This window comes from Ruditapes philippinarum, unplaced genomic scaffold, assembly GCF_026571515.1.
Source record: "Ruditapes philippinarum isolate M1 unplaced genomic scaffold, ASM2657151v2 ctg9997_1_1_1_1, whole genome shotgun sequence".
Taxonomy (NCBI): domain Eukaryota; kingdom Metazoa; phylum Mollusca; class Bivalvia; order Venerida; family Veneridae; genus Ruditapes; species Ruditapes philippinarum.
In genome coordinates, this window is record NW_026862695.1 from 1 (window position 1) to 58,651 (window position 58,651).

At 33.0% G+C, this 58,651-nt stretch overlaps 2 protein-coding genes and 1 long non-coding RNA gene across 3 annotated transcripts; all 3 read right to left on the reverse strand.

Moving 5' to 3' along the window:
* Positions 1-22: 22 nt before the first annotated feature.
* LOC132719935 (uncharacterized) lies at positions 23-43,420 on the reverse strand. Its single transcript, XM_060703896.1, has 7 exons — positions 43,252-43,420; positions 24,854-25,120; positions 20,997-21,215; positions 18,675-18,798; positions 3,185-3,786; positions 2,650-2,952; positions 23-2,483 (listed from the first exon to the last, which is right to left on the reverse strand). Exons 3-7 carry the CDS (start codon positions 21,120-21,122, stop codon positions 2,208-2,210), a joined length of 1,431 nt encoding a protein of 476 aa, XP_060559879.1. The 5' UTR covers positions 21,123-21,215; positions 24,854-25,120; positions 43,252-43,420; the 3' UTR covers positions 23-2,207.
* Positions 10,890-15,216, reverse strand: LOC132719934 (uncharacterized). The gene is made up of 2 exons (XM_060703895.1): positions 14,602-15,216; positions 10,890-12,936 (listed from the first exon to the last, which is right to left on the reverse strand). The coding sequence occupies exons 1-2, from the start codon at positions 15,059-15,061 to the stop codon at positions 12,410-12,412; spliced, it is 987 nt and encodes a 328-aa protein (XP_060559878.1). The 5' UTR covers positions 15,062-15,216; the 3' UTR covers positions 10,890-12,409.
* LOC132719933 (uncharacterized) lies at positions 15,744-17,066 on the reverse strand. Its single transcript, XR_009624285.1, has 3 exons — positions 16,909-17,066; positions 16,440-16,521; positions 15,744-16,112 (listed from the first exon to the last, which is right to left on the reverse strand). It is a non-coding gene; the product is annotated as an uncharacterized LOC132719933 (long non-coding RNA).
* Positions 43,421-58,651: the final 15,231 nt, after the last annotated feature.

The window sequence follows — 58,651 nt, forward strand, 5'->3', positions numbered from 1 at the left end:
CTTTCTATAGAAACCAGTGACTTCGATAGCAATCACTGACTTTCCTTAGTTCCATAGCAACGAGTGTTTTCAATAGCAATGCAATTACTTTCAATAATAACTGTAAGAATCGTTTATTACCGATTCTAATTAAAATATATTTCTTACGTTAAACGTTGTTTGGCGCCAAATTATTTACGTTACGCGGTGAACAGTTTTGCGCGTCATTTTGACGTAATTGTTTGTAATGAATTTAAAAGGTAACTTCCGTTATATGTAGCGGCGTTAAACGTTAAAGCTGAAACTGTATTTTAAAGGTTTCGATGTGAAAGACATTATAGTCGGTATGATAGCTGCATAAATTATTTTGATTTATTTATTTGTTAACGGATAAAAAGAATTTTCTAATGAAGTATTTATTAATTTTATTCTATTGTTACGATTATTTATTTTATGGATTTTTACTGTACTTCTGTTTATTAAGATTCTTCGTCATAGGAAATAATTATTTAATTATTCTATTCTATTATTTATTTGTTAAGTTTATATCAGAAATGAATGTATTAGTTAATTACTTTATCATTTGTTTCAAAGAATCGCTTTGTTTTATGCTGATGTGTGAAAATAAAAGATATATATATAGAAGCGCATACTCGAAAAGTCTAGTTGTTATCCGAAATCCTTTACAATAACCATTTACTTTTCATAGCGAACAGTGACTTTTCTTAGCGAACAGTGACATCCATAGTAACCATTTACTTTTCATGGCAACCATTGACTTTTAATAGCAGCCAGTGTATATTTCAGTCAGGTGGGTGATAAAAGGGCCATCATGACCCTTTTATTCCACTAAGATTGATAGCCATGGTTAACCTTTTTATTAAGATCTATTTTCTCAGTAACTATCAAAGCTTGATGTCCATGTTTACTATCAAAACATGGCACTATTTCAGAAGACCAGATAATCCTAAAAATCATTTTTGCAAAGTTATGCCTCTTTTTATTTCTTATGTCAATACCTCAAAAACTGTCCAAGTTAATTACTTCAAACTTGAAATACTTTTCCAGTTTTTAAATAGGAATGCATTTCTAAAGAGTAGGTAAGTTTTAATTTATTTGTCAGAGTTATGCACCCTTTTGCCTTTTGATTTCTTGATTAACTTTTCTTTGGTTGAGGTACATTTCTAAAAAAAATATTTACTTTAAACTTTGAATATTTGTTCATTGTCAAATTAAAATTGCATATGTAGGTTGGTCGGTAATTTTGATAGCCCTTTTTCAATAATCATTTCTCTTGTTTGATTTAAAATATCTCTGTAAGGTATGTATTCATTTCAAACTTAAATTATTTGTTAACAATCAAGTGTAGATTAATCTGATAGGCATGTTTGCTGAGAGTTTCCCCCTTTTCTTGTTGGTTTTATTTTATTATCCAGCACAGAGAGTAGAGATGTGTACTGTCCCCATACAATTGTCTTCCTTAATATCCTTGTCGGTTTCAATGATCACCAGTCCGAGCTTTGCTCTTGTTCCCTCAACTGATTATTTTTTTGTGCTCCTTGGCTCCTTGCCGCGGGTCCTATGTTCCTGGGTTGTGTTTAGTATGTCTTTATTTATTATGAATGCCATCATGTTTATTGATCTTTGCTTTCATAGTAATATGTTTTGGTTAAACACTGCTTTTCAATAGTATTACAGTTTTACTGTGGTGGGGAGTTTATCACAGTGTTTAATAACTTTGTTCACAATTAAATGTCAACTTCTCCATGTGAATCAATGATAAAGTACAACTTTTTCATATGCAAAGCGTTTCGTCTTGTTATTCAAGTTAAATAACTCGTTATATATAGACAAACACACTTGCAAAGCTTGGCAGTTTGACTTAGCTACTTATAAGCGTCGAATTTCGAATTTTAAATAAGGGTAATAAATTTAATATAACAGAGTATAACCAAAGTTAATTATATATATATTAACTAAAATTGTAAATGGCTCTTTAATCATAAATTAGTCAGTTTTTTCTTGTTACATATTGTATAAATATCCTTATGGCAAAAATATTTATTACTTTATAAGGTCATAACCGTCCATAAATGAAAATATAAGAAAGGGAAAAGTCATAAAATTCCTTTCCCAGAATTGATGAAATGTATTTATTCAAATATTCAAAATATTTAAAAACAGTGTATATACGAAATATTAATAAGAACAAGTTTGGATTTATTTTTTTATTTTTTTTTTGAAATCACCTGTAAAATTCTCAATGAACATGTTCTTACCTTTAAAGCCGATTCCCGCATGAATTGTTTTGCGCCATCATTCCATATTGCAGGTACTGTCAAAACCCATTGAACGTTCTGTGCCACTATTTCCGCACCAGAAATTCGTTTGTTGCAGTTTTCAAGCACATCGTCTTTCAGGAATCGAATACTCATCGAAAAAACATCAATAGCAAGCAGTGATCTGCCCATTTCATCTTCCAACATAAGGTTTCTGTTGATTTTCTGTATCGATTAAAAATAGAAAATTTTCCCTTAAAACTTTTTATCTTTAAGACTAAATGAACAATTTTAAGAACTAAAGTACAAAGCATGAAATTAATCAACATAAAAATGTGTACATGTAACATGTAAGGTACAGCCATTTGACGGAGCTAATAGTTTTATATACCTCGCCGAGTTTTCTGTTTAACACCATTTTGAATCGACGAAAAAAATAGTAGGAAGCGTGCATATTATCTTCTATTAATTCCCTGTATCTGTTTTCAGCTTCATAGCCAAAGGATTCTATCGTTTTGCCGTCGGGTTTTACCAGTAAGCATGTAGGGGTTTTTGGAGTCTGTATTGAACCTGAATTCCAGTATCGTGCAGATATTTTTGTTCGATCTGATTTGAAATCGGTGAAAAATGAAGAGGCCCAACCTGAATACGCTGTACCAAGGTCAAGGGATGCCACCATAATTGTTCTTGGAGCCTGAAATTATTAGAAAGGAACATTTTTAAAGAGAGAACCCACGATAAATTAAATGTTGAATTATTTCCCGGCATCAATTATTTCATAGTCATAACATTATGTTTCTGGAGTATTTGTGACGATTACCTTGGACTAAGTGTCTTTTTCTATTCTATGTTTAGTCTTTTCACTTTCGAACCTAAAACTTAAGCACTTTTTCTCCATGTAATATATGAAAACTAAAATATCTTACCAATTTTATTATTTGTCCAGGCGTGTTCCTTTTACCAACGATTACAGCGCCTGATATAATGTCCGCCTTACTTATAACATTTACATTTTGATGCAAGAGTTTAACCTCTTCCTGTATAAACGCTGTTTCTGCTAGCTGTCCGAACATCAAAATTTTGTTCAGTTTTTCAGGTTTAAGTTCTGCTTCTATATGTGACAAAACGTCTTTCTTTGCCTTTTCAACAAAGCCCATAAACTTGTTCGTAGGTATTTCCAATTTGTCAGTACGCTTTCTCAAATCTCGAAATTTCCATAAATCATCTGCAAAGTTTGTTTTGTTAATATTTTTGTACATGTCTAGGAGACTCACGGGTATTTTGAGACGCACATTTACATTATCTTTGGAAAATTTTCTTAGTTTAGATCCAACATAATCTTTCATGTCAAAATACTCAGATGATTCTAACGCCTTGAACGTTTCAAACACTTCTTCACCAAAAACTTGTATCATGAAGTTTTCTATAGCTTCTTCTACTTGAAGCATACCAGTTTGAAAGCTTTTGATAGATGAACCACCTTTTGAACAGTCCAGTTTAGGTCCTTGCTTCATAATATCCGTTGTATCTTAAAAGAAAACACATTAAATGTTTAAAGAATATTTTAATGTTCATTATTCTGTTATTGACTATGACGATAAAAAAACAAAAAAGTAATATTAACAAAATGTCCATCCGCATTTGACTCACATAGTAAATCCCTTACTTAGGCTCATATTTTACTTTGATATCAGTTGAGCTAGATTTCTTTTGTAGATAAAACTGCATTATTGATATTACTAATACATACATATACCGATTTGAACTTTGATATTGGTTGACCCCAATTTCAACATAATGAATGCCTTCCGCCATCAGTTTTATCTTATTTTAGTCTTCATACTCAGGTGAGGCATATAGCGCTAACATGTATCGTTTCTACAAAATCTTTGATTCACCAAATAGATACCATTGTCTTCATTTGACATATGACATTGACCCCCAAAATCAAATCACTATTGCATTGTTTCAAAGTTTAATTACATAGAAACAACTAGCGCTACCGACGAGCGGGGGCAACGCTTGTTTTTTGATACTTTCTTCTAAAAGCAAGCAAATTTAAGGTTTAAACAAATATTTCAAAAGAAAATTTTGAATTTTAGTTTTTTTAATTTTTTTTTTATTTTGATAGGTAGGAGTAGTCACACTTGTTGTTCTAGTATAAATCATTTTCATGATGTTCATTGTTCAGTTTTACATTTTCATCTGTGCACAGGGTGTGTCTGGTTGCATGTCTTACTTTGCCTAAGTAAAATCCGTAAAGACATTAAAGACAAACATTATGAGAATTTAAGCAAAATTCAACAATTTGACCCTAACGGTTATGGTAATTTAAAGTTCAAGGTTAAGGTCGGTTCATCAATTCAGATGGTTTTGTCCCAAATAAAAACATTTAAGAATGAACATAATTCATTAATAAATTAGAAATTACAGTAAATTATATCAGAATCACTAAAAATTCAATAATTTAACCTTTAAGATCATGGTAAAAAATGAAACAAACTCATTTCTTAGTTTGATATAAAATAGAACTGTGTTCAAAGGACACGGATGCCCCCACTGACAACATATATATGGTATATAGTGAAAAAATCTTAAAAAGTTTAAGCAAAATCTGCCATCCGGTTTAAGAGGAGTTGCGTTCACAAAATTTCTACATAGTATATAGTGAAAAAATCAACAAAGGGCCATAATTCTGTTAAATTTGGTCGAAGCGAAAATTCGTTCCTTACTTCTATCTACACATTAAGGTTGTTCATTCCTGGAAGTTTAAGCAAAATCTGCCATCCGGTTTAAGAGGAATTGCGTTCACAAGATTTTGGGACGTACGGACAGACGTAGGAACGGATGGACAGACGGAAGTACGGACGGACGGACAAGTGCAACGCTATATGCTCCCACTTTGTGGGGGCATAAAAAGTTGTATCCAAAAAAATGTTGTGTCTACATATGAAGTTAATCCATGCATTCATTACAAAGTTATAGCCACTTACAGCAAAAAGATAATTGCAGTAATTTGACCTTCAAAGTCAAGGGCCGTCTTATTATCTTCAAGTTATATCCTAAAAAAATGTGGTCAATTGGGGCCACCCCAATTGTGGCAAAGTATGAAAATAATACACCAAGAAATAAAAAATATGCAACGGCAACAGGTACAATTATGCCGACATGACCATCATGACAATAACCGTTGTTGTTGTTGTTTAAATCGTGCTAGAAAAGAACTACACTTTTTGTACTATATAGTGTTGTTGTATGGTGATGAGGCAAAGCATCCGTTCACGAATGCAGTCTTGTTTTTTTCTTTCTTTCTGTTTGTTGTTTTATTGCTTCTCGCGACATTTCGCAAGACATTCAGTGTCAATTTTACTTGGCTATACATCAAAATACAAAGCGTCACATTGTAACTAAAACACGATATTCCTCATGAAGGTATTATGAAAGTACTTCTATTTATATACTTGGCATAAAGCATAAAAAAGTAAGATATATAAAACAGGTGATCTTGGAAACTGAATATTTTATAAAGGAAAGATATTAGATACACTTTGAAAAGTTATATTTGCTTTAGTGCTGAACAAAGTGTTGGTCGCGCAGTAAGCCCTCAAACAGTCGATCACAAAACTAAGGTGGCTGGTAGCGTCCATTTAAAAGCCGTAAAATATTTTACCGTCAGATAGTACAATGTCGCAGTCAACTTTAAAACACGCGAGATTTTATGTCGAAATTGTATAAAACGTTGCGACTAACAGAAACTCTTGAGTTTTCCTCCATTCTTCTGTAGTAAAAACTCAAGTTGTACAATGAAAACCGCGACATCTTATTTCTGCATAGTAGACTAAGCCACGCAAACATTTGCCTAACTTAAGATTGCGGCCATTCTATAATCTGCGATATTTTGTTTTAATGAAAAACCTTATAAAAAGTCGAGTTCGAGCACTAAGCCTCTCTTTTTTGTGCCGGGAAGTGCCTCTGCGCAAAACGTCGCGACTGAAAAATGCTATTACTCGCGGCGATATTTGGCTTATTTTATGAAACCGTTGTTGAGGACCAAAAGTCGCCGCCAATAATTTTTCTGCTCTGCACCTTTTTGTTGAATTTCTGCAACATTTGCAAAAACTGTATGCAAATTTCTGTCTGTTTCTACAAAATGGAATAAAATGTAGAATCAAACCATGGACGCTATTGTCCACTGAGGTAAACAGGAACCGGTTGAAGTGGGTGATGGTTTTGGACACAGGATAGTATAAAAAAATGAACAAAGGGCAATAACTCCAAAATAAGGCAAGACAGAGTTATGTTTATTTTTGCACTGCACTTTTATTAATGAGATCTATCTACCTACAAAGTTTCATGTTGATATTTCTTGTAGTTTTAGAGTTATGTTCCGGACAAAGTTCAAAGTGTAAAATAAACAAAGGGTAATAATTCAAAAATTAGGAAAGGCAGAGTTACGGTTATTGTGCACTACACACCTACTTAATAGGATCTAACTATTTATTAAGTTTCATGTTGATACTTTTTTTAGTTTTAGAGTTATGTCCCGGACAATGTTCAAAGTGTAAAAATAACCAAAGGACAGTAATTCAAAAATAAGGCAATTACGGTTTTATGTTTTTTGCACTGCACTTTTATTCAATGAGGTTTTATTTTCTACCTACAAAGTTTCATGTTGATATCTCTTACAATTTTAGAGTAATGTCCCGGACAAAGTTCAAAGTGTCAAAATGAACAAAGGGCAATAACTCAAAAATTAGGAAAGGCAGACTTACGGTTCTTGTGCACTGCAAACCCACTCAATGAGATCTATCTACATACAAAGTTTGATGTTGATATCTCTTATAGTTTTAAGGTTATGTCCCTGACAAAGTTCAAAGTGTAAAAATAAACAAAGAGCAATAATTAAAAAAATAAGCAAGGCAGAGTTACGGTTCTTGTGCACTACACACCAACTCAATGAGATTTATCTACCTACAAAGTTTCATGTTGATACCTTATGCTGTTTCAAAGTTATGTCCCGGACAAGGAAAGCGGACGGACTTGCCAACATTTGGGGTTTATGTGCTTTTTCTTTGATCTTTATGTGGCATTTTTCCCAATAAATCAGTAAAATTACCACATAAACCAGTTGGTTTATGGGATTTTCTCCTTTTTTAAACTAAAATTATTGACGGAATATAGCTCATAGACCATTGGATGTTCGCCCGGACGGACGGATGGATGGACGGACGAACAAGGCGGCGAGTATATGTTCCCCAAATTTTTTCGGGGAGCATAAAAAGGTTCCTTGCTGTTTCGAACAACTGTCATAAAATGTCGAGGTTTTTACGTTTTCCCGCGACATTTTGTACGACAAATAATCTAGCGGGTTTGAAAGTTGCCCGCGACATTATATGATAACACAATTAAATTTCTCGATGGTTTGAAATGCCACAACCGGCCAGACATATTTTAATGGTGTTTTGTGGGTTTTAAACTTCCCATTATTAAGATAAAGACTGTTCTATCTCACGGGATCATTTGATACTTAACGAAATATCATGTTTCTGTTGACAGTTGCATGTGATGTTCAGCCTTCATAACGATTTACGAATTTCAATTGAATATTCTAAAGCACATGTATAATCAATAAATCAATAAAATAGACACGATTTACAGAATTGTTTTATAAATAGACTACCTTCATTAGATAAAAAGAGTGGGACAATCTTTTAATATTTACAATCCTTAACAATTTCATAATCAATGATAGGTCATTAACCATAACGAGTATAAAAAAGCAAGCATTAATAAATGAATTCCAGCTAAACAGCAGAATTAGACAGTATGAAGTCACTTTAACAACCGATCATCTTTAAAACCCATTTACGAACTGCATTTATTTCAAAAAGTTTCCAGTAAAATCTCTGCACGTTTTTTACAGTTTACCTTCTGTTCACCAAGTCGCTATTGCAGCCACATTAAAACCGATTTTATTTTAAGTGGTCACAAAATGCATGAGAATTGGGTTCACCGTTTACCTCGACATCAATAGGGCCCGTAAGTCTCGTTTACTTTCACTTTCGATTTACCACTTCCGGGTACATCGGCAGACTTATTTACCGTTACGCATATAGGTAACCCGAAGAACTCGAGGGGTATAGAAGTTAAATTTGTTTCGGTCCTCTTCAGATTTGAAGGAATGGATAGCACGGGTCAAAAAATGCAGGTAGGTTAATTATCTGACGGAAAAACGAGGGATTTATAGAGTTTAATAAAACTAGTTTATTTTCGGATAGTGACAATTGTTTCGGATGTTTTGTCAAGGTAGTGAATTGTAGTTGTTTAGCTTTTAGTATTGTTTTAAAACTACTGATGTGAGAAATTAATTCAAACCATTTTAACTTGTTGAAATAAACAATGGAGAAACATTTTAATTCTAGTGTATATTAAAGTTATACAAAATTCGGACATTGCACAGTAATTCGGATATTTTTCCCTTCCATTTTATTCTTGTTCCTTTTTCAGTTATATATACATGTTAATATGGTACCAAGCAAATTATGATTGATTTAAAAAATATTATATTTGATTAAACCATTTCAGATGTATAGACAAGGAGGTATATGACAAGTATAGAGTATACAGTTGTTCAATATGGACCATTAATCAACTGTTTGCACTGCCTATGATCCTGAAATATCTATACATCAAAGGTAAATACATGTAAATACATGTAAAATAATTGATCAATTTTTAGTTGAGATTGGAAAGATAAACAATTATCCAAATATATTAATAACTTGGATTTCACTGCATGATAATTGATAAGTAAATAAAACATTAAAAATAGTCATGTTTCAAATTCAAGAAGATCAATATTTTTGACTGTTATATATTATGTGTTGTTGTTTATCTTTAATGTTTATTTACTTCAAATATGAAATTTTTCTGTCAATCATGACCAGTTTATTAAATGTAATGTAAATATCATTTCTAGTGTCTTACACTTTTTGTCCATGAAGACCTTTATTGCAACTACCATCTTCCAGTTCCTTAATTTGAGAATGATATCAGAGAACACACAGTTACAGTGAAATATTAGTTTAATATAAGCCACTGAGAATAGTCAAATGTACTTTCCTGAAGAAGATGAATGACATCCAGCACAAAAATCTCAATGTATAAAGAGTATGATTTTATGGTGTTTGACACTATGAACATGTTAATGTCACAATGATAGAAACAGAGTAAAATATCCACATTTCATTGCAGTTTTTAGTATTAAAACTAGATACTCTATATATACCAAAGCTGATAACACACCAGAGATAAGGTTTTTCATGGAATCACAGTATAGTCATATGACATTATGGACATTAAATGACTATGAAGTAAAGATTAGCAAAAATATTATATATCATCTACTACTAATATTGTGAGGTAATCATTGATAAGCTCACAAATTTGCATTCAAAGCTTTGATATCAAGCTGAACATTTTTTAATTAGAATATGATTTATAACTCTATGATAATTTGTTCATGTTAATTTTCAAAGTCTTTACATTTGTAAAAGGAAATATTCTTATTCTTGTATCAGTAGACATTCACAGTGTAAAGTTACATTGTCAAAATAACTAATAATAAATCCAAGTGCTTTCCTGAAGTTTTTCTTCCACTGGAAAATCAGTGTGATATATATGCTAAGCAGTGCACTATAAATTGTGTAAAAATAAAAGTTTATTAAACTTATGAACTGTTTTTTGTTTCTACTATTTGGCATATATTTATAGCAGTGCTTGATCATAAGAGTTCATCTGCAAAATAAGTGTCACTGTGTACTTTAATTCTCTAACAGCAATGGCTTAGATTGCTTGAATATGCAAGCATTGACTATATTAAAATACTATGCATGTCATTTGAATTTTGTCTGTCCTGAAATCGAAACAGACACTATCCAAATAATATTGATGAAAAGTTCTTGACAGCTCTTCAATGACTACATTTACACATATGTACATGGACAGAAGTTAAAAGCATTGTGTGGTGTTTTTTTTTGTTTGTTTTTTGAAACATTGACAATTTTGAAACAGTTCCAATGGGTATATTAATGTATCAGTGATGTAATTGTTTTGTATCAAGTGCAAAACCTAAGTTTTTCATGTATTGTATAGATAATTCACTTTTTGTCAAATGTCAACAGGTTCAATACATTATAAAATAGGTAATTTGAAACCCAAAGAAGTATATGGTATGTAATAACTACCCCTCTGATACTAAAATCTTCAAGGAATGCAGAATTGCAAGTCTTCTCCAATTAAGAGAGAGACTTGGGCTTACAAGGGCTAGCAAGCTAGTGTTTTGCTACAGAATACTCAACACAGATGAATTGCATTAATATTGTTTACGGGTTTACTCTGGTATTACTACCTGCCATGTACAATGCAAATCATGGCTTTTCTAAGAGCAGTGAAAGGCTATAACTGGAAGGAATTTTACACATCTTGCCTCAGAAACAAGTTTTTCATTGAGATGATTTTTATGATATTTAAATAATGGTTAAAGATTACATTACTTTTACAATTATGTCAAAACCAAAAAAGGCAATTTCAAATAATAATATGATTTATTAGAGCTAGCAGACACGTAAACAACGATAAGTCAAATACAAATTGAAATAATGAATCAGTGTTATGCAGTATACACATAAACACTTTACAACATCAATGAAAATAAATGTTATTTAAACAAAGATAGAATGATCTATTCATGAGAAATACAGAATGAATAGGAACAAAACCGCTTTAACAAATGTAATAGAATATATAAGCGGAAATAATTAAAAATGAAACATAAACAGATTAAAAACATGCAATACAGAACTAAACAAGCTAAACAATAAAGAACACAAAAAGGGCGGGAGGGAGTGGCAAAATCGAAGAAAACAACCGACTGGAAACGTGTCTTGACAAAAACTGTAACTAAAAGGCGCCAAAACCTAACTTAAATACAGTTTGGCGTAATGATACAAAAGTGACCCTTGACCTAACTGGTGAAGTAACCAATCAAAAAGGTTGTTTATTGATATACAACAAATGGAATGGAGTAATAGTACAAAAATGACCTCTGACCTATATAAAGAACAACCAATGAGAAAGGCTGTTTTATCCATAATTAAAAGATTTTATTGTAAACAAAATGCTTCAAATTATGTCAAAACCAAAAAAGGCAATTTCAAATAATAATATGATTTATTAGAGCTAGCAGACACGTAAACAACGATAAGTCAAATACAAATTGAAATAATGAATCAGTGTTATGCAGTATACACATAAACACTTTACAACATCAATGAAAATAAATGTTATTTAAACAAAGATAGAATGATCTATTCATGAGAAATACAGAATGAATAGGAACAAAACCGCCAACTCCCGGCCAAACATAAAGCAGAACAAAATTATATACAAAAGCATAATATATAAGTACAAGAAATGTAAGTTAACACAGAGCTACCATCAAGACAATTACCAAAAATATCATTACTCTAAGGGATTAAACAGTTTTAAGTAAATATATATAAATAAATAATAATTCTTAAAGGAAGCTCTGTGCAAAATTACAAGCAAACAAAAAGTAAATTAAAAGCAATAGCAAAGCAAAATAACAGCATTCAAAAATGATGAATCAAGATGTCAGAAAAATGGGTACCCAAAGATAAAGATGAAAAAAGAAACAAGGGTAACGTCAAGATACCATTACCACTTATTCCCAAATCCTCAAAGGAGTAAATATACCTCCTTTAAAAGGAAAAACTCACAGATGATATAAAGATGCTAACATCATATGAGCAACAATAGCCGAGGAAATAAAATACTTCCCTCAAAGCTAAAACAACCCAAGTCTACAATATGATATCCCATTAAACTGACATCAAGATGAAAATAATAAAATGGATGCTAATATACAAATGTTACAATACAAGCAAATAGAAAATTTATGAACAAAGAAATTTATGTCATGCAAGAAATAAAATGAAAGTTAAAGAGGAGCACAAAAACAAAATAAAAGTTGCTCCTTTTGTTGTTTGCAATAGAATAACACTTCTGTGCCACAAGTTGGGAAGATCAATTATTTTTAACTATTTTTTAAAAATAAATTACAAAGCAAATTAGCCTTTCAGTAAATGAGCCACTGTACGAATGAAAAAATTACGAAGGAGTCTAACCCCTTCAAAATTTAAGTGCAAACCACCGTCTCTGACTGCGAAAACCTCGAGATTTGGTTTACCACAGTAAAAGAAAGGACGATAGGAATGAATGAACTGACAATGACGTTCTTTGCATTTAGCCTCTAACCTCTGATTTAATAACTTTACCTTAGAACTAGTCTGAGAATAATCAACTGGACGAGGAAGTATACTTGAAAAAACAATATGAGTCGATGAAATACTACGAATAACTGTAATCAAATTATTAAAATAACTCAAAATTTGATCAACTGACAACTTGTCATGAGAATTAACATCATTAGTTCCAACATGAATGATAGTAAAAGGCTTGTTGACCAAAGAGGGGTCACGTTGAATCTTGGTTGTTAATCGAACCAAATTAATTCCTGGAAAAGCATGAACCCTTGTAAACCAAATGCCATCCACATGTTTAGCAATTGAGTCAGAAAGAATATGAACTCGTACATCTGCAAAGAGAAATTCAAAAACTGAATTCTACAAAACATCAAACATTTTAGTTAAAATGTGTGCCTTATCAGACCAATTTAATTCTAAATATGATTTGTAAGCATCTGATTTCCAATCACCAAGCAACTGAATATGCTCTGGGGGAATATTGGAACGATGAGCAAGGGTTGCAAAACCCCTCCTGAATGAATGAGTAGAAAAACTTTCAGGAGATAAACCGATTAAAGATATACACTCCCTTAATTTTTTTTGAAATAAGTAATAAGAAATATAAGAACCATTTGTAAGAGTAAATGTGATGTTAGTTCTAGTACAGATGAGAGTAGCAAAGTGTGGTTTTGCTCCATGTGATGCTTCTTTTTCCAAATATTTAATCATGTGACTTGGAAATAATTTAGCCCCCGAATGATTCTTAACTTTTGAGGTTTTAGAAAACAAAATACTTGTGTCATACAAATCTACATCTATTGGAAAACCAAATTTCAATAACTCACAAACCTGTAAGTCATTATAACCATGAAGCATTCTTGTCATAAATGCGGTATCAATCTTATGATTAACCGGAATACGACAACCCTCAAAATTAAATTTACCGGAGGCTTTAACCTGTCTAGCAATGTCCAGCTTGTTTAAAGAAGATAAATTTAACTGATCTTTAACAGAAAAACAAACTTTACACTTTCTGTTATGACTACAAAAACAATCAAAATCATTTGTGTCTTGAAGTTTTAGAGAATGTTCCATATTCCTTTTACAAAAATCAGGTAAAAATAAATCAACTAATTTATTCTCAGAAAAAACACAATTGGACAGTCACTGATTAGCGTGTGGACATGCACTGGAACATTCAGGATGAGGTAACTCTTTCTTGTCTACATCCCAACAAGTCGCACAGATATGCTTAGCAAAGTGAGTTTTACCTCCCTTTGATGTGACAATATGAGCAGATTTAAATGAACATTTGTTCCTCTGATATTTTGAGCAAAACCACACTTTGCTACTCTCATCTGTACTAGAGCTAACTTTAACCTGAGGAATATTGTACCTGGGATTTGGCTTCAACTGTACTGACTCAGATCTGAATCTAAATTTTTGACAGTGTCTGGCCAGAACAGCTGATTCCACATACTGAAAATCATCGCCCCAAGCACTATGACCAAGCTCTATTTCTCTTAAAACTGCAGCATATAATGATTTTATAACATTGAAATCATAAGAGCTGTTGAGATACATTAACTTTCTCAAAAAATTCAAACGACCTTGTTTTTCTTTCCTACAAATTCCTGAAGAGCAAATAATTTCCAATTCTCCAGCAATAAATAAGTTGAAATCAATATTATCAAAAGATACATTTTGGTTAACAAAATCAAAGCGTAAATTAGAATGAGGATATTGCTGTTTAAATTTAACAGAATCTGACGATCTTGAAGCAATTCCTGATTTAACCTTATGTGTCTTATTTCTACCACTTTTAGATTTTTTACTTTGTTCCAAAGAGTTATCTAAATCACTATCAACATCTGACGTAGAAGCACACGATGAATCACAACTAGAATCAGTGTCTGAAGACTCTGAACTTATCAAGCCTAAATTTGCAAGTTCCTTCTTAGCCGCTTTTCTTAAATTGGACATTTTGCGTAAAGCATTTATATCAAGTGACGTACCTTCTGCACCGGCATGTGAAGATTTGGATGATTTCTGCCCTCGAGAACTGGAAGTAGTGGGACGAATATGTCTGCCCTTCTTTCTAGACGATAAATCTGAAGCTTGAGGTTGAAGGGACTTCTCTAACTCACTAACAAACGCTTCTTTCTCCTCAACTTTCTTACGAAGAATTTCTAATTCTCTCCGCTCCTGTAAACGAGCCTGATGCTCATCCAACTCACTCAAACGCCGCAACAACCTCTCTTTTTCCTCTTTTTCGGCCAAATCTGAACTTGGACGTAATTCCGGAAGTACCTCAGGCGGTGTCACAGTAGAATCTTCTTCATTCAAATCAAACAACTGGCTGGGAGAAGCCAGAACAGGTTCAATTAATTGCCTCTTGGGAGTAAATCCCTTTCCCTCATTCATAGCTTTATAGTCAGGAACTTCTTTGTTTCTAGCTGATCTCCTGTCGGTCATATTGAACAAATTTCAAAAACAATAAAAAATACCTGTCCTTCAAAAGATAAATACACACAAACAGGCTAGTCCCTGAACAACTGACGATCAAATAGTTCGCTACTCTACATCGTATATGATGAATGGAAAACTGAAGGAAACTTATCAATATGAAATTCGGGCACAGTAAAAACCCTTTCCAAAAACAAAATCGAAGAAAACAACCGACTGGAAACGTGTCTTGACAAAAACTGTAACTAAAAGGCGATATAAACCTAAAATTAAATACAGTTTGGCGTAATGATACAAAAGTGACCCTTGACCTAACTGGTGAAGTAACCAATCAAAAAGGTTGTTTATTGATATACAACAAATGGAATGGAGTAATAGTACAAAAATGACCTCTAACCTATATAAAGAACAACCAATGAGAAAGGCTGTTTTATCCATAATTGAAAGATTTTATTGTAAACAAAATGCTTCAAATTGCAGTGATCATGGTGATAATATGAAATGAAACTCAATCAAGATAGAAACATTTTAATGCTGAACATTTATCTTTTTACCATTCCTGTTACTTTACAGTCTATTTATAACAAATTTATCTTAACTGTTTTGAAACTACATGATGCCTGGTTGAAACTGTTTTGGACAGCCATTTGCAGAAGATAAATTATCTTGGAATAATTAAGTTAATACAAAGTTACAAATGACAGGTTAATTATTTCTAATAAAGACAGGTTATTTATTTCTAACAAAGACAGATATTTTGTTTAACATTTTTACACTGACATATATCTTTGAAGTGTCTTCAACCTTAGTTTTTATTAGAATACAAACATTCAGTCAGACAGTTTACACAAGACATGGAGCTTTAAGAAGCTTTAATTCAGTCAAAATCTGTAATGGACTGCCATGTCTCTACCACTATGTACTCCAAGACTGTGTATGGACATTTCCTTTCAACTATGCCTGGTGGTATCACTATTTGACTTCTAATCTGATGGTGAACACTCCAAAATAAATCAAGAGCCATGACAAGTACTCAAGATCCAACCAAGAAATCACATACCTGTATATAAAGAAAATTTATCATGAGTTGAAAGCAATAATAATTGGTCAGCTATAAATTTCAAGCATTTTCATATTGTCATGAATAGAAAATAATGTTGAAAAGGAAGAAACACTTCTTGGTGTCCTAGTTTAACTAAAAAATATGACCCACTCACTTGAGAAAAATACTTAAAACAGTATTTAACATGAATTAACTACATATGCCATACTGTTTGTTTATTTACCTACACTGTAATTATTTACAAAAATGAGAACATTATATGTAATACAATAATATTTATTTTTCATTAATGTAGTTTAAGTAGGTTTAATATATATATCTTACCAAAACGATTTTACAGCAGAGCATGCATGTGTATTTACATCGGATACCAGTTCACGTCTTTCATCTCACCACTGTCCTCAGTCTAAATACAGGAGCAAAATATTTCATTGAATTTTATGACAATTTAAATTAGTTATAATACTATATACAGATTGACTGTTTGTGCTTTATAAAGATAATAATTATAAATAAATAATATTTTCAGTTGGAAAAAATATATTCAACTAAAACACACTGATAATCATATTGAAACGTTTATCCGAAATATGCGCTGTCCGAAATTTCTAAACATTATATACTTCTGAGAGATAATCAGGTAGCGCTATAGAAAATTGATAAAATCAAATTCACCAGTCTGGTGTCAGATGCGAATGATGTTGTATCAAAAAACAAATTTATTAGATTTACATGGAAATGAAAATATTACAACATTTATTGGGATAAACTGAATTTGAAATGACACACCCACCTGAAGATTATACGAAGTTGTCTTTCAGTGATACTTGTTCACAAGATGAAACCATTTGCATTTCGTTACAAAACAAAAAACTCTGCCAATTTCCACATATCATTTGCTTTTCCATGTAAGTTTTCCTTTCCCATCGGCATACAAGTATTATACTACCCAATATAGATAAGCAATGTTGTTGATGTTTGTTTGTACCCGGAAGTGCAAAATATCGTGAAATCTCGCAAGTCACATGACGAGACTTACATACCCTATTACTAGGTGTATGTTGAGACCATTGATGTCTTAAAACTGTGTGATTTTGTACTCCGCGAAAATAAAGCATGCCCTTCGTATCTTTTTGTTTTTCAATTGTGTTCAGTTTACCTAAGTATTGATAATTTCTTTGAGTAGCAGTTAGATTAAGTTGACAATTTTAGATCATCACAGTATTTGTTCGGGGTAATAAAATAAACTAGAACTCAGCGAGTCGGATGTGTCGCCTTGTGAACAATATAGTTTAAGAGAAATGGCAAAGACAAAAATGAAATTTGAAAATCAACAAAGGGCAATAACTCAAAAAATAAGAAATGCAGATCAGCAGTTTCTGTGCACTGCACTTCTTATCAATAAAATCTGTCATCCTATTAAGTTTCAAGTCTAAAGCTTTCATAATTTATGAGAAATGGCCTGGACAAAAATAAAGTATGAAAATTAACAAAGGGCAATAACTCAAAAAATAAGAAATGCAGATCAGCAGTTTCTGTGCACTGCACTTCTTATCAAAAGATCTATCATCCTAATAAGTTTCAAGTCTTAAGCTTTTATAATCTATGAGAAATGGCCTGGAAAATAAAGTATGATAACTAACAAAGGGCAATAACTCAAAAAATAAGAAATGCAGAGTACCAGTTCTTGGGCACTGCACTTCTTCTTAATGAGATCTATCACTCTATGAAGTTTCATGTCCATAGCTTTTATACTTTAGGAGAAAAGGCCTGGACAAAAATAAAGTATTAAAATTAACAAAGGGCAATAACTCAAAAAATAAGAAATGCAGAGTACCAGTTCTTGTGCACTGCACTTCTTCTTAATGAGATCTATCATCCTATGAAGTTTCAAGTCCATAGCTTTTATACTTTAGGAGAAAAGGCCTGGACAAAAATAAAGTATTAAAATTAACAAAGGGCAATAACTCAAAAAATAAGAAATGCAGAGTACCAGTTCTTGTGCACTGCACTTCTTCTTAATGAGATCTATCATCTTATGAAGTTTCAAGTCCATAGATTTTATACTTAAGGAGAAATGGCCTGGACAAAAATAAAGTATGAAAATAAACAAAGGGCAATAACTCAAAAAATAAGGAGTACAGAGTACTGGTTCTTGTGCACTGCACTTCGGGTCATTATGAGAAGCATGCATACCAAGTTTGAAGTCAATCCGACTTATAATGACTGACTTATGCTCTGGACAAGCTTTAGGGGACGCCGACAACGACACCGACGACGACACCGACAACGACGCCGACAACGACAACGACGCCGCCGACAAAAGTAACCCCTATATGTCGCCTTTTTCAAGGCGACACAATAACACATGGGTTTGTGAAAAACAGTAAAAATATAATCCCTCGTAAAGTACTGTTACCCTCGGCGTTAACAGTATTTTTCTAGGGTTGATATTTTTACTTTTACCCACAAACATATTTGTTATTTATATAATCATATTTTTTCATTGCCAATAAAACAATCTATGTCGGTATAAAGAAGGACAAATTGAATACCTACCACCTAGTCTAACAAAAAGATTTGTATCTTCACTTGAAAAGCCATGAGATGAAGCAAACTGACAATAAAAGGAAAGTGCGACTATGTCCGTGACAACAGATACCATTTTATCTTTAATTCCTGCCTTAAAATAAAGATCATGACATTGTATTTCACATGGTTATATAAACAAATTATAAAATTTACTTACATAATAATAAAGAACCCTCAATATTGAAATGTTTTGTAAATATTTTTTTACAACTGAGCATCTTATTATAATATCATGAGATATTGGAAAAAAGTTAACTCCAAAGATACTTAGAATTGTATTGCATATTAAAGATTAAACATTGTATTAAACTTGCACGGCAAGTTGTCATCTAGATATATGTTTATATGGCATATTGAAAGGCTAAAAGGTATACCTGACAGATGAATATGTGAGACTTGCGTTGGATGTGTGCTGAGGTAAAATATATAAGTGTAGAAATGCGCTATGAGAAGGGAATAGTAGAAAAAGCGATGACCTTACAAGGAAGCAACCTGAAAGAATGAAGTCAAGTAAAATTGGATATTACTATAAAGGGTTATTCACGATAAGACCTGCTCAGAAAATGGAAAATGATGACAATAATCATAATTAGCAACAGACTGAGAAGGAAACTAGTGAAAAAGTTTGAGAAAAGTAGTTGTAGTGTAGGACATGCAGCAAGCTGGCATAGAGATCAAATAGATTGGAATCACGAGCAAATGAGAAAAATAGATTTATGCTCGGTTATACATAAACAAACTGATAAATCTTTTTCAGGAATCAACTTTGTCATAAAAGTACTTTTGGCAATGACGATTGGAATTTATAGGGGTGTGGCCAATTTTCAGAATTTAATGTGTTTGTAGACATATCTTAAGGGGAGAACAATAAGATAATTGATAAAGATTTAGTTGATTATCTTAAATCTGTTTGGATTAGAACCCTCTGCGGTGAAGAGCAAGTGGTTTGAAGCCATGGCACTATAATATATCATAATATACTATACATTGTAATTTATTAATATATGTGGTTAATGCTGCAAACAAATGACTGAAACAGTCATTAATTCTAAACCAGATAGTTTGAGTATAGTTGTCAAACTGCGAAATTTTAGAAAATAAAACGATTGCGTGAGTATACCTCAACTTTCATATATTGGTGAGACAATGTCAAGACAAATGTCGGTATTTGGAATGGCTGATAATCAAGCTTTTAAAGGAAAAAGAAATATTATTTCTACACGGTCAAGAATTTTATATCAAGCATTATTCTTTTGTCAAATTTTCGGAAAAATTTAAAATCAGTCCTCGTTTTGGCAAATTTTAGGGATTTTTAAATATGGCTATCTTAATAGGAAATTGGTCTTACAAATGTTAAAATGAGTGGTGTAGGGTAACATTTTTTATATTTTTTAAAAAAGAAACCATTTTGCTTATGTGGATTGTAAGCTGAATTTAATTATTTGATTCTTAACAATAAATAATGGAAAAACATTGTTTCCATATGGATGATATTATAGACTATTAAAACGTTCCTCATTTCTGAAAATGGCCCTTCTAATAGCCAAGCCTGAGTTCCGAAAATTGATTGTAACTCGTTTACGAACGGAAAATTCTGTTTAAAATTTACATGCAGTCTTTTAAGGCATATATTTGATCAATGTTAGCATTATTAAAGTTCTTTACAGTGGTCGTTAGGGTGGTCATACCTTAAAAAAATATTTGTACAATATTTCACTGTATTCAAATTATTGATATGTATATGATGTTTCGGGCTGGAGGATTTGTATCAATAAATATTTTGTCATTGTATTTTAGCTAGTAGACATGATTAGGATAAATCAGCCGTTTAAGTGTAACAAGAGCCGCGGAAATTTCTCAATTCGGGGTAAATTTTAAAGTAAAAAGTAATGAGAACTGAGCGGCGTACTTTTTACACAGACTATTCTCCAAAAGAAAAAGGGTCCCTGCACAAATGCTCACGACAACTAGAACTTCCAGTTGTTTGTGACATAAATGAAGACAAAACTGAAGTTTTTTAAAGTAGTCTTGCTAAGGCTATGCAGCTAAGGTCCCTCCTTTTAAGTCAACTAGGGCCTATACACCCTACCACCTTCCAGTCGTCCCTGCCTGCTGTTTTGGTCCACTCCCCTCGGCTTCAGTCAGGTTGTACATCAAGAACATGATCCACCGGTGAGAAAATAACATATAATTTTTTGTTTAAAGTAACAGTAACGTCAAGTGAAAACCTCTTTCTTTAGATTCAACAAATTGCGTTTTACGAAAAGAAGTAAATTAATGTATGAATACCTTTAACGCGGCCTTTGTTATCAAATTCAGTCCCCGACTTTCCTGCAAAAGTGCTGGAACAACTATGACAAAATAAAGATCTTCCTTGACGTCAAATCTGTACTGAGAGGAGTGTTGCCTTTTCATGTCATCTAGTAATGATTGTATAATTATTGCAAACAAATTTATTGCTGGCAAACTTTTTTAAGTAATATCCTCGATAAGTACTTTGTTCTCGTCCTGAAATTATAAACACAATAATTTATTTCAAGTGCACATTGTTGTGTCACACACCAAATACTATCAAGTGATACGTACGCGTCAACAAATATTTCAAACTGTGCTAGCTTGCATTAACATCAAGTAATGATTAAGAAAAGATGTATTATTTAAATAAAACGAGTTTTTAGTTTAATTAACAGTATTTTTAAGTGCTTTGAAGTTTTATCATCCTTTTGGGGGCTGATTTACATAGATGATAATAACAGGATATTTCATTAGTTGATACATTGTAGCATCCCTTTATGTGAATTTTGCACGTAGGTATTACCATATATGTTTGCTCTAAACGAAGGAAAACTTTCGAGAAACGTAGTCCACATACAAACATACATACACACGCGCATCCACAAACACACACATTATCTAGCAGTGGTTGCACAACATAAGGGTTGATAAATAAGACATGCACAGAGAAATATATATAAAGATGTCAAGCAAGAGCAACTCTTTTTAAAACATTTAAAGAAAATTAAGATTATGAAGAAAAACATATGAGCACATCCTCCGGAGCGATATAAGTGAAATCCCTATACGAGAGTTTTAAACTGGTTTATAATACACAAAGTCCTACTTTTAGCGTTGCTGCGAACTAAGTACATAAAACAAAATCGTATAATTGTCATGTTAACAAACATTTAAGTGAAAATGACATTTAAGTTTATTATATAAACGCATATTGATAATACTCTAATGACAACATAAAACTCATTCAATGACAAAAATTGTTATCAGTAAATATACGTATAATTTTCGTGCTTATTTAGGTTTCTGCTTGTAATGTAAAGTGGGCAACTGTCTACTGTCTTTAGAAGTTTTGTAACATTATAATAACCTTTTACCTTTTTGTTGAACAATAAATCTCCTTAGAAGTTTTGGATATTGACATATCATATGCATTAGTTTTCACGTTGCTTTCTAAAGCACGAGTCGTTCATCAAAAGATAGACTCGTATAAAATCACCGCCAGCTTTCGTCTAGTCATATTAAGAGTTACATTGATAAAGGTATACAATAACCAATCGCATTTGCTCTTATATTACCATACATTGTCGGGCATCTCCTTACAAAACCATATATAGTTTGGCAAAGAAATAAAGGGAAATGTTTAAAAATCATGATTTTAGAAAAACAGAAGCTGGTCATGGGGGATATACGTATGATAGTCTAAGAAAAAGCTCTAGCTAGGAGATTGATATTTTCAAAATAATTCAAGAAAAAGATTAATTCAAAGAAATGTATGTTCACAGAAAAAAAATAAAAGAAATTCACTACACTGAAATGATGGCAAAATTTAACAGACTAAAACAACTGACTTTGATTGCGTTTAAAATATTTATAAAAATGTACTTTTGTTTTTAAGAATCAAGACTATTCGAAAAAATCAGAAATTGATTTTAGAAATTGCCGTCAAAATGTTTCTAGGATAGAAATTTTTTATAAAATAGGATTATTTCACATACTGTTTAATGACATAAGCATTTACGTGAAAAAGGTTATCAAAAACAGCTTGAGGAAGGAAATGCAAGATTTGTGTAAACAGCGTTTGCTATGGTTTCTCAATGCAACCACAGTATACATGTACAGTAAAGTTTATATCATTCAATCATTCACTGTTGTTTTTTTTTTGTTTTTTTTTTGTTCTTTTTTGTTTAGTGTATATCGGCAAACTGACAAAGTGAGTTAATATTTACATAATCACGAACCTTGAGCAAGATTGTAACATTCAAGAAAGACATTTTTGACTGTAATGTTCATAGCAAGCTATATAAAATTGACCATCATTTTGTGTCAAAATGTGAAAACGTGTTGCCATAGCTTGCCCGATACAGTCTTATCAAAATTGGCGAAAAGAAATTTAGTCGCCAATCTCAATACGTATTATGGTAAAAATCAAGTAGTTACTAGAGACCGGACCAATAGATTTTTCAGCACAAAAAATTGAAATTATCATCGAGCAGTTGTCCCAACTAAAAACCCCGTTTGTGGTTTATTTCTTCTCGGGTTATCGCAAAATACAAAAAGTGTATCCTACAAAGTCGATATTTGCTTGAAACACTCATGCAATGTAGCATCAACCATCCTAACTGGACTTTAACCTTGCTTTATGACTAATCAATCCCTGAATCAAGAGGGGCCATCTACAAAATACGACTAACATTAAGTGAACATTTACACGCCAAATCTTAGGGCTCTTTACCATAGAGTTCTCTATTTATTGGCCAAGACCATGTTGACTAACTTATGAATAAGAGGGGTTAGCTAAGCTATGACGAAATTCTTTGATAAATTTTAGACTGTGCTTACAATTATCTAATTATTGATCAGACAAGTTTTTAGTAACCAATGCCAAAGTGGTATTGACCCTTGACCTTTAAACTTCAAAACCATTTAGGACCATCTACTAGTCGTGACTTACCTCAACATGAAATATTTGTACGATAGGCTGAATAGTTCTCTTGTTATTGGTTTTACCACCTTTGAGTTGTCAAGGCCATAGTGACCTAGAACTTTTACCAACTGAAGTATTCTAAGACACATTTTCAAGTTTTGTAAGAACAAGCTTTTAGGCCTATTTACCTCTAATCTTCGTCCAAAACATAATATATCACTCGCTAGTAAAATTCAGCTAACGAGTTTGTTTCGATTTCCTTTTTTCAATTTATTAGTAGTAGTTAGTAGTAGTTAGTAGTAGTTTGTAGTTAGTAGTAGTTAGAAGTAGTTAGTAGTAGTTAGTAGTAGTAGTAGTAGTAGTAGTAGTAGTAGTAGTAGTAGTAGTAGTAGTAGTAGTAGTAGTAGTAGTAGTAGTAGTAGTAGTAGTAGTAGTAGTAGTAGTAGTATAAGTTAGTAGTAGTAGAAGTAGTTGTAGTGGTAGTGGTAGTGGTGGTGGTGGTGGTGGTGGTGGTGGTAATTGTAGAGGTAGTGGCAGTGGTAGTAGTAGAAGTGGTAGTGGTAGTGGTAGTGGTAGTTGTAGCAGTACCAGTAGCAGTAGCAGTAGCGGTAGCGGTAGCGGTAGTGGTAGTGGTAGTAGTAGTGGTAGTGGTAGTAAAAGTGGTGGTGGTGGTGGTTGTGGTAGTGGTAGTACTGGTAGTAGTAGTAGTAGTAGTAGTGGTGGCACTGGTGGTAGTACTGGTGGTAACGGTAGCAGCGGCAGCAGCAGCAGCAGCAGCAACAGTAGCAGCAGTAGCAGCAGTACTAGTAGTAGTAGCAGTAGCAGTAGCAGTAGTACTAGTAGTAGTAGTACTAGTAGTACTAGTGATACTAGAAGTAGTAGTAGTAGTAGCAGTAACAGTAGTACTAGTACTAGTAGGTAGTAGTAGTAGTAGTAGTAGTAGAAGTAGTAGTAGTAGTAGTAGTAGTGGTAGTGGTAGTGGTTATTGTAGTGGTAGTGGTAGTAGTAGTAGTAGTAGTAGTAGTAGTAGTAGTAGTAGTTAGTAGTAGTAGTAGCAGCAGTAGTATCAGCAGCAGCAGCAGCAGCAGCAGCAGCAACAGCAGCAGCAGTAGCAGTAGTAGTAAATATTATTATCATACACAAACTTTTTTAACTTGATACATTTTATTCCACGCATGCAAAAAACAATTTCAAAAGAAGTACATACCACATTCTTTCTTGAATTTTTCCCCAGCAAAGAAATAATATTCGTAAAGAAATAGTATCCCGTTTGAGCGTTACTTCGTTCCAGATTCGCATGTTTGCACTCAGCCTCATACCCTAAATAAGTTTTCTTCTCGCCGTCCGATTCATAAAGTAGTTTAAGTGGCATAGGATTACTGGTCACATTGTAATCCCTGTTTTTAGCGTCTCCATAAGATAAGGCCCATCCTGTTGAAGACTCATCCAAGCGTAAAACAGCTATAAATGATGGCTGAAAGAGTGAAAACATCTATTCATGGTTCATATCTTTTATCAAGAAATTCCTGGTAATACATGTCTACAGACAGCACTCAACACTGTATCAGAGAAAGCCGCGGTTAATTTGTAATGATCTGATTTAATCTATATTATCATAAAACCAAATTTTCAGTGTAGTACCTTTTGTTTGAGGTTTGTTTTTCGGCAGTTTTATTGTGAGTCTCTCCGTGAGTAAAAATGTATATTTTAAGATTGAAGTTGTACTTAATTCCAACTACTAGTTTTCAAGTTATGCACTGGACAAAAAAAGGAACAAAGGGAAACTGTAATTTGTCCCAATAGAGTTATGATTCTTGTGCACTGCACTTTATCTCACTGCCCTTGACCATTGTATGAAGTTTCATTTAATTCCAACTATTAATTTTCAAGTTATGCACTGGACAATTAAAAGTAGCAAGGGGCAAAAACTCTTAAATGAGTCAAGAAAGAGTTATGGTTCTTGTACACAGCGCTTCCTCTCAATATACTTGACCATTGTATGAAATTGTATTGAATTCCAACAAGTAGTTTTCAAGTTATGCTCTGGACAAGAAAATAGCAATGGAAAAGTAACAAAGGGCAATAACTCTATAATTACTTTGGACAGAGTTATGATTCTTGTGCATTGCACTTCCTCTCATAGTGCTTGACCATTGTATGAAGTTGTTTTTAATTCCAACAAGTACTTTTCAAGTTATGCTCTGGACAAGGAAAAGTATCAAAGGACAATAACTCTGTAATTAGTCAAGATAGAGTTATAGTTATTGTGCACTGCACTTCCTCTTAATGTGCTTGTGGACTGTATGAAAGTGTATTTAATTCCAACAGGTAGTTTTCAAGTTATGCTCCGGACAAGGAAAAGTAACAAAGGGCAATAACACTGTTATTAGTCAAGATGGAGTTATGGTTCTTGTTCTCAATGTGCTTGATCATTATATGAAGTTGTATTGAATTCCAACAATCAGTCTTCAATTATGCTCCGGACAAAAAAGTAATGGAAAAGTAACATAGGGCAATAACTCTGAAATTAATTTAGATAGAGTTATGGTTCTTGTGCAATGCACTTCCTCTTATTGTGCTTGACCATTGTATGAAGTTGTTTTGGATTCCAACCAGTAGTTTTCAAGTTATGCTCCGGACAATGAAAAGTGACAAAGGGCAATAACTCTGTAATTAGTCTATACGGAGTTATGGTTCTTGTACACTGCACTTTCTCTCAATGTGCTTGACCATTGTATGAAGTTATATTGAATTCCAACCATTAGTCTTCAAGTTATGGTCCGGACAAAAGAAAGTTATGGAAAAAACACAGGGGAATAACTCTGTAATTACTTTCGATAGAGTTATTGTTCTTGTTCACTGCACTTCCCCTTATTGTGCTTGACCATTGCATGAAGTTGTTTTGAATTCAAACCAGTAATTTTCAAGTTATGCTCCGGACAAGGAAAAGTAACAAAGGGCAATTACTCTGTAATTAGTCAAGATAGAGTTATTGTTCTTGTACACTGCACTTTCTCTCTATGTGCTTGATCATTGTATGAAGTTGTATTGAATTCAAAACATTAGTCTTCAAGTCATGCTACGGACAAGGAAAATGCAACGGACCGCTGGACCGACCGACCGACCGACCACCGAGTGACTCCTATATACCCCCCCCCAAACTTCGTTTCGGGGGTATAATAAAGGCTGTATGGGCAAAAGGGAAAACATCTATTTTCAGCACTATTGACCTTTGCCAACTGACCCTTTACTCCATCCATCCAAAGGAGAAGACCTCCTATCAAATGTAAATGACATCTGTCAATAGAATAAGATTAAAACACATGTAAAAAACTATTTTTGACATTGCTGACCTTTCCATTGGTGACCTTGACCTAAATGACCCCTTATTACACCCAGATAAGGAGGACCTCCTTGGCATGCCTGTATTAATATGAAAGACATGAACTTAAAATAAAGGTTCTATTTATTTTGTACACCAATTACTTTGACCTTGGCCCTAGAGACCCTTTAGTCCGCATAAAATTAGAGGACCAACCTACCAAATATGAAAGGTACCATTAAATAAATTAAGCAATAAGGAGAAAATTAAGATAAATCCAACTTGCCAGAAAAGGTTAACCAGACAAGGCCCTATTTTTAAAGTAAAAAGGGGAAATAACTGGGAAAATGGATGGACAGTTATATAACTTGGCAATATCATGCACTTTGTATTGATAATAAAGTGTGAAAATTATGAAAATAATGTTGTGCTGCACTATCTTCAATCTTTAATCTTTGATTAGATATTTTGGGAGACTTGTTACAGCCGCAAAACGGCACAAATAACACTGATGTGACCATAAAATAGAGTAAAACAGAATTCCTAAAGAAAGCCCAACACGGCAAAATTGAAAATGTTGCAGGCTCGCTTAGACTGAGCCTATTCATGGATTGTAGTGGTAACTGCAAGCTACTGTCAACGCCCACTAGCACTGGCTTAAGCAGAAGCAACATTTAACACGAACTGCTAAAATTTTGAACTTTTGAACATAGAAACATCCGCAGATATGTTAATTTGGCGGTTATCATGGAACCTTCAATGTGACACATAAGTGCCATTCCATGAAAAGCGGCATATGGTCCCCAAGTAAAAACATAAATAAATGAGAAAGCAATGGGCAAAACAGATAGAATGGAATTTTGACAGTGGATTATGAAGTCAGCATGTCACAGATAAGCTGTTAAAGACAAAATAAAAAAAAACAGGCAACGTATACTAAGGGTGATTAAAGTTATGAAAGTTATAGTTATAAAACTTGCCAAATCATGTACTTTGTATTAATTTGTAATTGTTTAAACTATGAAGCCATTGGTACAGGTAGAACTTAAGAAAATTCCAACTTGTCGTTCTAGGTTAACCTCGCACGGAAAGACGGGTGGTCGGACGAGCAAACAAATGGGGTTTATGTGCTTTTTATTGATCTTTTTGTGGCACTTTTCCACATAAACCAGTACAATTACCATATAAATCAGAGCAAAACTGTTCTAAAACATAAGTTGCTAATTCCGATGGACCCGTCGTTTAAATAAATGGCTGGGCAGTTACATGTATCTTTTTAAGAGCAATGTACTCTCAAGTAGAAATAAAATATAAGCGTTATAATTTTTGGTCTAATAAGAAGAATAAATATGGTCAAATTTAAATATATATTAAATGTTGTTTGTTATACAAAATAAAGATAATCCCCTTGAATAGATTCTTATTAGGTATACATGAAAATACTGAAGTACTATACTTATAATCATTGGGTGAGAAAATATTTTGTACTGACAACATGATACTTTAGGAAGTATATAAACGATATAATTGTGTATACCTAATAAGAATCTACTCAAGGGGGATGTCTTTATTCTGTATAACAAACAACATTTAATATACATTCAAATTTGACCAAACATTCATCCATATTTATTCTTCTTATTAGACCAAAAATTATACCGCTTATATTTTATTCAAATTTGACATAATGATTACAGGTTTTTATATAAATTTACCAGTATAAACATTCTATTTTATTTTCTATAAAAGCAATCATTATCTATAACTTTAATCAACACGAATCAATATTCCTAAATAACCCCCTTTGTCATTATTATGACCATGTACGTACTTCCGGTCGATTCGTAGTGAGAGCATGGTTTTAAATGGCTCTGAAATTTTTCATTTAAAAGGTATTTTACTTTGGATAATATTGGATAATTTTGGATAAGATATGGATTAAAATACTTGTGATATATTACATCAATGTCGGACACGCAAAACACGCCAAATGTAAATGTAAAGACTAAAAAAAAAGAAGAAAAAAACGGCAAGCCACGTCGCCATTATTAGAGGAGTGCACGAAATTCACGAGCACGGAGCACGCTAAAGTTTTACAAACTACAAAGAAAACGAAACGAAATAAAAATGTAAACAAGTGAATGAACAATCAATAGAAAATACAAATACACAGGAATACTTTGAAGACACGATCATGACCACAAATGAAAACAATAGATGAAATTAATCAAACAGTGAATAAAATAAACTTAAAAGTGTCAGACCTGGAAACCAAATTTAAAACACTGGACAAAAGAGTCTTAAAAACAGAACTAGCAAAGGTGTGTGAGCTATCGTTTACACACGCGCAACAACTTAAGGGGAGTGATATGTAAATAGGAGCACAGCTACCATTTGAAGTACGCGAAGCTAGGAACCATCTATATCCCGCCATTAGAACAGCAAAGACCAAGGTAAACATGTTAAATATAGGAAAAAAGCATTTTATTGTTTCTTGGATTATCTAAACAACTATGATATTGTGTTTTTTTTTTCTTTCAATGAAACATGGATTAAAAATACTGACGACAGTAACTTAAACATTCGTGGATATGTATGTGATCATACCTATGGAAATAAAACATTATTTAGGAAAAGAGGACGCGCAAGTGAAGGCATATCGGTATATTTTAAAAATGAAATTAAGAACTATATAAAGATTTTTGAAAAGAACCAAGATGGTATTGTCTGGGTAAAAATTTCTCCTGAGCTTATTGATTTTAAGCAGGATGTATTTATTTGTCATTCATATGTACCCCCAATAAACTTGAATGTTATAAAAGATTTTGATCACTTTGAGCAGTTAGAATTAGATTTTATTAAGTATACATGTTAAAGGAAACAGTACTATTACTAGGGCGATATTAACAGTAATAATCGTGTCTAACGGTTTTAATAGATTGCTTTAGAGTTTCCATTAAATACTTTAGATGATTGAGTACTATTGTAATATAATCAAAATCAGATCTCAGCTAGAGTAAATTTAGATCACGTGATTTGATCATTTTGTGGCGACCACTAACTCTATTTCTAAGCCAAATATTTCTTCACAGCGGTTTACCCTTAAAAAGCGTATGGCCGTCTGCTGTCCGAGGCCAATAGGTGGTGATGTTTTAAACTTTCATGTTTTCACAATGAGATTTGGTACAGGGTGAAGGTAGCTTTGGATTAGGAGTTAGAGCTGATATCTCCTTCGATATAATACTCAGAACAGTCGAATAGAAGAATTTAAGGAATTCTCTGATCACGCCGCCTCTTGTTCTTATTCTGCTACATCTTTTTTATAGATCTCCTGAAAAAGCGCGAATGGCTATAGACTACCGGCAATGAGGATTCCAGTAGCAGACGAAATCTTACGTAAAATCTTACGTTTTTAAAGTAAAAGTTTTCGCTTGGCACTAGTGTAATTAATAATACGCCAATCGTTATACAACTCGGCAATTCTCCTGTCAGTCGTGAGATTGGAATTCCTTTGAAGTCTGCTCCGGTATGGTGGTTATCGATTAGAAAATACGCCTTTCTTTTTCAAAGTTGGTATCGTGTGGCGTGGTGGAGTGGCGCGGGTAGGCATATCTTGCGCTTTAAATCAAGTTTTTTATTTAGTGTAATTAATCATCATTATACGTTCACTTAATTCAACTATTTAAAATTTATTGGTTTTATTTTTATTATCGTTTGTTAATTATTATATAATATGGTTTTATTTACTGTTGACTGTTGGTTTAAAGCGCGTGTAAGATCTTTTAAAATTGGCTCTTAAATATTTTAATTAGTAATAAATTCTAATGAATTGCGTACATCTTTTGTTTTGCGTCGCGTAAGAAATATAATATAAGTCTAAGAAAGGAGCCCAAAACAGTCCCTAACAAAGAAAAAACGCCAGAGGCCTGTCGTAATTAGTCGAAATGGCCACGAACACCAGCAGGACCTCAAGAAATAATTTGGATAAAGCAATTAAAATATTATTCTGGGAGAGGGTAATACCCGTCCAACCCCACGGCATTGCGTCATAACATTACAATCCAGTTTAACAACTCGACGCATTTTTCTAATCTTGTTGGTTTGGTATCTGGAAATACGCACATAGTGAATAGTTCTGAAAATATACTTTTGAACGACAAGTAGGGCCATTTGATGGCCTGAAGTCGCTCACACTGGTTATATAGGACCCCGGAGCGGGCCAGTTTAAACCCCAGTGGCTTTTTATTTTGAACAAACTTGGTAGACACCCATTAGAAGATATTTCATGCTTAACATCTAAGGTCTAGCTGGTCAAGATTTTTCCTTACACATATAGTTAAAAACAATGACATACATGGGGCAGGGCCAGTTTTGACCCAAGGGCTTTTATTTGAACAATCTGTGTAGACACTTACTAGAAAATGTTTCATGCTTAATATCTAAACTCTAGCTATTTCGGGTTTTTTTCAAAAGAAGACTTTTTTAGTTTTTGCTATACACATATAAGGAAAATCAATGTCAGCCCGGGCGGGCCCAATTTTGACCCCAGGGCTTTTATTTTGGACAAACTTGGTAAACATCCATTAGAACATGTTTCATGCCAAATATCTAAGCTCTAGCTCTTTGGGTTTTTTAGAAGAAGATTTTTTAAGTTTTTACTATATGCATATAGGGAAAATCAATGACCCCCTGGGGCGGGGCCAATTTTGACCCCAGGGCTTTTATTTGAACAATCTTGGTAGACACTCATTAGAAGATGTTTCATGCTTAATATCTTAGCTCTTGCTCTTTGGGTTCTTTAAAAGAAGCTTTTTTTTAAGTTTTTATTATATGCATATAGGGAAAATCAATGACCCCTGGGGCGGAGCTAATTTTGACCCAAAGGCTTTTATTTGAACAAACTTAGTAGACACCCATTAGAAGATGTTTCATGCTAAATATCTTAGCTCTAGCTCTTTCGGTTCTTTAAAAGAATTTTTTTTTAAGTTTTTTACTATATGCATATAGGAAAAATCAATGACCCCCTGGGGCGGGGCCAATTTTGACCCCGGGGCTTTTATTTGAACAAACTTGGTAGATATCTATTAGAACATGTTTCATGCTAAATATCTTAACTCTAGCTCTTTGGGTTCTTTAAAAGATTTTTTTTAAAGTTTTTACTATATGCATATTGGGAAAATCAATGACCCCCTGGGGCTGGGCCAATTTTAACCCAGGGGCTTTATTTGAACAAACTTGTTTGACATCCATTAGAACATTTCATGCCAAATATCTAAGCTCTACCTCTTTGGGTTTTTTAGAAGAAGATTTTGTAAGTTTTTACTATATGCATATAGGGAAAATCAATGTCTCCCCTAGGGCGGGGCCAATTTTGACCTCAGGGCTTTTATTTGAACAAACTTGGTAGACACCGATTAGAAGATATTTCATGCTAAATATCTTAGCTCTAGCTTTTTGGGTTCTTTAAAAGAATTTTTTTTAAAGTTTTTACTATATTTGTATATAGGGAAAATCAATGACCCCCAAGGGCTGGGGCCAATTTTGACCCCAGGGCTTTTATTTGAACAAACTTGGTAGACATCCATTAGAACATGTTTCATGCCAAATATCTATAAGCTCTAGCTCTTTGGGTTTTTTTAGAAGAAGATTTTTTAAGTTTTTACTTATTGCATTTAGGGAAAATCAATGACCCCTGGGGCGGAGCCAATTTTGATGCCCAGGACTTTTACTTGAACAATCTTGGTAGACACTCATAAGAAGATGTTTCTTGCTTAGTATCTTAGCTCTAGCTCTTTTGGGTTCTTTAAAAGAAGAATTTTTTTAAGTTTTTACTAATATATGCAATTTTGACCTAGGGATTTTATTTGAAAACAAATCTAGGTAGACAGTCACTTAGAAGATGTTCTCATGCCCAACAACTATCTAAGCTCTTTTAGTACTCTTTGGGTTTATTACGTAGACCACGAACGATTGGTTTAAAAGTATTTTTTTCTTTTAGTTGCCATGGCAACCAGAGTATCTGCATGGAATGGAATTCAAGTTTGAACAACTTTGTTAACATCCCCTGTGAAGTTTCATTAAGATCTGCCTTATGGTTTCAGAAGGAGATGTCATTTGAAAAAGTGTGAACGGACAAACGTACGACGGACGACGGACGACGGACGAAGAGTGATCCCTAATAGCTCACCCTGAGCATAATGCTCAGGTGAGCTAAAAATATACAAGACGAGAATTTAGATAAAGAAATCAACGAAACTCGAACTTCGTATATATATACAGTCTTCGACCAAAACAATAATAAATCACCAGGTACTGACACTAATAGGTTATTCAGTCCTAGCGAATACCCGACAAGTTGGGGGTAAGGAATTTTAATTTCGAGTTTCAAAAAAAAGGTGATGTAAACGATCCACAAAATAATCGAGGAATTACCCTCATAAATATTTTGGCCAAAATCCACTCTCAAAATTCTATTGAACCGACTGACAAAATGGGCTGAATGTTATGAAAAAATAACACAGAACCAGTTTGGTTTCCAAAAACTATGAAAAAATAACACAGAACCAGTTTGGTTTCAAAAAAGGTAAATCAATTACAGACTGCATTTTCATTTTTCATTCGATTGTTACCAATGTGTTAAACTCTGGCGATAAATTATTTTGTATCTTTATTGACTATGAAAAGTGCTTTGATAAAATTGATCGATCAAACTTGTGGCAAAAATTGTTATCTGAAAATGTAAGTTGTAAACTTGTGAAAGCAATTAGATCAATGTACTATAATGTTAAAATATGTGTTAGATATAAAAGATCTCTTTCAAGTTTCTTCACCTCCGACATAGGATTGAAGGAGTGAGATCCGAGTTCACCTTTGATCTTTATGTTGATCCCATATATAATATAGACAGTAACTTAAGTGATACATTTACAGTAAATGAGTTAAAGTTATTCCTTATACTTTTCGCAGATGATCAGGTACTCTTTGCAAAATCTCCCGAAACCCTTCAGTCAATGTTAAACGATGTTGAGAATAACTGTAACTTATGGGGCCTGAAAATTAATGTACTTAGACAAAAGCTATGATATTCGAAAAGGGTAGACATACCCAGTATGCATTTTACATATAAAATACAGCAATAGAGGTCGTTCAATCATTAAAGTACTTGGGATCACTTTGTTCAAAAACGGTAATTGGCACCGAACACAAAAATGTGTAGCACAACACGCATCTTTTGCGCTGCATAAACTTTTCTTAATCTTTAAAAATATAGAAATAACGGTCGCACAGAAATGTAAATTGTTTGACTCATTGGTTGGTTCCATATTAAATTTTGGCTCAGAAATATGGGGTATGCATAATGTAACCATTATACCATTATTAACATTTTCGTACGTAGATTGCGTAATGACATTTAAAATATAATCCAAAATGACCGTGCGCATGCGCAGTGAGTGACGTTAAAGTGACCCCTATGCTGCTATTGTCATTGAAAATGAATTCCATTTTTTACTCGTTTGTCGAAAATATTTTAACGTTTGTAAGAAATTGGAAAGTTTAATGTCATCAAGAAATGAAAAAGATTGATTGATTGATTTATTTATTTGTGTATATATATATGTCATATTACAAAACAAATTAAGACATTTTATCACAGATATATCTATCACATTGTTTTTATCACAGTAATTAATTAAAAAATAATATCTTTACATTCATGATTAAATCAAAGATCTTGTTGACTTCAAGACAATATATACAACACAGGATAACCCATGAAAGTTCAATATAAAATAGAGAACTTATTTCCAATGGGGTCCTTTGATGGTAAAACAAAATATATTTTCTTGAGAACTGGTCCATACTTAGAGATGGTATACTGGACTGATATTAAATTTCTAAGATCAAATAATATTAATTTCTATTGCACATTATGTTAATTACATGTATCACATATTTGCAAGAATAATACTATGAATATGACTAGTTATCACACCATTGAAAGATATCTATTTATATATATCACAAAACCAATCACAAGATACATTTATATAAAACATACAATATACATTAAAACAATTATCTCTAAAACTAATAACTTTATAATTTGTAAAGATATTTATATTTTTCACTAAAAGTAAGATTAACTTGTATATAAGTACATACCATAATGTTACAGAACTTCAAAAGATAGTGTATGACTGTACAGTATTGTAAAGAAAATCTTATTGTTTAAATCTACATGAAGATTTTTTGTTAATTACCTCTCTGAAAACATTGAATTTAGCACAACAAAACAATAGGCAAAATGTTTCCCACAAGTGTTAATTACCGACACGCGACTAATGTTTATTTGGCATGCGTATTCAAACGATTTAGATGATAAATATGAACAGAACAGAACAGAACAGAAATTTTATTTCGTAACGTATACAATACAGTATCTTGTTACATTACACATATCAAATATTATAAATAGATAAACACATGATATAATTCAAAGATTTACAGTATATTGGAGAATGAACATATATTGCTGCGAAAAAAAAATTGATTTTGTATAAAATAAATGTATATCAGAATAATCTCATTTATAATATCAGAATAATCTCATTTTAATATAAACATTACTAGTGACATCTAAACGTTTACAATATTTATGAAAATAATAACAACATTTTAACATTACATTTATGTATAACCTAAGCTTATCAACATATCTTTTCTTTTACTATTTGCAAAATAAATAAATTTACATAAATCTAATAATATAGACTTTTCACATGACTGAAGTAATTCTATGAATTTAAACATGCTAGGTTTTTTATAATAATATCTTTTAATGAATTTAGTGCGTATTTCCTGGTACAAATTACAAACAAGTATAAAATGGAATTCGTCTTCAATATCTTGTGTATTACAAAGTTGACATATGCGCTCATGTCTTTCAAGTCTGTTTCTACCATATCTTCCAGATTCTATTCTTAAATTATGCGCAGATATTCTGAGACGGGTTAATTGTTGTCTTGATTTCATACACTTAATTTTATCTAAATAGCATTTTATAGAAAAATTATCCTTGATATGTCTATACAATGTATTTAAAACGTTATTATTAACAATATCTGAAAACCATTTTTGTTTTAAAACATCAATGACTCTTTGTTTAAAAATATTAACAAATTCTTTTGGATTATAAAGTTCAGGACAATTCCACACCTCAGAAAAACCAAATTCATCTAAAATTCCTTTTACTTTATATGCCCAGTTTTTCACTCCTTTTTACACTGATTTAATGTATTTATATACACACATTTAACAATGATATTGCTTGAATGTATCACTTTAAACCAATATTTTATTATGTGAACATATCGATTAACATAAAGTGGGTATCTTCCTAGCTCACCATAAATTGCTGCATTACAAGAGCTTATTTTCACACCAAGAATTAACTTGCAAAATTTCAAGCGTAATCTCTCTATATCTTTAGATTTTGTAAATCCCCAGACTGGACAAGCATAATTTATGATAGAGCCGACAAAAGCATCAAATAATTGTAAGGAAACAGAAGGGGATATTTCATACTTGTTGATATTACATATTAAAACATTCATTGCTTTCAAAGCTTTACCTATAAGATATTGATTGTGAAGTACAAAGGACCCAGTGTAATTAAATACTACACCTAAATAATTAAAATCGTCAACAATTTCCAAAACTTCATTATTATAAAACCAACGTTCATGAGGAAGTACTGGTCCTCTATTCCGAAAAACAACTATTTTAGTTTTGGCGGTATTTACCTCTAGGCCCCATAGATTACAGTATTCAAATAAAGAGTTTAATTTTTGCTGTAAATCCTCTTGCGAGTTACCAATTATTACCATATCGTCAGCGAATAACAATATTACTATACATATTTCAAATATATTCAATCCACAATCGACCGAGTTTTGTAAAAATAATTCTAGGTCTTCCAAAAATAGTGCAAACATGGCGGGCGAATTATTTTGGCCTTGTCGTAGCCCAACTGATAAATTGAAAAACTCTGAAAATGTATTGCAATGTTTAACACACGACTTAACAATTGAATACATTGATTTAAAAGTTCTAAGTAACTTCCCATCTAATCCCATATTAAACAATTTATACCATAATGCATTGCGGTTCACAGAGTCAAACGCCTTTTTAAGTCGATAAAAGCACAAGGTAATCGCATTTTTTGAGTTAACATATGGTTTATTAAATTGTGTAACACGAAAATTGCATCTACTGTACTACACCCCTTTCTGAAACCAAATTGAGCGTCTGACAAAATGTTATTCTCATCAAACCATTTTTCCACTCTATTTGTCAAGATACTTATAAATAATTTCCCAAAGTTACTTAGTAATGTGATGCCACGATAATTATTAACATTAGTATGATCACCTTTTTATAAAGCCTTCAGACCATATTTCTGGAAAATAGCCTGCATCAAAAACTCTGTTAAAAAGATCAGTGATATGGCCTACTAATATATCAATAGAAAATATAAAGTATTCGTTCAACAAGTCATCACTTGGACAAGACGCTTTGTTGCGGTTTAATCGCTTCACCGCATCTCTAACTTCTTCGCAAGATATGGGAATATTAAGCTCTTCGAAAGTAGGGTTACTAATATTAGGATCAATATTATCATTTGAAATATTTGCATCAAAATCAGTTGTAGCCCTTATTTCTTCAAACATATTTGCAAAATAATTTTGGAAATCTAAAATAGGTATATCCGAACTTTGTGATACATTTCGTTTTTTAAAATGTTTCCAAAACTCTCTTGGTTTACTCTTTTTCAATTCAGACAATTCTTGTGCCCTTTTAAGTCTATATTGTCGTTTCTTTTTACGAACAATGTTTTTAAACTCTTTTTTCAAGTCACATAGAATATGCCTGTTAGTTTCGTTTTTATAATTATTAAAAATCGACAAAGCATTAAGATAATTACGTTTTTTTTCCGTAGCATTCTTCATCAAACCAGGAACAATCAGAGTTTCCACCCTTTTTTCTACCTTTTCGCTTAAAAAGAGGCTCGGCTACATCTTGAAATGATCTTTGAAAACTTTAAAACAAAATTTTCAATGTCGCTCGAAGAAGAATTCTCAAAAATATCGTTTAAATCAGCCATTCTTCCTAATAAACCCCTTCTAAATTTATCTTTGTCAGCATCACGCCATTTAAAATATGTACTCTCACTTTCTAAATTTCTTGGATTAAATCTAGTATCTAAGTATTTAACAGTAAACGAAAGTGGTGCATGATCACTAAATTCATTAAATTGACATATTTCGAATTCACTTATAATCTGAAAATTGCACTCTTTCAATAATAAATAGTCAATTGTACTGTTTGACTGACGGCTATAATACGTAAATGCCCCTACGTTACAATCTTTACCTAAACGACCGTTAGCTAATCTCATACAAGTAGTTTTACAAAAATCAAGGATCTTTTCACCTCTCGTGTTAACAATAGGATCGGAAGAGGCCCTGCATAATGGTGCATCTGGAAAATAATCGTCAGAATCGATATATTTTACATTATTATCACAAACTATAAAATCTGATTTATTGCCTTCTCTCCCATTCCAGTCACCTACTAATAACACTTTACCTAGGTCTTCAAAATAAAAAACATCATTAGTTAACATTTCAAATAAGTCTACATTTTCAATACTCGCAAAAGGCGAGTCATCAAACCACATATAAACTCCACATAAATATATATCAGTCATTGTCTTAAAAAACTCACTGTCCAGTTTCATCCATATAATTGTGTCACAATGGTTTCTTACAATAGTTACTCCATTTTTAATATTGTTTTTTACATATATAACAATTCCACCGCTGTTTCTTTTAGCCCTTTTATGTTTAAATTTTCTATAAAAATTAAAGCATGTATAACCATTAATTTCAATATTAGAATTTTCATCAGTCCAGGATTCAGTAAGAATACATATATCATTTTCCGAAATTTTAGAAATAAAGTCTTTATTTTTTAATTTAGCGTCACTTAAACCATTGCAATTCCATGCGAAGACTTTCAGCTCACTCTCCGGTAATTCCTAGGCTGACTTGACTGGTTTACCATCGACGAACAGCGTGTCGTAGGCAATCCATGCTGTTTTGTTTTCCTCTCGGGCTTTTTTCAGTTTAGGAAATAAGCTACGTCGTTTTTGTACAACTTCTGGGGGAAACTGTTCATGTAAAAAGTAGGATTATTTTTCGAGCAGCTTTCTTTTACTTCGGACGAACTCCCGATCTTTAAAATATGTAAATTTGCAAACAATTTTGCGATTACAAAACGATCTTTCGTCATGCCCTTGAACACCCATTCTGTGGGCACGCTCAATTTGTAGTGACTTAACATATTCCTCAGCCATGTTTAACTTTTCTTTCAGGTGATTTCGAAGTATACGTTCCGTTTCTTCGGGTTTTTCGTTTTTCTCTTCTTTAATTCCGCCAAAGATTAAATTGTTTCTCATTGATTGTGATTTTAAATATACAACTTCATCTTTCATTTTAATGTTCTCATTTAAAAGTTTTTTGATTTGATCATCCTTATCGACTACGGCAAACTCAACATTTTATACTCTTTCATCAATTTTCATAACCTTTTCATCATTACTTTTAGTACTGTCGTGCAGATGAAGCCAAATTTTTTTCAACTCATTTTCAAAACTGTCTACTTTCTTCTCTAATGCTTCTAATGACTGTAACTTTACATCCATGTTTTCAATTTTTGCATCAATTTCCTTCAAATAACATAAAATGTCAGCATTAGTTGGGTTTAAGTTAATTTCAGCCTCCATTTTTCTAGATTGAAAGTTTTTGTCTGAAGTTGTTATGGACTCATCATTACCAGGTGATTGGTCTCTTTCATTTAGCGACAATAAGTGATCGTCTTCAAATACCGGTAGTGGTGTAGATAATGTGTCATCAAATAATACAGAGTTTGTAATATTCAAAACTTCACTTACTGAAATATTGTTTTCATTAGATGCCCCTGCCGGGCCTCCGCATGCTTTTAAAGTTTTCCTATTTTTTTCCAATTCCTCGTCTGTACTACTTCCTTTTTTCCTTTTATTCACTTTTTTAGATTTAGTCATTGTATCAGCATTAAAACACTTCTTTTATTCCACATATTTTCTCATAAAACTATGTTAAATTACATTTTTATAATAACATTCGACAGCAACTAAAGAACGTCCATTCACACCAAAGGTCACGTGATCATCAAATAAGCTATTGAATTGAATTGAGCACAACACAACAATAGGCAAAATGTTTCCCACAAGTGTTAATTACCGACACGCGACTAATGTTTATTTGGCATGCGTATTCACACGATTTAGATGATAAATATGGACTTAAAGATATAAAAAACATACCGTCGAAAATATTACTTTTTAAGCTTTTTAAATTTGAGGTAATACTGCAGTCATATTATGAGAGAAAATTCGCGTATATATGAAATACGAGATGTAAACTTAATAAATAAATCCCTTTGAGAATTTAGTGGGTTTTTTTTGTGTTGTGTTTTTTTTCCGTTTTTTGTTTTGTCTGACTTAGACACTGGAGATAGGTGCCAAGTTATTTCAAAATCCCTTGATAGATGAAAACATTATGGATTGGCACGGAATATTCCCTCCATCAGACAATGTTGACCTTTGATCTCCAAGTGGGACCTTAACCTTGGAGGTGGGTGTTTGGGTGTTGTTCATCACATTGTGCATTTTGAACATTTGTGCCAAGATATTTCAAAATCTCTTGATGGATGTTTTCAATGGGGGGGGGGGTTGTCTGTCTCGTCATTTTTTGTCCGGGTGGGCTTTTGTCATACACTGGTAAATACACATGTAATTCTCGAAATATGTTTTAGTCGTAAACATGGTGTAAGATTTTTTTATCAAATTACAACCAAATATTGATCGATTGGTGTATGCCTATCGGCTCTGATAAGGGCCTTTCAATTCCATCATTCATGCACCGTTTGACGGTCCTATTTACATTAATGATTATTTAGCATTTCAATAAAACGGCATCGTTTATAACTGACGTTTAGTACGTATGGAACGCCTTGACTGTCTTATGCTATCAATATTTTTGCTATCTTCTGAAATGATGCTATTATTTTGTCATTTTAGCATATTAACATGTGCAATGTACATCATATCTTGTCTACAGACAATGCTGACTTGTTCAAACAGCATGTTAACTTGTCAAATAATCATTATGACATGTGCAGACAACATATTAACTTGTCAAAGTATCATGATGACTTGTGCAAACGACATGTTAACTTGTCAAAATATCGTGATGACTTGTGCAAACGACATGTTAACTTGTCAAAAATTCATGATGACATGTGCAAACAGCATGTTAACTTGTCGAATTATCGTGATGACATGCTCATAATACCTTAACAAGTTAACATGTGTTTTGCACAAGTCATCACGATTCTTTGACAAATTAACATGTTGTTTGCACAAGTCATCATAATAATTTGACAAGTTAACATGGCATTTGCACAAGTCATCATGATACATTGACAAGTTAGAATGGAGTTTGCACAAGTCATCACGATACCTTGACAAGTTAACATGCTGTTTGCACATGTCATCATGAAATTTTGACAAAATAACATGTCGCTTTCACAAGTCACCATGATACTTGGACAAGTTAGCATGTTGTTTGCACATGTTATCACGATGATTTGACAAATTAACATACTGTTTGCACACGTCATCATGAAATTTTGACAAGTTAGCATGGCATTTGCACAAGTCATTATTGTACTTGGACAAGTTAACATGTCGTTTGCACAAGACATCATGATACTTGGACAAGATAACATGCTGTATGCACATGTTATAACGATAGCTCGACAAGTTAACATGCTGTTTACACATGTCAGCATGGACTTTTGACATGTTAGCATGGCATATGCACAAGTTATAATAATACTTTGACAAGTTAACAGTACGTTTTGACATGTCAGCATGATACAAGATAACATGTCATTTGCACAAGTCATTACTATAATTCGACAAGTTAACATGTCGTTTGCACAAGTCATCATGGAAATTTGACATGTTAACATGCTGTTTGCACAAGTCATCATGATACTTTGACAAGTTAACATGCTGTTTGCACATGTCATCATGATAATTCGACAAGTTAACATGTCGTTTGCACAAGTCATTATTATACTTTGACAAGTTAACATAGCGTTTGCACAAGTTATCATGACACTTTGACAAGTTAACATGCTGTTTGCACATGTCATCACAATAATTCGACAAGTTAACATGTTTTTTGCACAAGTCATCATTACATTTTGACAAGTCACCATGTCATTTGCACAAATCATCATTATACTTTGACAAGTTAACATGTTGTTTGCACAAGTCATCACGATACTTTGACAAGTTAGCATGTTGTCTGCACATGTCATCATAATAATTTGACAAGTTAACATGCTGTTTGTACAAGTCAACATGTTCCTTTGACAAGACATGATGTAAATTGCACATGTTAACATGCTCAAACGACAAAATAACATCATCGTTTCACAAGATAACAAAAACATTGATTACATAAGACAGTAACGGCGTTCCATAAGTACGCATGTAATTCCATGCTATTGCCATTTCTGTATTTTGGCATTTTTCCGTAAATGCTTAAAATTAAAAACATGTACCATACTCATATAATCATTTTGATGTTTACACAAGTATGTTGAAACCTGTTAAAATATTAACTTCTTATTTATGGACGCGCTATTAACCAACTTTGACTAGTATCCAAACAACAGACCACGTGATAATTACCTGGATACCCCTGCATTGTCTAATAATACTTCCGTGTTCGTGGAAAAGAAAACGAAAATACAAAATTAAAGAATCTGGGTCACAAAAGGATTTTAAGACGTTTTATGGACGCGCTATTAACCAACTTTGACTAGTATCCAAACAACAGACCACGTGATAATATACCTGGATACCCCTGCATTGTCTAATAATACTTCCGTGTTCGTGGAAAAGAAAACGAAAATACAAAATTAAAGAATCTGGGTCACAAAAGGATTTTAAGACGTTTTATAAGATATATCTAAAAAAATTTCGATGTATGTCTTATGATGTTTAAAAAACTGGGAACCCTGAGATAAGTACCTGAATAAGAAGTTATAGGTAAACCATATAATTTTGAATAAGATAAAACTGAATACTAATAAATAACACTTACCATGACTTATGCTCGGTTGATCTTTACTATCTTTTTTCCATTTCTTAACTGTATTGCAGGTCAAAATTCTGTCTTTCAAAAGTTTCAAATTCAGTTAGTTTAAAAAAAAGCCTCAAGCACGTTAAACATCCGCTTACCAACGGAAGACTACTGAACGGTTATATATACCCAATCGGCCAGTCGGAAACATGTAATTAACTGATTTGCGTCACAGGTGTGTAAAATATGTACCAATGAAATCGCGTTTAATAAAATCTATATTCTTCAACGACGAAGGTAAACTCTATCAGTAACAATAAGTTTTCTTTGCTGTTTTGCTGGAAATCGTTCACATTTTTATGCCCCCGCCATGTAATGGCTGGGGCATATAGTGTTACCCTGTTCCGTCCTTCCGTCCTTCCGTCATTCCGTCCTTCCGTCATTCCGTCCTTCCGTCATTCCGTCCTTCCGTCATTCCGTCATTCTGTCATTCCGTCATCATCAGTTTCCGTGCATTATCTTAGTAACGGTTGCACATATTCAACTCAAATTTAACATATGGATATGTCATGAGAAAATACAGGTCAAGTTCGAATTTGGTCATGGTTCGATGATTTTTGGCAGAGTTATGCCCCTTTTACTTTGAAAATAATATGAAATTTTCAGTTTCCGTTTATTATCTCCCCAACGGTTCAACCCATCAACTCAAATTTGACATATGGATATGTCATGAGAAAATACAGGTCAAGTTCGAATTTGGTCATGGTTCAACGATTTTTAGCAGAGTTATGCCCCTTTTACTTTGAAAATAATATGAAATTTTCAGTTTCCGTTCATTATCTCCCGAACCGTACAACACATTCAACTCAAATTTCAAATATGGATATGTCATGACAAAATACAGGTCAAGTTCGAATTTGGTCATGGTTCGATGATTTTTGACAGAGTTATGCCCCTTTTACTTTGAAAATAATATGAAATTTTCAGTTTCCGTTTATTATCTCCCCAACGGTACAACACATTCAACTCAAACTTGACATATGGATATGTCATTAGAAAATACAGGCCAAGTTCGAATTTGGTTATGGTTCGATGATTTTTGGCAGAGTTATGCCCCTTTTACTTTGAAAATAATGTGAAATTTTCAGTTTCCGTTCATTATCTCCCCAACAGTACAACACAATCCATTCAAATTTGACATATGGATATGTTTTTGGAATGCCCAGGCCAAGTTGGAATTTGGTCATGGTTCAATGATTTTTGCGGAGTTATGCCCCTTTCACTTTGAAAATAATATGAAATTTACAGTTTTTGTTCATTATCTACCCAACAGTGTTACATATTCAACTTAAATTTGACATATGGATATGTCAAAGGAATGGGCAGGTCAAGTTGAAATTTGGTCATGGTTTGATGATTTTTTTTGCAGAGTTATGTCATTTTCACTTTGAAAATAATATAGATACATCTTAGGAATAAGCAGTTTAAGTATGAATTTGGTTGTGGTTCAATGATTTTAGACAAACTTATCTTTCCTGAATGTTGGAAAAATTTTGTACTTTCAGTTTCAGCACTCATACTTTTAGCCATTATTTTGGCTACAAATATGAAATATGTTATTTTTAAAAGGTTAAGACTGAATAATTTCAGTGTCTTGAACATTGTATGAAAATGGTTTGTGTTAACATTTTAAAGTTTTAAGGGCTTTGAACTTAAAATGAAAAAAATAATTAATGCACCATCTGAAATTTTGGCTGCATGCGGGGGCATCCGTGGCATGATGACACATTTCTAGTTAATTTTGAACTTTCTACAGCTAAATTTTATTGTTTGCCGAAGTTTTGTCTGTGATGCCGAATGTCGTACTCGTACAACGAGCGTTTTGATTGGTTTTAATCGCTACATGAAATCGTGAGGCAACCACTGAAACGGCTGTCTTTGCAACACCTCTATTCGACTGGATTTCGGTCCTGATAAATGTTAATGGTAGATAGATAGATACTTTTAGATAGATAGATACTTTTATTTCCTCCAATATTTGAAGAGCTGAACAAACAATAACAGCAATTAAAAACAATGTACATGATGTAACAATACAAATATTCGTGACATCTAAATATATGAAAAAATTTATATAGCATACTTGTGAGTGACTCTAAAGCTTTTAGAGTACGAGTCTTAGACGAAACGAAACTCTAGAAACTTCTCTCTGCTAAATGAATGATATAAAGTTCACTTAAATACAACACTTTTCGATTATTCGAAAAGTTAGACAAATTATCTGAATATAAAACTGTAATTATCAAATAAATTATTTTATGTTTAGCGAACAGTCACTCGACATTACAACATTAAATTATATAAATATATAATATAAAATAGTATATGAAATATAGATAATAATTATTTATTAATTATCAACTGATCATTTGTTGTAATTAAATGCTGAAGCATATGATGGATAACCATCTGAACTTTAAACAAATGTTTATGTTTACGTTTATGAAATAACAACTTTAGGCAAAGAAAATAATAATTTAATGGTTGAAGAGAAAAAGCCATTAAAGCGTATTCTGATCAAAATATGCAAAAACAACGCAAACAACAAGAACAAACAAGTGATAATAACAATTATAGCGTCATTGTGTCCCTGTTGCTACACCTTATCAACTGAACATTTAATAAATCAGACGCAACAGTAGAAAACGTGATTTTCTAGCACTCGCGTATGTTAAGTTTAAGAGCATGTCCATTTGAGTAGCTCTTGCTTGATTTATCCATTTCAAATAATAGTTTAAGTCAACGTCATTTATTATAGTGTTCCATACTGACTGTCTTACTGAATTGTTGACTTGGCAAAAGTTCAATAAATGGTCATTTACATCGTCACAAATATTTTCACACTTTTTACATAGTTCTGTAAACTGACGTGAAACTCTCTTTCCGGCAAGCATTACAGCTACGGCACACATGGGACGTAACTCTGGATGACTGTTGCAACAATCCAAAGATCACACGGGTGCCCGGACTTTGGCAAATATTCAACATTTGATATAGTGTCTGAGTGTCTTTGGGTTAATCGTTCATTCCTCTGAAATTTCTCTGGAATTATCACATGTAGATGTAATAGTGTTTTCCATTGTTGTTTTAAGGGAAATATGCCGGTACTATATCAGGTATAAAGCCAGATATTTGTCCATCACTATTCAGGTACCTAGTTAAACGTTGTATAAATATTTGTTTGGCTAAATAATGGGACGGAAGTCTACACAACTGCCCGAAAAAGACAAGCGTCCTATAATCTATGATTGTTTCTATAGAGTCTATATCTAATGCAGAAAATGAAAAGTCTGTACTTTTTCCAGGTTTCAAAGATTTATATTCTTTACACAGAAACGATGGGAAATCTCAAGTTGACGTATTTCCCTCTCAGCAAACGTGTGCCAGAGTTTACTCCCATACAATGCCTTCGGAATCACAACGGATTTGTAAATTGTTTTTAAAGTAAGTGGATTAATTTCATTCGGATGCAATGAAAACCGCTGTTAAGGACACTAATATACGTTCCTCGTAGTTTAATACAAGCGTCCTGGATTGATTTCTTGGTTGATAAAAAGCTATTACAATTAATACCATGGTGTGTATATTCCACTACTTCATTGACAGTTAGAGGACCTAATTTCCATCGGCGTTCAGTATTTCTGTTTCCTGTCTCGTTAAACACAATCACACCACATTTGTTCGCATTATACTCAAATCGCCATTTCACAGAGTAATTATGACAAATTGACATCATTTTCTCTAAACCTTTCCTAGACAAAGATACTAGAATCATTACATCCGCAACAGTTGGTGCACATACATTCATATTAAACATACAAAAAACCAAATTTACTATCTGTCAATTCGTTGATAAGCCCGTTTATGAAGATGAGATATAAAGTTGGTGAACACTTACTACCTTGCCTGGTACCTTGCATAATTGGAAAACATGCTGCTAGGAATCCCTGGTTCCTCACACAACTAGTTATGTTTTTGTTTAATTTGAGAATGTAAGGAATGATGTCATGTCAATTCCAGTTTCAAGCAGTGTATACAAAAGGCCGTTTGCGAAACTCGATCAAACGCTTGCTTTCCCTCTAAAAAACAAACGTTAAACTTGCTGCTGTGCTCACGTGAATAAAATACACTCTCGCGCAAAATAAAAGACGTCATTAATGTCCCTAATTGTTCTTAAAATCCACCTTGTTGTTTGTTTATTGTCGAAAACAACGTTCTAGCAGAACCATTTCAAATAGTTTAAGAATAGTTGAAGTTAAGGAAATAGCTCTATAGTTATTCGGATCATCTTTCCTCTTATTGCCGCCTTTATGTAAGGTTATAGTTATGCCACTTTTCATTGAGTCTGGGATGTAAGCATTTCTCAACATGAAAGTAAAAATGTTTGCAATAATGGGAGAAATAGCTTCACGTGCATAAATTAAATACTCGTAATACACTGTATCTGCTCCACAAGCTTTTCCCTTTGGGCACGTTTTTATTAATTTTATCACACTATCTGGTGTAACTGTACCATGTTTATCTTGGGCATTTATTAGGATAGTATCAGAGACTAGCTCATTTACTACACCATACTAGTCGTCATCATATAATGGGTTCTCACATGGACTATACAAATTTTTGAAATATGACGCCCACTGCTCAGTCAGATCTTGTGCATCTCTGTAGATATGATCATTGAATTTTATACCTGCACCTGTGGATACTTTAGCTGAGTTTTTGCGACTCTTGACTATTTTCCAGAACTGTTTTTAATCACATTCAGTCGTGCGATCTAACTCATGGTCTAGTTTCATAAGGTATTGTTGCACGTGATATCTGTGTGTACGCCTGAATTCACGTTTTGCAATTTTGTATTGACAGTATATATTATCAGACGGATTTCGAGGTCTTCCATCCGCACACCACGCCTTTCTTTTTTCAATCATAGTTTTGTGCGCGTTTTCAAGTTCATGATTCCAGTATGGTTTGAGAAACTTCTTAAATTTTGATTCTGGAAGACATTTAGAGGCATTTGTAATTGATTCAGTTAATTTTCCATATGCAAAATCAATTCCTTTTTTGTCTAACTCACAATATTCTAAAGACATTAATTCAGTATCATCCTTTAATACATGTTTGTATTGATTAGCGTAATTATCAGTCACACGTTTCCAGTTAATCTTTGGTTCATTGAGAGCGTACTGTAATCGCTCGGTATTATCGTTATCATATAACGGGAAACACAATGACGCTCGTACAGGCCGATGTCGTGATACATTCAGACAATTATCATCAACAATCTCACAGTTCATTAAAAAATCTAGCGATTCAATAGGTAAACAAATATGATCAATCAGAGATTCATAACAGCTATCATATGATACATAAGTACTTAAAGCACCATTACATATTTCTAGTTTGTTAATAGCAGTCAAATTTGTGTTGCAGAGAAACTGATAAAATAGTTTTACTCTCGTAGTTTGAGAATCAGCCCTCACATTGACGTTGAAGTCACCAATAAATATCGGTATACCATAATCTTTGTATTTAAACCATAAATCATACAACTTGTCAATATAGTCACTTAACATGATAATTGAATAATTTGAACAAGGTAAATAAACTTGAAATATGAACAAAAACATGTTAGGCTTTACTTGCAACTGTATACCTATTATATGATCGTCTTCTATCGGAAAAGGTACATTAGTTTATTAAGCCTATTGTGCCACAAAATGGCTACCCCACCTTTCCCCACTTTCCTATTACTAGGTAATGACAGACTAAAATCTGATACTGCATGGCAACTATAATCACTATTCAGAGAATTAAGAAAATAAAGGCTGTGCTGAAATAGCCAATGTTCGGATAAACCTAAGACTCCAGCGTTGTATTTTATTAACATATCGCACAGGTAAGCTACCGACGACATTATGCCGGTAGCGTTCCATGTAACAAGGTTTATTTCTGTCTTACTATTTAACATTTTATTCAACGTTAACCTTTAGATGGCTGTGCAAGTTAAAATCAGCAAAGGGAGGAAACTCGTCTATTGATCTTCTGTTATTCCTCCTTGATTCGACGTTGCGTATCCTGCTTGAGTGTTTATCTGCATTCCGGTTGCCTTTATTATTACGCTCTCTGATTTCTGTGCGCGATAACCATGGCGAACAAGTTATTCCCCTTGGCCAAAATCCCGGATCTAGTACTAAGTCAGCATTTTCATTCGCCTCTAAATTTAACCTTATTATCACTTTGTTTGGTGATTTACGCATTGGAAACTTGCGGATCATTGAAACAGTAGCGCCTCGATTTCTTATAAAGTTGGACAAATATTGAATTGACGCAGACTTACTGAACCCCCCAACAAAGAATCTCTTTGTCGGTTTTGTAACATGCCAATCAAAGTATTCATATTGACGTATGTCTCGCTCCGCTCGCGTGGTAACCCGTACTGGTATATTTTTCATTTTTGGAAACGTTGATTTTGGAATAGAAAATGTTCTAGAGTCTGGGCGAGAAGTATGTTTACTGGCGTCCTGACATGCTTTATTAACACGCATTTCTGTGAACTTCAAAGTCGCACATTGCTTTTCAGAGATATTTAAGTCTCTGCACTGCTCTGTATGAATTTCGTTTTTATCGTTAAACGAACAGGGTTCTGATTGGTCATTTACATTTTGAATTAAGCATTTTTCAGTTATATTTTGATCACACGATGTTTACCTTCATTTGATGCACTTAAAGTTTTAATGATATTACATTGCGAGAGTTCTTCACTTACTGCATCAGTGATCTGCTTTTTGCAGTCTACGATGTCTTGTGTAATTCCTTTAACTGTTGAGCAGATACAATTAACCTGGTCGGTGCTCAATTTATCATTGGCATGACTCATTTGCTTTAAAAGTAATATGTCCGCTTGTAAACTGGAAACGGTGTCTTTAAGCATCTGAATTTCAATATGACAAGGTGCAGTTCCAGTATTGAGTGTCGTTCCGGTTCCGGTTGTCCCTTTTCTCGTTGACCTTGGCGTTTGTTGTGTAGACGATTGTGAAGAGGCTCGAACCTTAGTTGCACTAATCATTTCTTTGATGACGGAATACTCCTCTCCCTCCATTACTGACAACAACGTATATATGTCGTTTGCCAATTTAATAGATATTTGATCGCCGCTACCTCTAAACACACGCCTCTTTAGCTCGGAGTCTATTCCGTATGGAAAGTCCTCGTTAGATTTCAGAACCTCAAATAATTGCGATCTCACGTTATCTAAATCTGATTCGCTAGATGCGTAGTCTCTTATAAGGGTCGCCACAAAAGTTACAGAAGGCATACCACGAAAATGGCTTCCGAGCCTATTATATTCGTAAAAAAAAAGTTGTGTCACTATTGTCAATATGAGGTCCATGTCCGTCCTGTTGTTTGTTGATCAAAACAAGGAGAAATGCACGTATAATTGTCGTCTGTAGCGTTTAATATAGTGACGTCAGGTGTAGTAACTGGTATCTTTACTTCGGTATTTTCACCCGTGGCCACTTGTTCAAATTCAATGATAGGATTTATCTCCATCGTAAATAAGCTAATGAACACTGGTCAAATTTGCCGCTATGCCCTTAGGTAATATGAAAAATATCTCAGCATGACCCTTGTCGCTTGTAACGTCTTTGATAATCGGATTGAATTGAATTGAATTGACATAATAAGAAATAACAGTAGCATTACTGTCTCTTACGTACATTTACATTTCCTTCTTATACATTCTTAAATCCAAGATCATTAATAGTTCTTTAACACATATCTAGATCCATTCCAATGTTGGAATTGTCAAATAAAACAAAAGAATTAAACAGAGTTAAAGGAGCCTCTCAAAACACTCCGACATGACCGGAAGCGGAAGTCCAGTTTATTTTTCATTAGGATATAATTCCATTTTTTAAACTGGGTATTTATTCTTAAGTCATTTTATGTCTGATACATTACTGTCATAAAGGGCGAAATATTCGTCAATTCAGTTTAATTTCAATTAAATTAGCATCCCCTTTACAGAAACTGTTTAATCGCTAGAATGAAATGTACTTACATGTAATTTGTTGTTACCTAAAACCAAAAGTGTAAGAAGTCTCCATTTTTCAAAAAAAAATAAACAGAGTGAATTTTAAAGACAATTTCATAAGATTTTCATACTTGTATACACATCACAATTTCATCAAATCAACTTACAGCCCATTAACTCTTAGCAGTCCAGAAGAGGCATAGACTGATCTTAAAGTTAGAGATATCATTTGGTGTTTTGGGGATATGAGATGTTGTAGATAATGTTAGGTGCTACTGAGTTTCCCTTGAGAAGTTCCAAGGTGTCAAATTAAAGTCAGTTTGGCGGGAAATCTGTTCAAAATATTAACAAAAAAATCAAATTAATAGTCATTAATGCATCTGAACTTAACTCCTACATGACCTTGATCTTCAAAATCAAAATCTATAGAATTGTCAAAGCAAAACTCCGAGGCTATGTATTTTTTGTAGTGATAGCACTTGTTGAAACAACGTGTAGTTTAATTTTTAAAACGAACAGGTAATGAAAGGTACAAATTTAAATCTTCGCCCCGCGCCCCCGCTTATTAGCATTTTTTGGGCTCTGTGCCCCCGCCATTTTAACATGTTAATTCTCGACTTTTCGCTTGGTGGGATCGCGGGGCGAAAACACGCTAATAAGCGGGGGCGCGGGCGAAGTTTTATTCAGTAAACTCCCGACGTTTTATTTCTAAAATCGCGAAGTTTTATTGATTAAACTTAACCCTGAGCCACCGTCATTTTAACTTTAAAATGGCCTCTAGAGCTTGAAATAGAAAAATCTTGCCCGGCTTTCACAGGTCACCACCATATATAAATGTTTTAATTCAATTTAAAGATTCCAATTATTTTTTTAGGTATCAAAAAATGTAAATATTCCAATGGTCAAAACAATAACATACGGTAAGAATTATTTTAGGTTAAAAGGCGCCCAAATATGGAACAGTCTCCCTAATGACATCCGCCAGGTTGAAAACTACAAAGAGTTTGGGAGACTGGTCAAGTTTCAGATTTGCTTGTCTGAAACGTGTTAATACAGAACATAAATTTTCAAGTGACTCGGAAAACGTTTTCCCAAGAATACAAACATCATCAAGATAAACCAGACATTTTTCAAAACCTAGACCATTTAAAACTGCTTCCATAAGTCGCTGAAAAGATGCCGGAGCATTTTTCAATCCAAAAGGCATAACTGTAAAGTTAAATTGACCTTGACCCGGAATTCTGAAACTTGTCTTCTGAGCATCAAATTCGTTTAACTTTAATTGCCAATAACCACTAGCTAGGTCTAATAAATGATAATAATGGCTATTTGCCAGATGATCTAGTGTCTGATCAATTCTAGGAAGAGGGTATGCATCAAATATTGTTACGGAATTTAAAAGCTCGTAAATCAACACAAAATCTTATTGTGCCATCTTTTTTTCTAATAAGACAAATTCCAGAAACCCAGGGTGAATGACAAGGTTCAATAACATTTTGTTTTAACATCTTATCTATTTCTTGATTAACAGACTCTTGTAAATGTATAGGAATTCTTCGGGCTTTACACTGAATAGGCCTAGAGTCCCCTGTATTGATGAAATGTTCAGCTAAATTTGTCTGACCTAATTTCCCATCAGGCCCCATAAAAACATCTGAGAATGAAGTTAATACAGTTTTAACTTGTAAAATCTGGTCTTTGCTTAATTCTTTTGAAACAGACTCTATTATAGGCTGTAAATGATCTGGTAAAACAGACTCTATTATAGGCTGTAAATGATCTGGTAAAACAGACTCTGAGCATAAGACTTGTGAAGTGTTATTTTCATTACTTTGATAAATTTCACCCACTTGTGAGACTAAACCTAAAATTGAATCTGTTTTTAACTTAACAGGACATGTGTTTACATTCATAACTGAAAGTACTGTTTTGTGATTATTGATATCAATCAAAAGATCGTGCAACAAAAATTCCTTGATCTATGAGGGTATGTGTAGGGTCTAATACATTTAGCCTATCCTTACAATTACCATTTATGTATGTTGGTACTAACATTTCTGATCTAGCCGGGATTGTAATAGTTTCAGCAACCTGGATTTTCGCACAGGCTATGGATTGATATTTATGAATTTTACTTTCCCCACCTTAGTTTGAGAAGACGTTTAGGGACTTTAAGGCTAACATTATACTCCTCAAAGAAGTCCATACCCAAATGCCTATAGTTTCCTCGATATCAGCAACTATAAACTCAAAATTAAAATGCAAGATGTTCAATTTCAAAATTAAGTGTACACTTTCCAGCAATTTTAGCCTGACCCCATTTGCAGTAGATAGAGGCACTTTAACAAGTTCTAACTTAGGCTTATTTTCTAGTCTATCATAACACTTAGTGGAAATAATAGAAACTGGACTTCCAGAATCTATGAGCATTCCTAGCCCTTAACCTGCCCTATAGCAGTTTTTACATAATAACATGATGTTTTATTTTTTTTCACCTATATCAGAAACAATGTTTTCCTTTTCTTGGCCTTAAACTTTGAGGTGTTTTTTATATCAACATTATTCTTTGTAATACCTTATTCTCAATATGATTTGAATCAGTGACTTTAAAATTTCAAACTTAATGGTGTACATTTACTCGTACTTTGATCAACTATATTTGCACGGTATACATTTTTTGACCTTCATTTCTCGAACACTCTTGTCCTAGTTTTTGACCTAAGTCACGTTGAGCATTCGTCTCTGTTATAGTAGGAGTAGGACTTAATTCGGGTGGAGTAATTGTTATTTCCGGGATTTTCTTATACAATGTGTTTTGTTCATTTGTATTTGAAATGTTCAGACGTTAAAGTACTTTTAACGGAACAATGTTTATGTTTTGTCAATTTCTGGATAAACTAACATTTTTCAAGTTTTCGTGTTTTCAGTGTTTTCACTAATTTTTGTGAAACACTTTGTGTCACATTTTGTCATAGTTATGTCACATATTGGCCTAGTTTTTTTACAAATGACTGAAGTTTTGGCCACAACCTCAGTCCGGTCTAGTTTTCCTGTAAGGGAGCATTTTGTTTTAGAAAGCAACGGCTCTCAATATGGCCTTTCTTTTTACAAAAAGTACAGAAAATATCTCTACGCTCTTTTGAAAAAACATTGACTTTCTGTATGTCCCAGTTTATTACAATATGAACAGGAAATATTCCTAGAATTATTCCTTAAATTCCTATTTTTGGGGAATGATTTGGGGATCTATTCTGAATTCCCACTTGTCTGTTATTGTGTGGAGATGAATCTGCACGTAAATTACGTGAAGGGCTATTTTGTCTTGATATGTTTTGTTTCTTAATAACATTTATCAGAGTATTTGTTTTCAAGCATAGACATTTTTTCATTTAAACTTTTTGTTCAAGTTTTTTGATCTAACAAAGAAGATAACATTTGTGTAAATCTTCAAGATTTACAATCAGTTTTTCATATTTGATGGCCTAAGGAAGAAAACTATATTTTCTTTTCAATGGAAAAGAGTAGTTCCCCCTTGTAATTTCGTCATCTACGGGTTTTTGATCTTTTATCAAGTGACCCCCTGTAAAGCAGCATATTCTAGCCGCGGGCACTAAATAGCTTGATCTAAAGTAGTGGGGATGTAAAAAATTGTACATGTTTTTGTAACTCCAAAAACTACCCAGACCATGAGTTACTGATCAATGATACAAGATTCGAGTGCTGTATGGGGCATTAAAGGGAAATGACTTTCTGTTTCCTATACGTCTTAATGCGTAATCCATAATCTGAAAAACAGACTCCCCCAGAATTTCCTTTTCCTGTTTCGGGAATTCCACACCTTATTGCCCAGTTCCCTCTTGTGGACTTGAACCTTTGAGTCAGGGCTCTTTTATTTTCATTATAGTCTTGTTAACTTGAGAGGAACTTAATGTTGAAAAGTATGGGCGTTGGGCTTCCCCCCCTATAAATTTTATGGATAAACATGCACGGGCCTTTTGTTGCTCATTCCATTTTTCCAGGGAAGGCAAAAACACGTTCCCCAAAATGGGAATTACATAATCTGTCCACTTCAGTGGTAGAACCAAATCCAAATTGGTCTTGGTTTTATGGGTTTCTAATTTGAATTTTGAATGAGGACTAGTAGGAGTTTTCAGTGTGTATTATAATTAAATACTGGCATGTTACTAGGCATAGGCCCTTATAGCTTGACTGCGTATGAGGTGTCATTGTATGCAGCATTTGTTTGTTTACACTTTTGAGATGTCTGTCCCATATTGTTATTATACATATGAGGAATGTATGCGTTAATGGTGTTTGGGTAAGTTTGATAGTGATTGGTTTAGTAAATCTCTTTAAAAACCTGGTGCTGAAGTCAAAGGGAAGGAATGCTTACATCACTATATTCTCTTATAGTAACCATGGTACTGTTGTAAGATTTATTTTTGAGAAATTGTTTCTTTCTCTCTATCATAATGTACTGAACGCATTTGTGGTGGTAAAACGTTCCTAGGCGCTTGATGTTGTTGTCCATTGTTTGTATTAGACAAAACAAAGCCAATCACTGGTTCGTAACAACCCTTTCATTACTTTACCCTTAGAAACTAACGGTTGTCTGTACATGATGTACGCGTAGGCATATCTGAACTATTACCTGCCCTAATAAATAATTTTGTTCAGGTGTATTCAAATGTCCCTTAATTTCAGTTTTATGGATAGGGGAAAACAAAAATTTTCTTCCAAAATAATGGAGACCTTAAATTTATCATCAAAAGTTTCACTATACCTTTTGTGAATTGTGCTGTGTCCCTTTGCCTTGTATTAGAAGGAAATGAATCTACATAAAAGTGGTGAATGAGTGTTTTTGAAAATTCTCGTGCTAGGTGTAGTTAGCATGTATATTATGTTCATTATATCCTAACTGTTCAGCTTACATAATATTGACCATACCGCCGGTAGAAAAAACTTGTTTGACCACCTTGTTGCCATGGTATACCTTTACCTGCACTTTATATACATATACATGTATTATATTATATACACTCAAGATAATATTTTTCCCACTGTTTATAAACCTTACACTTTTAAAAACAAGTATATATTCAATATATCATGTTTTAAACTTTTTTATTTTTGTTTTTACTTTATCATTTTATGACATAAATGTATGTTTATTTTATAATTTATTTTCATATATTTTACTTATTTTATTTTACTAAATTTACAAATATATCCTATGTATTTTTTTTTTTTTTAAAACTCCTAAATTTTTTAATTTACCCTATTTTATTCCTAATTTTAATTTTATCTTAGATTTATATTATTATTGTATTGAATAGTCCAACATCTAATATAATAATACACATCTACTGAAATAATGCCCTATATACTTTCTTACATTTATACATGTATTTCAGATTAACATGAAATGTCTGTACTTTGCCTATACTAGTACACAAGACACTGAAAAAAATAATAATTAGCAAAAAAGAACACACTATAAAAGTCAACCAGTTATGAAACCCAATGTTATAAGTGCAATATAAATTGAAATGAAGAAAGATTCTCAAAATTACTGCACGTAATTTATATTTAGTACAATTCACAAAGTTTGTACCAAACAATACACAAATTTTATAGATCTACATGTATATAGTCATGTCATCACTGTAAAAGTTGTATTATTTACACAATGCCAAACTAAAACTTAATTTATATACGACTTATATACATGTAATGGTCTCTATGCAAGCACTGAATTCTATGGTCACGGCACCAATGTAATAGTGGTCAGGTTTTTTCTAATGAGAATCAATGCTTTTACACGGAGACCAAACGATCACGAAAATTATAAGTGGAGTAAATTCTTAGGGCTCAGTAGATTTATATTAAGTGTCACTATATAAAGATGATGGACTTAAACAACAACAACTAGTAAATTCAATTTCAATCAATGCTTTTAATATATGAAAAGCCCTAACAAATTGAAAGAGAATACTAATCAAATTATATTTAGTTTTAATATTAAGAATAACTATATTTTATTATTTAATTAAGATTATGTTTATTGATATTTTTTATATATGGTCGTTTATAAATAAACATTAAATGTTTGTTAAGGACTAAGTCCAGTTTAATGTTTCAAGGCTAAGCCTTGTTGTACTGACCAGAGTAGGTACAGTACCTAACCTAGCTAACATTTACCAAAGTCAGCTTATTTATACAATTTCAGTATTCAAAACAACAATTTGATTTGGTTGAGAATAACATTGTATATACCATGCAATAAGTATGAAAGATAGTAACTCATAACTTATAGATTAAACTGTTAACTTAGATTACCGTAAAATAACCCATCCTATTACATTCCTCCCTTCCTTAAAAAAACAAGGAAACCCCATGTAATTAGAAATTAAATCTTAATAAATATAATGTCAAAAAACAAAGGAAGGAAAGAATAACCCTTTTATTTAAAGAAACTATGAAAAAATTTTAATCAGAAGGGAAAAATCTATTTACCAAATTATTTGAAAAGAAAAATCTATTACCAAATTATTTTGAAAATAAAAGACAATGTTTACAACAAAAATAAAACAAAATCTAATGAACCAAATGAACCTTACAGTAAAAAGCACAGACTGAACCCTGATATTATATATATATGTAAAACAACAAAATATTCCACAAATCCAAAAACACACTTTCAATTGTCCTCCCAATCTAGTTCCGAAAATCGGTCAAAATGAAAAAGTTCAAATCACTTCACCATCCATGCCCGATTCCTTCTTTCTTCAGGCATCTTTTTCTTTCTTTTCCTGTCTCAGTTGTTCTTAACTCCAACTGGAGTGGGAAGTCTTGGCTTTATACTTGTCACCAGGAGGCACGTAAACAAGGGTTGATAACTCTTTTTTTCTTCCGACATGTGCAATGGACCAGTTCTAAAACAATTGGCGCCTGGCGTCATATTTCCTTTGTAAATCTTCTCACAAGAAACACATTTAAAAAGGATTCTCGTTGGTTCATAGGGCAAGCCACCCAGTGCTTGTTAAAAAGCGAGAGTACTTTTTGGTTAAAATTTAGCGTTGCAATTGCTAAACCTGGCCCATCTCTTCCAGTGCTGACCACAAACGGCTCTCTGATTAGGGCCTGCTTAGTTTGCGCTTGTTCCATTTTTCAAACTGCAAGATATCACAAAAAAACAATAATATTTTTCTACATAAAAGAAGGGTTACTAGATTTTTGTTTGCTTTTCATTTTTAAATAACTTTTCACCAGTAATCTAACAAGGGAATTTTTGAAAACTTTTTTTTTTTTTTTTTTTTTTTTTTT

Bases quoted from the DNA above. Each gene is read 5' to 3' on its own strand.
- LOC132719934 (XM_060703895.1), bottom strand. From the start codon at position 15,061: ATGACCGACAGGAGATCAGCTAGAAACAAAGAAGTTCCTGACTATAAA. The intron at 12,937-14,601 runs GTACGTCACTTG...TTCTCTTTGCAG, and splicing joins TTCACATGCCGGTGCAGAAG to ATGTACGAGTTCATATTCTT.
- LOC132719935 (XM_060703896.1), bottom strand. From the start codon at position 21,122: ATGAAAAGGCAACACTCCTCTCAGTACAGATTTGACGTCAAGGAAGAT. The intron at 18,799-20,996 runs GTATTCATACAT...CTTTATTTTAAG, and splicing joins TAACAAAGGCCGCGTTAAAG to GCAGGAATTAAAGATAAAAT. The intron at 2,953-3,184 runs GTAAGATATTTT...TAATAATTTCAG, and splicing joins CTGGACAAATAATAAAATTG to GCTCCAAGAACAATTATGGT.